Source organism: Rattus norvegicus, chromosome 4 (genome assembly GCF_036323735.1).
Source record: "Rattus norvegicus strain BN/NHsdMcwi chromosome 4, GRCr8, whole genome shotgun sequence".
In the NCBI taxonomy this organism is placed as follows: Eukaryota; Metazoa; Chordata; class Mammalia; order Rodentia; family Muridae; genus Rattus; species Rattus norvegicus.
This window is the reverse complement of record NC_086022.1, coordinates 48270971-48343059: the sequence shown is the minus strand read 5'-3', so window position 1 is coordinate 48343059 and position 72089 is coordinate 48270971. Positions and strand designations below refer to the sequence as shown.

At 38.8% G+C, this 72089-nt stretch overlaps 2 protein-coding genes across 6 annotated transcripts; both read right to left on the bottom strand.

The window, feature by feature from the left end:
• Window positions 1-40437: 40437 nt before the first annotated feature.
• On the bottom strand, window positions 40438-64916 carry Ankrd7 (ankyrin repeat domain 7). Of its 5 annotated transcripts, none has more exons than XM_006236119.5 (6): window positions 58241-64916; window positions 57178-57292; window positions 56848-57021; window positions 55938-56044; window positions 48833-48970; window positions 40438-40679 (listed from the first exon to the last, which is right to left on the bottom strand). In XM_006236119.5, the coding sequence occupies exons 1-6, from the start codon at window positions 58480-58482 to the stop codon at window positions 40619-40621; spliced, it is 837 nt and encodes a 278-aa protein (XP_006236181.1). In that variant the 5' UTR covers window positions 58483-64916; the 3' UTR covers window positions 40438-40618. The 5 variants fall into 5 exon arrangements, 4 of the variants coding, with proteins under 4 accessions (XP_006236181.1, NP_001178941.1, XP_006236183.1 ...); NM_001192012.2 differs by having other exon boundaries at window positions 56848-57024; window positions 58241-58591; XR_005503309.2 differs by having other exon boundaries at window positions 40622-40679; window positions 48833-48909; window positions 56848-57024.
• Window positions 64917-65065: 149 nt separating this feature from the next.
• On the bottom strand, window positions 65066-70932 carry Lsm8 (LSM8 homolog, U6 small nuclear RNA associated). Its single transcript, NM_001106585.1, has 4 exons — window positions 70759-70932; window positions 69802-69842; window positions 67428-67555; window positions 65066-65519 (listed from the first exon to the last, which is right to left on the bottom strand). Exons 1-4 carry the CDS (start codon window positions 70787-70789, stop codon window positions 65429-65431), a joined length of 291 nt encoding a protein of 96 aa, NP_001100055.1. The 5' UTR covers window positions 70790-70932; the 3' UTR covers window positions 65066-65428.
• Window positions 70933-72089: the final 1157 nt, after the last annotated feature.

Sequence of the window (72089 nt, the reverse complement as noted above, 5' to 3'; positions counted from 1 at the left end):
TTACTTTCCATTAGTGCCCATTCTGTCCTGTAATATATTGTGATTCCTTTGCTCAAAGAGGCCCATGGCTGTGTTTTAAATATCTTCTCCTCTAAGTACTTCTTTTATACCTATCTCTTTATCTGTAAGACAATAAGCCTGACTAGTTTGTCAAAAAGATTGGCTTGATAATACCTACAAATATATGAAGTATATACAAATCAGTGATGGACTCTAGAGCCTTGAGTGTTCATAAAACCTTCACTATTACCAAAAATGGGAAAAAAATCTCAGATATGTTGATTTTAATGGAGTAACTAGTCCCACCCCACAAAATACTTCCTTATTCTTAGATTTAAAAATCATGAACACAGACTTCATTTGAATTATTACAAAATATAATCATCTGGCACATGCCCATGATACCAACCTTTGGTGGTGCAGGCAGACTTGGTAAGGAGTTACAGGCTGCCTAAACTACAGGGTGAGTTCAGGGCAACCCTGATTCATGAGACTGTCTCAAAGAGCCAAAATTAAATTTAAATAAAGGAAATTAATCCACAAGAACTTCTGTAATAGGCTTTGATATCCTAGGGGTTTATAAATGATATTTCAAATATCTCATTAATATTCAACAAAAGCATGCTGATTGGTTTCCTGCATGGTATGTAAAAGTCAACTCCATTTGATGTGAGAAGCATTTAGCAATGAAGACTGCAGGAGCAAGTCAAAAGTTTCCTCCAAGGGAGTCTCACTGGCAAAACAAATTACTCTTTTATGTTGCTGATATTGTCTGGTTGTTTTGTTTTATATTCAATTCATCCTTAACTCCTCCCTTCACTCTTCCCAGTCCTTCTCTTCACTCCTCCCAGAGTCCCTATCACTACCACAACCATCCCTCTTCCCCAAACCCACTCCTCTTTTTCCCTTCAGAAAAGTACAGTCTTCCCAGGGATATCCACTAAACATGGCAAATCAAGATACAATAAGAGTAAGTACAAACCATCATATTAACCCAATAGGAAGAAAAAAGTCCCAAGACCAGATGAAAGAGTCAGATACAACCCCCACTTCCATAGTTAGGATTCCCACCAAAACACTATGATAATAACCATAACATATATGCAGATATAACTCATGGAGTCTCCATGATTGCTACTTTATTCTCTGTGAACCCCAGTAAAACCATTACTTGATACCTCCTGGTATCCTCAATCCCTCTGGTTTCTACAATTCTTTCTCCTCTCCTCTTTGGGGTTCCCTAAGCTCCAAGGGGAGGGACCTGATGGAGATCTCCAATTTGGACAGTGTGTCCACTTGATATTTAACTGTGGACATCTACATCTGCTCCCATCAATTGGCAGAAGGCTTTCTGATGGGGAGTGGGTCAGGCAGCAATCTATGACTATATAAGAATATCATTTAATATCATTTACTGATGTTTTTCTATCCTAAGTCTCTAGGACCTAGCCAGCCTCCAGTTCTTGGTCATCCATACATGGGTTTGTAGCTTGTACTTCAAATTAGATTAGTCTTGATTGACCAGTCCCACAAGTTCTGCTACAACATTGTCCCAGCACTTCTTATAGGCAGGGAAGATTTTAGGTGGAAGGTTTAATTCCTGGGTTAGTGTCCCAGTTCCACCACTGGAAGCCTTTCCTAGTTGCAGAAGATGGCTGAACCAGGTATTAGTCCTCCATCACTAGCAGTCCTTGCTAGGGTCTCCCTGGTAGGATCCTGGGAGTTTCTATTGAACTAGATTTCTCTCTCTCTCTCTCTCTCTCTCTCTCTCTCTCTCTCTCTCTCTCTCGAACACACACACACACACTCACACCACCACTACCACCACCACTACTACCACCACTACCATCAATGCCCTCCAACTCTAGTCATCTCTCCACATACTCCCTTAGGTGCTTGACCAGCAGGAGACAGTCAACAAAAAAAACTCAACATCTTTGTTCACACAAGTTCCTTGTCTCACAATATTGTGTCAGGAATTTTTTTAATTTTTATCTTATTATTTTTTATTTTTATTTTTATTTATTTATCTACTTATTTCTTCTCTCTTCCTACCATGCTGTTCCTTTGCATATATATATTATAGCTTCCACCACAGTGTTTGTATGGGATTCTTGAATGTACAAATGAATGGGTCTTTGTTTTTTGTGCCTTCTCTTGAGCCTGTTTGCTTTTGGGTTCTTTGTTTTGCCCAATTCCAATGTATTCATTTTTCTTTATACTATTATATTTTATCCTTAGACCCAGGTTTGTTTTTCTAATAAGAAACACAAAGGGATATATCTGGACGGGAGGTGAAGTGAGGAGAAACTAGGAATAGAAGGCAGGGAGACCATACTCAGAATATATTATATGAGAAAAAAACTATTTTGAATAAGAAAGGGGTCAGAAAATGTAAATCTCTATACTTATGTAATACAAAATTCAACCTTGTATTATACCACAAAGAAGAAAATATATAAAAGGTGAAATTAATGGGCAAATATAGAAATTTAAACGTCACATACACTCCAGGATAATGTTTTCCCACCCAAATTCCCCACTTCTCTGTCACATCTTTATTATTAAACTAAAATCATCACATAATTGACTTAGGATCTCAAGTGTGATCCTTCTGCATCAACACACCCTCACTGTAAAGGGGCTGAAGCACCACATAGAGCTGTTAAAAAGAAATTTTCAGTACATACATTCATTAAAATCGAACATAGTCTAATGGAATACTTGTCTGCATGAATCCCATCATTTTTTATTGCTTATTTTTAACATCTTATAATTAATAAGGATTCTACATCCAATGAATTACTAATCCACTCATAACACATCGTTGAGCACTTAATAAATACAAGTAATGAACTCAGTGGGCAGTGTAAACACCAAGGGAGATCATAGTCAATTATAGAAGCTAATTCTTATTTGAGTATTTTAAGAAAGAAGAGTACCTGTGTTTGGCCTCCAAGAATACTTAGTTTGAGTATAACCTACTACACTTTCTCTAAAGTTGAACATTAATTAACATGAAATTAGATGTGAAACGCAAAAGATGAAAGAAAATAGAATACAGAAGACATTGAGCTCTTTGAGCCTTTTATATTTTGCTTATGTCCTGGTAGACAATGTGGCAAGGGACTGTGAGATGATTGAAAATAATCACCCTTTCGTCACAGTATTAAAAAAGAACTGCTTAGCTTATAAGGCAAAGGGACCAACAAAAAATAATAATTGAAAAACTTTCTTAATAAGTCGGGAGTAGAACGTATTACGTCGAACACTCCTGCTTAAGTTTGGGTGACTCTGCCTGTATGGAATTTCCAGTCTTATAACAGTTTCCAGGCAAATGAAGTCAGCATTTGATCCTGAGCAGAGGCTCTAAGTAAAGCAGGAGCTCTGCGCTACCCGAGTCGTGGCTTATTTTGAGTGATATGAACTACGAGGCCTTTTATAGTTTCAGCACAAGAGAGCCCAGTTTTGTCCTTCTAAGGTCCTCTCTGGAGCAGGCTTGCCTTTCTAATCTCTGAGCCATGGTCTCTACAATGACTATATACAGCTATTATAGGTCTTACCTATGGTGATTTGGACATGGGTGTCCTGCAGTAGCTTTGAATATGACAAACGTATTTGAAGATTACATGCCATAATGCCGGTGTGCATAGCTGTGCAAGTGGGATCTTCTGTATGACTCTGCTGTCTGTACAGGTTTTGTTTGGTTTTGTTCTTTTGTTTGTTTGTTTGTCTACGTTGCAGGCATTTACGTCCTATGAGTTATTACATGAAAACATTTCAGGGAAAAAATTCCAACCACAGTTTTAGAGTCAGCTTCAGTTCATCTTAGGGGTACTGGTCTTATACACACTTGGTTGCTTCTCAAACTGGCTATTGTTCAGTCGCTCTGGAAGCTACCCATCAAAACCAACAGCTCATCTGGCTGCTCTGCGTGCTGTCAGGCAATGTGTGTTTCCTCTAGTAAACTTTGAATTCATCAACTCATTCCCCTTTATAATCTGTTTCTTGCATGAAAAGTGAACTATTACCTACTATAACTTCCCATATAACTCCTGTATACTTAAAAACTTAACAAACAATTTTGTCTTATCTTAAAGGACACACCAAGTGTGTAAGGGAAAAAAAACTGACTTAGGACCATAGAGTCTTGGTGTGTGTGATTCAGTCCTGTGTACACATAGGTCCTCAGCAAACAGGTGATATAAAACTTGAAAATGACGCAAGCCCAGTGATCTCACTCTGTGGGGTTATCAGCACTCAGCCGTACTTTTTGGTGGAGAATCCTCATTAGGAATGATCTATAAGCTTCTCCACAAATTGAGGACCTGTCTGTGTGGCCTTCTTTTGATCCAGGAAGTAAAAATAATTAGCATATCCTAATTTGACCAAAATAAGGTGATCAAAGAAATAAAAATTACATTCCCTGCTTGTCAAAAAATAAGAGTGTAGCAATTGGTAATTAGAACAAAAGACACAATAATTTTTTCCCTTCCTTTGGTACCATGAGCAAAAGATTCTAAGCATGAGACTCTGCAGGGGTTTTGCTTTGTTTTGTTTTGTTTTTTCTTGACATGAAACTGCAGGTCAAGGATCTTCTTGTTGAGATGATAATTCATGGCTTTATAACAGGGCAGACGAAACACAGCTTAACTGAGCAGTACTTATGCCAAGACATAAAGCAGTCACTCTTCGCCATTAAGGTGAGAAAAATTAAACAAAACCCTGTTTGAACAAGAATACCCTTGGCAGGGAATAGGGAGGCAAGGTTTAGAACAGAGGCTGAAGGCACACCCATTCAGAGCCTGCCCCACATGTGGCCCACACATATACAGCCACCAAACTAGATAAGATGGATGAAGCAAAGAAGTGCAGGCTGACAGGAACGGGATGTAGAGCTCTCCTGAGAGACACAGCCAGAATACAGCAAATGCAGAGGTGAATGCCGGCAGCAAACCACTGAACTGAGAATGGGACCCCCGTTGAAGGAATCAGAGAAAGGACTGGAAGAGCTTGAAGGAGCTCGAGACCCCATATGTACAACAATGCCAAGCAACCAGAGCTTTCAGGGACTAAGCCACTACCCAAAGATTATACATGGACTGACCCTGGACTCTGACCTCATAGGTAGCAATGAATAGCCTAATAAGAGCACCAGTGGAAGGGGAAGTCCTTGGTCCTGCCAAGACTGAACCCCCCAGTGAACGTGATTGTTGGGGGGAGGGTGGTAATGGGGGGAGGATGGGGAGGGGAAGCCCATATAGAAGGGGAGGCGGAGGGGTTAGGGGGATGTTGACCTGGAAACCTGGAAGAGGCATAACAATCGAAATGTAAGTAAGAAATACTCAAGTTAATAAAGATTTAAAAAAAAGAAAAAAAAACAAACCCTGTTCTAAGAGTACAGGCGGAAATAACCTCAGACGTTTGTGTAACTAAAAGAAAATTATTTGCTAAGTAATTTTAATGTTCTTTTTATTCCTACCAGTACTGAAACATGTGTTAAAGGAGTGAGTGTGGCTTGTTCTGATTCCATGCGTAAAATGCTTGTTAAATTATAATTATGGTTGTTCACTAATTTGAAGAAAACCTTACTAATTCCTCCTTAGGTTAAAAAAAACCTCTATTGGAAGATTATAAGTTTAATTACTCCGATTACAAAATAATTTCTTGTAAATTAATCTCTAAATGATAGAAATGTATGAAAGAAGCATACTAATATATCTAACCTAAAAATAAACAGAAAATTAAAGGGATACATAAATGAACATTGATTAATTGCAGAGAACAGTATGAATTAAGCTTTGGTCCAATGGCATATCAATATATTTCAAGGTGTTGTGGAATGGAAGCAGGGTTTTTTCAACACGACAGGGAAGATAAAACATAATTTTAACTCTGATTGTTACATTTTCTAATACTCTTTTCCCTATCCAACCAGAGATTTACCAAATCTAAAAAGCTGACAATCAGACAGAACAGAACATTAGCTCACATAAAGACCAACCTTCTGAAATTCAACATACTGAAATTATACAGTCAGAACAGATAGAATTTTAGAAGTTATAAAGAAATTTTATTAAACACAACCATGGAATTTGAATTTCCATATTTGGTGGTGGAAGGTCTACAGTCCTAATTTCAATGATAAAGTATCCTTTTACTGGATTTTTTTATTTACATTTCAAATGTCATTTCCTTTCCCTGTTTCCCAGACATAAGCCCCCTACCCCATCCCCTCCCCTTCTTCTATAACAGTGTTCCCCTCCCCATCCACCCCCCTTTCCACCCACCCACCCCCTGATATTCCCCTACACTGGGGCAGCAAAGCTGGTTTATTTTACCTGTCCTTCAAATCAATTGAGCTTTGTGCCTTTGTAGCTTATAACTCTTAGACACGCTTTCCAAGACTCCATATGTTCATTTCCACCTTCCAAGTCTTTCAATTTACATCTGAAAGAGGAGTTAGTATACCTCTCATTTCCTAGTAGGATAGTCTCCATTCCACCCAAACTGGATCAGTGACTATTCCATAGTAGAAAAGGCTACACCATACCTGGAAAGATGATTCAGTTCATACAAGCCCCAACATGCAAATGTGGGTACCTAAGTTCCAACTTCAACACCCATGCAAAAATTCAGGTACTGAAGCACAGAACTGTAATCCCAGCCTAGGAGAAAGAAAGACAGCAAGATCCCTGAGGATTCCTGGCCAACGAGTCTAGTTGAACTGTGAACATCAAATTCTGTGAGAGACCCCGTCTACCTTGAACCTACACAAGCAGGTACTAATATATTCACACACTCATGTGTACATACGTGAACACATGAATACACATACACAAAAGGCCATATCTGCATTTTTCAGTGATAATAAAAACAACTGACATCATGTAACAAGACAAAGAGACAAATTTTTAATAAGAGAAAAATTAAGAAAAACTATACAAGTAAGATCTAAAAGTGTTGTGAGATGAAAATTTTATTCACTTGGAATTCAGTAGGTTTTAAAATTTCACTTTGAAATCTTTCTTCTCCCTGCCTTCTATCTCATTACATTCATAAATTATATTATATAGATTCTTACTGTAGAAGCCTTTTAGCAGTTCCCCTTGTCTTTGATATCCTTCTATCCTCCACAGTGGAGACAGGATCAAATATTCAAACAGAACTAGGCTTTCTATTTCTCTACATCCCCACTTGAATCTGCATTTAGTCTTCTTTGGTGTCTGCATTATATTCTAGAGCCAAGCAATCAAGTCCAAGATGTCACAGCTGTAGCCTTGGATCATCTGTCCAGCTGAAGTGGTAAATATCAGGGTGTCCACATTCCACCAGGCAATGGACCTGTCTCAGAAACGCTGGGTCCTCTTGTGGATTCAGAATTCTCTGCCTCTTGGTTCTCAACCTACAAAATAGGAATTTTTTTTTACTCTTCAAGACTGCCTCAGACAGTACGTGTTGTTGCATCTAATTTTACCTTTTATAAGCATTCTTATGATAGTATTTTACCAAGCTGAAAGTGCAAGTGGTATTCAATAAGCTACTATTTGTGGCCATTTGATGGTCTTATCACCTTCCTCCTGAACTGCTTTCAATATTCATTTGGAAATATTTGAAGGCAAATGGTTTCCTGTGTACTTTCCTGTACTTACCTTATTAGATATTGCCTGCTTATTTAGCTATTCACTACTTGTAGACTGTTTTTGTCATTAACAGTAGGACAAGCTATCCCCATACTTTCCAAAAGCATGTATCACTCATTTTCTCCTTCAGAAACCTCCAGTCCAAATTTCTAGGGGAAGGTGTCATTCCTAATCATATTTTCCCTTAGGAAAGTATACATTTACCAAATTATGATAATCTTAGAAAATAGTAGGAAATCTTACATGCAAAATTGTGTCAAGACTTTAGGAATAACACAATTAACTTTATCTTAGATAGGATGAGTCAGTATTTTATCTGAATATTAAGTTAAAGTTAAAATAAAACATTGAGAATCATCTAAGCATTACTCAGGATAAATTATTGAACACAGTAAAGGGCATGCTGTTGGCTAATGCACCATTTATGTTAAGCTAAAAGAGAGAGAACAAGTACTAGGAAAGAGAGACACATTGACTTACAGAGATGAGTGGATCCCTGACTGTTTCTATTGCAACTGCTGATTACGTAGTACGTCCGTGATTTATTTCTGTTGCTATGGTTATCTTTCTTATCTCTGCAAGGCAGAGGAACATACCTATGGGCCTATTTGTAGCCATCCACAAGCCTAATTCAGAATTCACCATGAAGGCTAAAGGTAGATGCAGCCCTTATATTCTATGCTCAGTGATAGGACAGATGGCCAAACACTGCTGCTGAAATCCTTCCTGGTATGCCTCCATTTAAAGTAGCTGTGAATGTTATCTTAAATTTCTATTGATGATTCCATGAGCTTTCTTTCTCAAGAACAATGTGTACATTTTAACACATCGAGACATCACTAATAGAATAGACCTAGCAAACTAATAGACAAAAATACAGTAATAAAAAACACATTTACTAGAGAAGACCGCAAAGGAGGGAAAAAAGAGTAGATTGCTACAAAAATAAGTAAGGATATACTTAAACACAAATATGACTTTCATTTCACTGAAAAGAATGGATTGATGAAGTACTCTAAATAAAATATAAGAAATTTCCTGAACAATGATTAAGAAAGAAATTAATAGAGAATGGTTTTTAGTCATAGGTTTAAATAAAACTGAAAGAACTATAACTGAGGGGGCTAAGAGGAAAATTCCAGAATATGAGTGCTCACTCTGAAAAATCAGAGCCGTCTCAAATAAATATGACAGGGAAGCACCTCTGGGTCTTAGAGAAACCAAAACAAGACAGCCCACAATGAAGCAAAAAACAGTGAAGATCAGAACAGAAACTAAGGAAATGGAGCCCAAAAGAACAATAAACACAACAACAAGTTGAATCTTAAAAACAGAAAAGAAAAAGGTTAGCAAGCCCCTGCCCAGTATAACCAAAAGGAATGAAGCAGAGAAAGAACTCAAATGAACAAAACCAGAGATAAGTGGGGAGAAGTTACAACAAATGCCAATGAAATTCAGAGAATCATTATAGATTACCTTGAAAATGTATTAATGAATCTGCATAATTCATGAGAAATTGATGCATTCCTATATGCATATGACCTACACAGTTTAAAGAACAACAATTTAAAGAGACCAATAATAATCAATGTCACAGAAATAGTAATGAAAATCATTCAAGAAATAAAATTATGAGAACAGGTGGATTCATCGCTGAATACCACCAAACCGTTGAAGAATTCAAAGATCAACATAATAATCATAAACCAGGAAGGAAGACATAACCAAACTTACTATATGATGCCACTACATCTTGATAGCAAAACTAGATAAGAATACACAAAAAAGGAAAAGTCAAATCAGAGAAAAACACAGATTAACCTAATCCCAAAAATTCTCAATAAAATAACTTAAAAACTGAAGTCAAGAACACATTGATATCATCAGCATGACTAAGTTACTTTTACTCCAGGGATGTAAGGGAGGTAAATATGTATAAACGTTTAAGTATAAGGCAGTATAAGAACAGACTCAAGGGAGGAAAGAAGTCTCTTAATCATCTTAAAAGGAGCAGAAAAGGCCTTTGACAAAGTGCAACATCCCTTAAATATAAACAAACAAACAAACAAGGACCTGAAGACGCTAAGCTGTGGGCAACAGAGTTTCAAAGATGCTCCAGCAGTTGGACATTGAACTGCCTGAGGATTCAGCTATACCTCTCTTGGGCATATATGCCCCAACATATAAAAAAGACATGTGCTCCACTATGTTCATAGCAGCCTTATTTATAATAGCCAGAAGCTGGAAAGAACCCAGATGCCCTTCAACAGAGGAATGGATACAGAAAATGTGGTACATCTACACAATGGAATATTACTCAGCTATCAAAAACAATGCCTTTATGAAATTCGTAGGCAAATGGTCGGAACTGGAAAATATCATCCTGAGTGAGGTAACCCAATCACAGAAAAACACACATGGTATGCACTCACTGATAAGTGGCTATTAGCCCAAATGCTTGAATTACCCTAGATGCCTAGAACAAATGAAACTCAAGACGGATGATCAAAATGTGAATGCTTCACTCCTTCTTTAAAAGGAGAACAAGAATACCCTTGGCAGGGAAGAGAGAGGCAAAGATTAAAACAGACACAGAAGGAACACCCATTCAGAGCCTGCCCTACATGTGGCCCATGCATATACAGTCATCCAATTAGACAAGATGGATGAAGCAAAGAAGTGCAGGCTGACAGGAGCCGGATGTAGATCGCTCCTGAGAGACACAGCCAGAATACAGCAAACACAGAGGCGTATGCCAGCAGCAAACCACTGAACTGAGAATAGGACCCCCGTTGAAGGAATCAGAGAAAGAACTGGAAGAGCTTGAAGGGGCTCGAGACCCCATATGAACAACAATGTCAAGCAACCAGAGCTTCCAGGGACTAAGCCACTACCTAAAGACTATACATGGACTGACCCTGGACTCTGACCTCATAGGTAGCAATAAATATCCTAGTAAGAGCACCAGTGGAAGGGGAAGCCCTGGGTCCTGCTAAGACTGAATCCCCAGTGAACTAGATTGTTGGGGGGAGGGCGGCAATGGGGGGAGGGTGGGGAGGGGAATACCCATAAAGAAGGGGAGGGGGGAGAGGGATGTTTGCCCGGAAACCGGGAAAGGGAATAACACTCGAAATGTATATAAGAAATACTCAAGTTAATAATAAAAAAAAATGCTCCAGCAGGAGATAGTTCTTGTTCTTCCACCATTTCCTTCCATCAAGTAACGTTCCGAAGGATACCGTGCTTGGAGTACCGTCTCCATAATGCATTAGACTATCTGAACTTAAGAGATGCTAACATGCTTCTTAACTCCTTTGACCTTCTGTTTGGACAAGTAGTAACTAGTAACATCTAATTGAATATCCTATATTTTCTATAGATTTCATCTATGATTAGATTTATCGATGATGATTTGGGAATCTCTCACATAAAGTTTTATGTGAAAATAAAAATATTAAACTCATTAGTACTACAAGTGGTTTAAGGATCTAAGTATCTAAAGATTTTTTGCCAAGCCATTACATAGTTGTCTTTTTTATTGGGTATTTTATTTATTTACATTTAAAATGTTATCCCCTTTCCCGGTTTCCCCTCCACAAACCCCCTATTCCATTCCCCCTCACGCTGCTTCTATGAGGTTATTCCCCGACCCACCCACTTGCCCACTTCCACCTCACTGTCCTGGCATTCCCCTATACTGGGGCACTGAGCCTCCAGAGGGCCAAGGGCCTCCCTTCCCCTCTATGCCAGGTAAGGCCATCCTATACTACATATACAACTGGAGCCATGGGTACCCCCATGTGTACTCTTTGGTTGGTTTAGTCCCTGAGAGCTCAGGGGGTCTGGTTGGTTGATACTGTTTTCCTTCCTATGGGGTTGCAAACCCCTTCAGCTCCTTTACTCATTTCTCTAACTCCTCAATTGGGGACCCCCTGCTCACTCTGATGATTGGCTGTGAGCATTCACATCTGTGTTTGTCAGGCTCTGGCAGTCTCTCAGGTGACAGCTATATCAGGCTCCTGTCAACAAGCACTTCTTGGCATCTGCAATAGTGTTTGAGTTTGGTATCTGTATAAGGGATGAATCCCAAGTTGGGGCAGACTCTGGATGGCCTTTCTTTCAGTCTCTGCTCCACTCTTTGTCCCTGTATTTCCTTTAGACAGGAACAATTCTGGGTTAAAAATTTGGAGATAAGTGGGTGGCCCCATCCGCCAAACAAGGGCCTTGCCTAACCTCTGGATATGGTCTCTTCTCCATTTACTGCATGATACCTTTAAAGAGCACAGCAGACATACAGAGACTTTCAGCAAAACAGAAGGTTATTTATCAATCTTTAAGATTTTTACAATTTATTTATTTTGTGTGTGCACATGTGTGAACACATGTGTGAAGGTAAGAGGACATTGTTCAGGAATCTGTTCTCTCTTTCCACTATGTAGGTTCCAGGGATCAAATTCAAGTCATCATGCTTACTAGCCAAGTACCCTTACCCAAAAAGCCATCTCACTGGCTCAAGGTTATTTTAAACTAAGCAATCTATAGAAAAAAATGCTGATATAATGAGGAAGCCTTTAACTATGGAAAATAAAAACTAATCTTTTAAAATTAAAATCTCAAGTTAGAATACAAAGTAACAGGTTTCATTGTGAAAGTTTCATACATATTCATCATCATAGTTTTTCTCATTTATTTCCACTTTTAAACCCCCAAAATAAAACAGAATAGCAATTTAGTGCCAACGACTTTTAAAAATAAACTATCAGATTCAGGAATTGAGAAACTTAAAAAACTGTTTTTGTTCACTTGATATAGAATTAATATGCCTTCCCAGTGAGAAACTGCTCCACACACTTATAGGTTAATAAAAGAAAAGAAATGACGCATGCCCAGCTCTGGCTGGTGCTCAAAGAGGAGCCAATCACAAATGGAAGATTTTACTAATTTACATGTATCACAGGCCTATGCATTCCATGCATACATTCATCCTTAAATCTCTTTTAGGTTCTGGTCCCACTTTGGACAATTTAAATACACACACACAAAAAAAAAATACAAGTCTGGCCACGTGGGCAGAGGACGGATTTACACAACAGACAGATTGTCAGAATCAAGTGTTAAGTGCACCAGCACTGTTCTTTTTTAATAGCTGCTACCCAGGGTCATCCTGACCACCCGGTAGAATTAAGCTTCTGGTGAAAGAGCACAGGGAGTTAATGGTGAACCAGGACTTAGTGATATTCCCAACATTGTGCTACTCTTGTGCTGCCTCTTTAAGGCATGTTCTTTGATTTGAGAATGAGTCTAATCACTGATTGTAAATCAGGGCTGTCTCCTTTTGTTATGAGAACGGAGCATAATCTTGATGGATAAACATTAGCAGAGGTTTTCTCAGCAACCCTAAACTTCAATTATGCTACAAAATTTTCTTTCTTATGATTTCTAACAAGCCTGGTTAGTAGGCACTTATCTCCCAGTCACATTAGAGGCAGCACTCCTGTCGCTGAGTTCTACAGTGTGTGTCTTAGCTTTCCTTAAGCAAGTTTATTAGTAAATTCTTTGTAGCACCAATTTTATTGCTTCGAGTGCATCCCATTCATTGTAAGAAGTTAAGACTGACACGGTGATTGCTCACAACTCTCGTGAATGAGATTACATGAAAACACTCTCTCCGAGTCTCGTCATCTCTATCACCACCATCAATTATAACTCATTACACGGACTCTAAAGGGAAAGCCCAGCTCAGTACGCCAACACAGCTGGGAACCATTGGGCTGATTTGGCATGCAGAACACAGATCTCATTTCTGCTGCCTTCTATGTGAAGGGCTTTTATAGCAAGATGTAACGTAATAGATGTACTTAACACAGTCATAAAGAAGGCTTAGATTGGAGTTTGCTTATCTTTTGGAATGAAGTCCTTTGGGAAATAAAAAAGTGCTCTTTTATAGTATGCCTTTTAGAAATTTCTTTAGAATGAATAGGTTTTTTTATTAGCAAATTAAGTGTGTTAGATATAAAGTTTATTGTCTTTAAACACAGGAAAATCTGTTTGGGTACAACTTTTAAAATATTGGCTTTGAAGAAATCTGACTTGACAACTTCTAAGCTAATTACTCCAGAATGCTGATATTATAAATTTTTAAACATTTTTTGTTTTATGTTAAAAGTTTTAAATGTCCACCTTTCAGAACTGATTCTTAAACTCTATTAACTCATTTAAAATTATTCCCTGGTGTCATAGAACAATAGCTTAATATGAAAATATTCCCATAAAACACATACATGAGCAAGTTAAGTTTGTAATCATTTCTATTTAATCTACCCCCTTAAGAGATTCTACCTCAACATCAATGTAGCGATTTGAGAACCCTTGTTCTAGAGTAAAGAAAGTTTCAAGGATAATCTCTTCTGTATTGTGTTGAAGCATCACCTGTCAATTAAAAAAAAAAAACATGACCACCCAATAAGCTGAAGCAGGATTAGGATTAGAAGATGGGACATCCGGCCCAGCCGAGAGAAAGGAACTCTGGGGAGATAGGAATAGGAAAGATTCCCTGCCAGGATTCTAAGGAAGTGAGGCATATGAAACTGATTTAAGAAAACTAGCCATGCAGCAGACATAGAATAGTGTAAATGGGTTAATATGTTAGGAGCTAGTGGGGGAACAAGCCTAGCTTATGGCCCAAAGCACTGTTAATAAAATATAGCTTCTGGTCATAATGCAGGAACTGGGACACAGATAAAAAAGTGCATGTTATAAACGTCAAATGTCAAACACCATCTAGTCCATTATTTATAAGCAATAAAACAATAAATTGATGATATAAACAACAAAAAACACCCTAAAGCTCGGTGATAGAAACTGACATAAAACTTTCCTTGTTTATTTGTTGGATCTTTAGGATTCCCTACCCTACACAACAAGAAAATAAGTTGTGCTTTACATAAAAACAATGTTAGAACACTTCATTGAAAGACAGACTGTCCCAGCAAGAAGACTTTAGAGGTTGCCAGGGCTTGGGTCCACATTAGAAGTGTACTTTTCTCACCAAAGGAAATCAGAAGTTGCTTCATGAGACTTTCAGAGTTTAGGCCCAAAAGCACTGAGGATCTAGGTATAGATAAGAACACAGACATAGGCCAAGTTCTACTTATTGTCCTACATGTACAGTAACAGCCACCCTTTGCGTCCTGTGTCCATCTGGAGAAGAAACGCTTTTAAGGCCACCTCACAGGGTCTACACAGGCTACAAGCCGATTTGGTGGTTCACTCATTAAAAACAAAGAGCCTTTCTCTGGTCCATAAATGTCTTATGGATCAAGAAGGAGTCTTGATGGAGGTAAGAAAGCAGGTCTAGGGGATGCTATTAAGATGTAGTAGGATACTAAGATGCTTTAGGCTGGTTCCTTTTCTATGATAAACAAGTTAAACTCGCTTTCCGAAGGCAAAGGATGAAACAAAGAACCTGCAAATCAAACACATAAGAACCAAATCCGAAGAGAGGCAGACAAGCCTGGGAAACCAGAAGAGACTGCTCTCTGCACATACATCTCGGACGTCAGAGGAAAACACCAAAGTCCATCTGGATCCCTGATGCACTGAAGCTCCTGAAAAGGGCGGCGCAGATCTTCCTGGTTGCTGCCGCCACAGAGAGCCCGAGGGCAGCACCCCTTGAGCGAACTTGAGCCTCAGGACCACAGGTAAGACCAACTTTTCTGCTGCAAGTGACCTGCCTGGTGAACTCAAGACACAGGCCCACAGGAACAGCTGAAGACCTGTAGAGAGGAAAAACTACACGCCCGAAAGCAGAACACTCTGTCCCCATAACTGACTGAAAGAGAGGAAAACAGGTCTACAGCACTCCTGACACACAGGCTTATAGGACAGTCTAGCCACTGTCAGAAATAGCAGAACAAAGTAACACTAGAGATAATCTGATGGCGAGAGGCAAGCGCAGGAACCCAAGCAACAGAAACCAAGACTACATGGCATCATCGGAGCCCAATTCTCCCACCAAAACAAACATGGAATATCCAAACACACCAGAAAAGCAAGATCTAGTTTCAAAATCATATTTGATAGTGATGCTGGAGGACTTCAAGAAAGACGTGAAAGAACTCCCTTAGAGAAACACAGGAAAATATTAATAATCAAGTAGAAGCCTACAGAAAGGAATCGCAAAAATCCCTGAAAGAATTCCAGGAAAACATAAATAAACAAGTAGAAGCCCATAGAGAGGAGACACAAAAATCTCTGAAAGAATTCCAGGAAAACACAATCAAACAGTTGAAGGAATTAAAAATGGAAATAGAAGCAATCAAGAAAGAACACATGGAAACAACCCTGGATATAGAAAACCAAAAGAAGAGACAAGGAGCTGTAGATACAAGCTTCACCAACAGAATACAAGAGATGGAAGAGAGAATCTCAGGAGCAGAAGATTCCATAGAAATCATTGACTCAACTGTCAAAGATAATGTAAAGCTGAAAAAGCTACTGGTCCAAAACATAAGGAAATCCAGGACTCAATGAGAAGATCAAACCTAAGGATAATAGGTATAGAAGAGAGTGAAGACTCCCAGCTCAAAGGACCAGTAAATATCTTCAACAAAATCATAGAAGAAAACTTCCCTAACCTAAAAAAAGAGATAGGCATACAAGAAGCCTACAGAACTCCAAATAGATGGGACCAGAAAAGAAACACCTTCGTCACATAATTGTCAAAACACCAAATGCACAAAATAAAGAAAGAATATTAAAAGCAGTAAGGGAAAAAGGTCAAGTAACATATAAAGGCAGACCTATCAGAATCACACCAGACTTCTCGCCAGAAACTATGAAGGCCAGAAGATCCTGGACTGATGTCATACAGACCCTAAGAGAACACAAATGCCAGCCCAGGTTACTGTATCCTGCAAAACTCTCAATTAACATAGATGGAGAAACCAAGATATTCCATGACAACACCAAATTTACACAATATCTTTCTACAAATCCAGCACTACAAAGGATAATAAATGGTAAAGCCCAACATAAGGAGGCAAGTTATACCCTAGAAGAAGCAAGAAACTAATCGTCTTGGCCACAAAACAAAGAGAATGAAAGCACACAAAAATAACCTCACATCCAAATATGAATATAACGGGAAGCAATAATCACTATTCCTTAATATCTCTCAACATCAATGGCCTCAATTCCCCAATAAAAAGAAATAGATTAACAAACTGGATAAGCAACGAGGACCCTGCATTCTGCTGCCTACAGGAAACACACCTCAGAGACAAAGACAGACACTACCTCAGAGTGAAAGGCTGGAAAACAACTTTCCAAGCAAATGGTCAGAAGAAGCAAGCTGGAGTAGCCATTCTAATATCAAATAAAATAAATTTTCAACTAAAAGTCATCAAAAAAGATAAGGAAGGACAATTCATATTCATCAAAGGAAAAATCCACCAAGATGAACTCTCAATCCTAAATATCTATGCCCCAAATACAAGGGCACCTACATACGTAAAAGAAACCTTACTAAAGCTCAAAACACACATTGGACCTCACACAATAATAGTGGGAGATTTCAACACCCCACTCTCATCAATGGACAGATCATGGAAACAGAAATTAAACAGAGATGTAGACAGACTAAGAGAAGTCATGAGCCAAATGGACTTAACGGATATTTATAGAACATTCTATCCTAAAGCAAAAGGATATACCTTCTTCTCAGCTCCTCATGGTACTTTCCCCAAAATTGACCATATAATTGGTCAAAAAACAGGCCTCAACATGTACAGAAAGATAGAAATAATCCCATGCGTGCTATCGGACCACCACGGCCTAAAACTTGTCTTCAATAACATTAAGGGAAGAATGCCCACATATACGTGGAAATTGAACAATGCTCTACTCAATGATAACCTGGTCAAGGAAGAAATAAAGAAAGAAATTAAAAACTTTTTAGAATTTAATGAAAATGAAGGTACAACATACCCAAACTTATGGGACACAATGAAAGCTGTGCTAAGAGGAAAACTCATAGCGCTGAGTGCCTGCAGAAAGAAACAGGAAAGAGCATATGTCAGCAGCTTGACAGCACACCTAAAAGCTCTAGAACAAAAAGAAGCAAATACACCCAGGAGGAGTAGAAGACAGGAAATAATCAAACTCAGAGCTGAAATCAACCAAGTAGAAACAAAAAGGACCATAGAAAGAATAAACAGAACCAAAAGTTGGTTCTTTGAGAAAATCAACAAGATAGATAAACCCTTAGCCAGACTAACGAGAGGACACAGAGAGTGTGTCCAAATTAACAAAATCAGAAATGAAAAGGGAGACATAACTACAGATTCAGAGGAAATTCAAAAAATCATCAGATCTTACTATAAAAGCCTATATTCAACAAAACTTGAAAATCTGCAGGAAATGGACAATTTCCTAGACAGATACCAGGTACCGAAGTTAAATCAGGAACAGATAAACCAATTAAACAACCCCATAACTCCTAAGGAAATAGAAGCAGTCATTAAAGGTCTCCCAACCAAAAAGAGCCCAGGTCCAGACCGGTTTAGTGCAGAATTCTATCAGACCTTCATAGAAGACCTCGTACCAATATTATCCAAAGTATTCCACAAAATTGAAACAGATGGAGCACTACCGAATTCCTTCTATGAAGCCACAATTACTCTTATACCTAAACCACTCAAAGACCCAACAAAGAAAGAGAACTTCAGACCAATTTCCCTTATGAATATCGACGCAAAAATACTCAATAAAATTCTGGCAAACCGAATTCAAGAGCACATCAAAACAATCATCCACCATGACCAAGTAGGCTTCATCCCAGGCATGCAGGGATGGTTTAACATACGGAAAACCATTAACGTGATCCATTATATAAACAAACTGAAATAACAAAACCACATGATCATTTCATTAGATGCTGAGAAAACATCTGACAAAATTCAACACCCCTTCATGATAAAAGTCCTGGAAAGAATAGGAATTCAAGGCCCATACCTAAACATAGTAAAAGCTGTATACAGCAAACCAGTTGCTAACATTAAACTAAATGGAGAGAAACTTGAAGCAATCCCACTAAAATCAGGGACTAGACAAGGCTGCCCACTCTCTCCCTACTTATTCAATATAGTTCTTGAAGTTCTAGCCAGAGCAATCAGACAACAAAACGAGGTCAAGGGGATACAGATCGGATAAGAAGAGGTCAAAATATCACTATTTGCAGATGATATGATAGTATATTTAAGCGATCCCAAAAGTTCCACCAGAGAATTACTAAAGCTGATAAACAACTTAAGCAAAGTGGCTGGGTATAAAATTAACTCAAATAAATCAGTTGCCTTCCTCTATACAAAAGAGAAACAAGCCGAGAAAGAAATTAGGGAAACGACACCCTTCATAATAGACCCAAATAATATAAAGTACCTCGGTGTGACTTTAACCAAGCAAGTAAAAGGTTTGTACAATAAGAACTTCAAGACACTGAGGAAAGAAATTGAAGAAGACCTCAGAAGATGGAAAGATCTCCCATGCTCATGGATTGGCAGGATTAATATAGTAAAAATGGCCATTTTACCAAAAGCAATCTACAGATTCAATGCAATCCCCATCAAAATACCAATCCAATTCTTCAAAGAGTTAGACAGAACAATTTGCAAATTCATCTGGAATAACAGAAAACCCAGGATAGCTAAAGCTATCCTCAACAATAAAAGGACTTCAGGGGGAATCACTGTCCCTGAACTCAAGCAATATTACAGAGCAATAGTGATAAAAACTGCATGGTATTGGTACAGAGACAGACAGATAGACCAATGGAATAGATTTGAAGACCCAGAAATGAACCCACACACCTATGGTCACTTGATTTTTGACAAAGGAGCCAAAACCATCCAATGGGAAAAAGAGAGCATTTTCAGCAAATGGTGCTGGTTCAACTGGAGGGCAACATGTAGAAGAATGCAGATCGATCCATGCTTATCACCCTGTACAAAGCTTAAGTCCAAGTGGATCAAGGACCTCCACATCAAACCAGACACACTCAAACTAATAGAAGAAAAACTAGGGAAGCATCTGGAACACATGGGCACTGGAAAAAATTTCCTGAACAAAACACCAATGGCTTACGCTCTAAGATCAAGAATCGACAAATGGGATCTCATAAAACTGCAAAGCTTCTGTAAGGCAAAGGACACGGTGGTTAGGACAAAACGGCAACCAACAGATTGGGAAAAGATCTTTACTAATCCTACAACAGATAGAGGCCTTATATCCAAAATATACAAAGAATTCAAGAAGTTAGACCGCAGGGAAACAAATAACCCTATTAAAAAATGGGGTTCAGAGCTAAACAAAGAATTCACAGCTGAGGAATGCCGAATGGCTGAGAAACACCTAAAGAAATGTTCAACATCTTTAGTCATAAGGGAAATGCAAATCAAAACAACCCTGAGATTTCACCTCACACCAGTGAGAATGGCTAAGATCAAAAACTCAGGTGACAGCAGATGCTGGCGAGGATGTGGAGAAAGAGGAACACTCCTCCATTTTTGGTGGGATTGCAGACTGGTAAAACCATTCTGGAAATCAGTCTGGAGGTTCCTCAGAAAATTGGACATTGAACTGCCTGAAGATCCAGCTATACCTCTCTTGGGCATATACCCAAAAGATGCCTCAACCTATAAAAGAGACACGTGCTCCACTATGTTCATCGCAGCCTTATTTATAATAGCCAGAAACTGGAAAGAACCCAGATGCCCTTCAACAGAGGAATGGATACAGAAAATGTGGTACATCTACACAATGGAATATCACTCAGCTATCAAAAACAACGAGTTTATGAAATTCGTAGGCAAATGGTTGGAACTGGAAAATATCATCCTGAGTGAGCTAACCCAATCACAGAAAGACATACATGGTATGCACTCATTGATAAGTGGCTATTCGCCCAAATGCTTGAATTACCCTAGATCCCTAGAACAAATGAAACTCAAGATGGATGATCAAAATGTGAATGCTTCACTCCTTCTTTAAATGAGGAAAAAGAATACCCTTGGCAGGGAAGAGAGAGGCAAAGATTAAAACAGAGACTGAAGGAACACCCATTCAGAGCCTGCCCCACATGTGGCCCATACATATACAGCCACCCAATTAGACAAGATGGATGAAGCAAAGAAGTGCAGACTGACGGGAGCCGGATGTAGATCGCTCCTGAGAGACACAACCAGAATACAGCAAATACAGAGGCGAATGCCAGCAGCAAACCACTGAACTGAGAATAGGACCCCCGTTGAAGGAATCAGAGAAAGAACTGGAAGAGCTTGAAGGGGCTCGAGACCTCATATGTACAACAATGCCAAGCAACCAGAGCTTCCAGGGACTAAGCCACTACCTGAAGACTATACATGGACTGACCCTGGATTCTGACCTCATAGGTAGCAATGAATATCCTAGTAAGAGCACCAGTGGAAGGGGAAGCCCTGGGTTCTGCTAAGACTGAACCCCCAGTGAACTAGACTGTGGGGGGACGGCGGCAATGGGGGAAGGGTTGGGAGGGGAACACCCATAAGGAAGGGGAGGGGGTAGGGTGATGTTTGCCCGGATACCGGGAAAGGGAATAACAATCGAAATGTATATAAGAAATACTCAAGTTAATAAAAAAAAAAAAGAAATACCCAAGTTAATAAAGATGGAAAAAAAAGAGTTAGACTTTAGTTAGACTTTACCAATAAAGATTAAAGTAAACTTCCAAAAAAAAAAAAAAAAGAACCAAATCCGAGCACCAGAGAGCAATGAAGAAGAAGAGTGAATGCTAAGTGAGAGGGGAGGAGCCTGAGCAAATTAAAAGATGAGTTAGAGGCTGCTTTGTGATCAGCCCAAATTCTGCACTCAAAAGGCAAGTCCAGTCTACGCAGCAGAGTGGACAAAAACATTTCAACATTTTAATTACAATTTTGGATCCTCACTGAACACACTGACAGAAAATTAAACCAATTCCTCTTGGGAACCCTCATGAAGGTTGCCCATGTATATAGCTAATCCCTTGGTTACTGGCCATTACTCTGAATCTGTCCCATCTTTCGATCTTTCCTTCCATCCATTGTTCATTCCACACTTGGGACATGAAAATATACAGAGAGATAACAGTCCCAGTTTAAGGCACCTACTACCTCTCTGAAATACCAATTTAAAAAAACGAAACAAAACAAAAGAACCATTGCCACAGCCCAAGGACACCCACCCTCTTTCCAATCTCTGAGAGCTTTCCCTGCATCATAGCCTTCAATAGCTTTATCCTTCTTATATATCCCCTTCAAATGGTTTAGGTTTTTGTCAAAGAAAACAATATTTGAGTTCAGGTCCTTTTGCTTTCCACATTCCCATAATATCTGGGAAAAGACGTGACCGAGCCTAATAGCTTACTTATGCTGAGAGCAAAGAACATGTTAGAAAAGACTCGTACATAATATGTTCAGAGATGTTCCTTTACATTTTGTTTGTTTTTAGACATATTGAATATGCTTTGCATCTGGCTGTATTTCAGTATGTGGGCTCCACCAGGTGGTAAGTACAGATATTGTCACAATATTCAATTTTCAGTGTGCCAATCACTCACCTGCTGAACTTTGGGATGCCCAGGTTCTGTGACTTAGTCTCAAATTATCTGTGCAATTTTGCTATCTCTTAGTAGGAATGGCTGGCCTCTAGAGGGACAGTCAAATTAGCGATTTACTGATTACTGTCATCTTTGATGTCATAGAAAGAACTCTTCCCAAGTGACTTCATTACTTCACTGTTGTCAAAATCAGCACTACTTTTCAAATCACTAAAGTGATTGTTCCTAAGTAGGGAATGCACATGACTTCTTTGGAAAAAATGAGGAAAGCAAGTCTTCTGTACAATATCCAAGAGAGTTGGGAAAGGGATGTCTTTGTTTCTAGTAATTAGAAATGCAGGCGACCCCGCCCCCTCCACTGGTCACCCATGTTAACAAAGTTGGGATCTCAAAACCCCTGAAGAAGTGCTTCCTTTCTCTGATTGGGCCACCTACTTCCTCTGACTATGCAGTTCCCAACATTATTTCAACACTGGCAAGGTTTTCAAGGTAACAGGGCAGGTAGCAAGTAGGAAAATATCTCGGAATCTACTGGACAGCTTTGTCTATACATCTCTGCTATATTATGTTCGATTACCACATTGACAGACCATTTCTCCTTAACCCTGCAACCTGCCACTTCAAATAGCAAGACTGATACCCATGAAATTGATAGAGTCTCTCTAACCACAAAGGTCAAAGACCTTTTCTGCCAAGGCTTCATGGCCACCAAGGATATTAAGAGAGGCGAATGGAAGTTTTTTTTATTTTTTAAATGTTTCCTGGTATTGGATATTTTTTATTTACATTTCAAATGCTATCCCTTTCCCATGTTCATCTCCTGAAAGCCACTATCCCATTTCCCATCTCCCCTCCCCCTGCTTCTATAAGAGTGTTCCCCTACCCACACACTCCAACCTCCCTGCCCTGACATTCCCTACACGGGGGCATCGAGCCTTCCCAGGACCAAAGGCCTCTCTTCCCATTAATGTCCAACAAGGCCATCTTCTGCTACATATGTGGCTGGAGCCATGGGTCACTCCATGTGTACTCTTTGGTTGGTGGTTTAGTCCCTGGGAGCTCTGGGGAGGTCTGGTTGGTTGAAACTGTTCTTCCTATGGGTTGCAAACCCCTTCAGCTCCTTCACTCCTTTCTCTAACTCCTCCATTGGGGGGTCCCCATTCTCAGTTCAGTGGTTGACTGCAAGCACCCACATCTGTATTTGTCAGGCTCTGGCAGAGCCTCTCAAGAGACAGCTACATCAGGCTGTCACCATGCAATTCTTGGTATCCACAATAGTGTCTGGGTTTGGTGGCTGTTTATGGGATGGATCCCCAGGTGGGACAGTCTCTGGATGGCCTTTCCTTCAGTCTCCGCTCCACATTTTGTCTCTGTATTTCCTCCCATGAGTATTTTTGTTCCCCCTTCTAAGAAGGACTGAAGCATCCACACTTTGTTCTTCCTTCTTCTTGAGCTTCATGTGGTCTGTGAATTGTATCTTGGGCATTCTGAGCTTTTGGGCTAATATCCACTTATCAGTGAATGCATACCACATGTGTTCTTTTGTGATTGGGTTAGCTCACTGAGGATGATATTTTCTAGTTCAATCTATTTGCCTAAGAATTCCATGAAATCATTGTTTTTTAACAGCTGAATTAAAGCTGTTACTCAATTGTGTAAACATACCACATTTTCTGTACCCATTCCTTATTGCAGGATATCTGGGTTCTTTCCAGCTTCTGGCTATTATAAATAAGGCTGCTATGAACATAGTGGAGCATGTGTCTTTGTTATATGTTGGAGCATCTTTAGGGTATATGCCCAGGAGAGGTATAGCTGGGTCCTCAGGTAGTACTATGTCCAATTTTCTGATGAACCTCCAGACTGATTTCCAGAGTGGTTGTACCAGTCTGCAATCCCACCAACAATGGAGGAGTGTTCCTCTTTCTCCACATCCTCACCAGCGTCTATTGTCACCTGAGTTTTTGATCTTAGCCATTCTGACTAGTGTGAGGTAGAATGTCAGAGTTGTTTTGATTTGCATTTCCCTTATGACGAAGGATGTTGAACAATTCTTTAGGTGCTTCTAGGCCATTTGATATTCCTCAGTTGAGAAGTCTTGGTCTTCAAATTGAAGGAGCCAAGAATACTTGGTATCCACTATAAATCTGTAACCAACAAACTGCTGAGCCATGGCACACTGCGCTCTGGTTTAAAGAGCTTCAAATATTGCAAAATGTAAATACCTTACAACTAAGACTGTGTTTGGAAACCAGACTAGAAAAGAATCATATAAAGTTATTACAGAAGTCTATTGTAATGCAAATTTATTTTTTCTGAATGCGCTGTTTCCTTTTGTTCATTCACCCTAAGAAATTCATTTTCAACCCATGTGTGTGTGTGCTCTGATTTAAGTCTTGCAGTTATGAGAACTGTAGGTCTCACTTTCCCAAACAGTTCTCATATGGATTGTGCCAACCCAAGGCATTGCCATCTATCACCAAGGCCAGAGAAATAGGTGTGGATTCCTCTTTGTCTTCAAGTGTTCCCTGTATGTTTTTTCCAATACATTTCTACAGTTCTCATTCTGCACCCTTCATTTAAGGAATCCCTCTCTCATTGCACTGGGAAATCATTTGGATATGGCTAGCCCTTTGTTCCCCAGACTCTTCATCTGATCCCTTATTTTCTATAACTCTCTACATTCAGATAGATCTTCATTGAAGATTCTTCTATCATTTTTTTTCTTTCCAGGACTCAGATGGTTGTAAGGGGCATGCTACATATTATATGTACACATGTGCACTTAATCTCAGCATTCATACAATAACTTAGTTTCTTCAAGCTGGAGTGGTAGGTAAAATTTACCCTAAAAACCCCTATCAGAGAAGAGCCTACAGAAAAAGAAATAGCTCACTGCTACCTTCCATCATCACAGTAGCTATAATTTAGCACTTAAAGGACCAGTTTCCACATTACTAAGATTAATAGGACACATGACTTACAAGATCTCTTAAAACTTTCCACAATATAAAATTCTCAGCAATGCCAATGCCATTAAACTAACCTTAGCTGTAGATCATTTAGCGTTAACAATCATTCCTTCATCTGATGTGTCTGTCATATCGCTGTGTTATTTGTGATGTATTACAGGACTGAGATTCGTTAGACAGTTTACAGCGTGGACAGGTTATGCTGGGCTGGCAGTTTTACCAAGCAAAAAGAAATATTACATGAAGACAGCATTTGTACTTTAAACAAAAAGCCATGCATATTTTCCTCTTACTTAAATTTGCTCACGAAACCATTTTCCACACATAAATGAGCAGTAAAAGTGTTTGGAATATGCTACTCTATTCTTATCCAGGGCAAACAAAATGAGAACCGTGTTTTCATAAATAAAATGCAACAGACCATGCCCTGGCCCTCCTTTTCCCGTGAGTGCAATGTGTGGTAGTATAAGTCAGCTAACACAGGGCAGAGAAATTGAATATTGATGGAATTTACTGTCACTTTAGAGAAGGAGAGTTTTAGCATAGAATACAAAAGCCATGTTCTCTTAGTAGGTTTAATTTGATCAGTTCATTTAATTATAAATGTAATAATCACAAGTATAGACCCACTGAGAAGAAAAATAAGAGCCTATATGCTGAATATTTCTCAGTCATGTTCTCCTGGAGTTTATAATCAGTCACCAAGGAGTCATACAAGGCCCTTCATACAGAATTGAAATTTAAAATAATTTCATTTAGCATGTTTACCTAAGAATATGTGTATATTATTTAGGCAATTTTAAAGGTTTTATTGACTTATGGAAGTGGTAAATTTATAATGAAAAGAAAAATTAAGGTAATTCTAAGGCTACATAATAAATGATTATGTTATCTCCACTGCTCTGAGGACTACTGTCCTCATTTGCTCATGTCAAGTGTAAGGCATAAGGCTTTAGGAAAAACATTGTTTTCATCACTTGGAACTGGTATCTACAGAAATTTTTTTCATCTGTGTGTGAGTATGTGTTGTATGTGTGTGTAGTCCATACACATGTCATGTGTATATACTGTGGAGCCTGCACAAGCAGAGAAGGAACTCGGGTGTCCTGCTCCACATTATTCCCTTGAGACAGCGAATCTCCTTGAACATGGATCTAGGCTAGTATTTATTTGTATAACAACCTACTGAATTCATTGAGTATTGTTCTCATGTTTCTATATCCAAGGATGATCACTGGAGTTTATCCAAGGCTGATCACTGGAGTTTAGATAGCCCATGCAGGAGCCCACTTGTCCCTAGAAGGAATCAATTCTCCTTCTCTCAGCAGCTACCAACAACCTGTAGTTCCTTACCTAAGGGTAGGATATCATAGTATCTCCCCTGTCCACTTGGCACATCAATTGGGGGCAATATGCTTATCTTATACAGGCAAACATATTATTGACATTTCATGGTGCATTTTTTTTCCGATTGTGTCCAGTGGACACCATCTAGCAGCCAGCACCCTCGTCTTCTGGCTCTTAACAACATTTCTGACCCCCTTTCCAAGGGATTACATTGTAGATGTTATCAGTTGGAGTTGGGCACCCCAAGGTCTCTTAAATTCTTCATTATGACTACTTGTGGTTTTCTATGATAGTTTTCATCTGTAGCAAAAATTAACTTATTCCATGAAGGGTGTGGACTGCATTTATCTGTGCATAGAAGACTAAGTTTGCATAATAAGATGAGATATTGCATTAGTTTAGAATAATAGTAGCAGTGGCTTCTTCTCTGGTATCTATAACCTTTCCAGCTCCTGGTTGTTTGGCTGGGTTTTTAGTACCAGGCATGAATTCTTTCCATTGAGTGGGCCTCAAATTGAATAGCAGTTGGTCACCCCAAGGTTAAAGTAACACTATTGCATGATTGAGGTGTCTTGCCAAGTCAGTCATTGTTGTTGTTTACAGGATTTATGGCTGAGTAGGATTACCAATTATTCTCCACCATTGGCAGCTTGCATAGCGCCTTCTGATCCTATAACAGCAATTTCTCAGGAACTTGGCTTCCAGAGCAGCTCCAGCTGGATCCTTCCAAGTTCTGTGCCTGAAGTACGTGGTCTCTTCATTCCTGGTGTCTTCCCTTCAAGTTCTGTAAGACAACCAAGGGCAAGAGCAGTAGTTTATACAACTGGGGAGACTGACATGAGGGGAGCTTCCCCTGCCAGGTACATAGATTTTATTAAGATAGTGCATTACTTTTGGGGGAGCCCCTTTACCCCATGTAGCATAACTTTGTATGTATGTATATATGTATGTATATATGTATGTATATATGTATGTATATACATCTACAAATATATCTATATGCACACCCACATACTATATTTTAAGTAAGCTTGTAAAACAGTGTTTCCTTGTGGCTTGTTGAAATATCTACAGTGTTATTATCTCTTCTGTTGGATTTACTCCCCTGCTCCACTTACTAGTTATAGTCTATCCCCAGTTTTCCCATTACTCCCTTAAAGGTACCTTGTTTCTCTTACTATTGCCCTCTCTAGAATTCCTTCCCCTTTCCACTCTCCTGGTTTCTGTAGTCTCTTAGCATTATGTGCTAAAATCTAAAGACTTGGAGCTAGGAGTCTTACAATTGCACAAGTCTGAAAGAAGATGCAGTATGACTCTTTCTGGGTGTGGGTTATTTCACCCAATAGAATACTTTCTAGTTCCATTCATTTACCCGCAAATTTCATAGTTTCTTTTTTCTTGACACCTGAAAAGTATTTCATAGTACCACATTCTCATTGTCCTTTCTTCTGTTGAAGGACATTTAGATTGTTTCCATTTCCTAGCTGTTGTGAATAGAGCCACAATGATCATGACTAAGCAAACGTAGAGTAGGATGTCCAATCCTTTGGGCATATGCTCAGAGTGATCTATCTGGATCATAGAGTAGCTCTTTAGTGTTCCGAGATTTCTCCACTCTGATTTCCAGAGTGGCTGTACCAGTTTGCAATCTTTTCCCACATTTTTACTAGCATGTTTTCCTTAGATGTTTTCTTGATCTTAGCCATTCTGACAAAGGTCAGATAAAACTTCAGAGTAGTTTTAATTAGTTTTTCTCTAATTGCTAAAAGTATTGAATACTTTAAAAGGTATTTCTTAGTTGTTTTGCTTATTGAGAATTTTCTCTTCAGATCGATATCAAAATTTTAAATTGGGTTGCTTCCTCGGTTCTTTGTACTTTTGAAATTTTTTTTGTATATTTGTCATTGGAATCTTTATGGAATAAGCACTCTAAGATCAATGAGGGTGGAGGAAATGAGGTGGAAACCAAACATAAGGTAAGTTTCTGAAAGACCTTGGTATTGGGTCCAGTTTGCATTCTCATTTTAAGCTCTAAAAACACAAATTGGGACAAGGCAGCAAGCGAGATTGGTCAGGTTGCTAAGGGCAATGGCATGTGGTTTCAGCTGTTTGTCTGGATTATTATGTTCTAGATAGAAAGTGAAGTCAGGCTTGACAACAGCCAGTGAAACTGGTGCTTGAAGTGAGTCATGAAATGAATCAATAAATCAGCATCGAATAATTGATCTTTCCTACCTTATTATACTTCCCATTATTAATCTATCAAAGGTATGACTGGCAAAGAGTCTCTCAAACTATATGGGCTTCCTTTTTACTGTGCTACGCATTTCTCCTACTACCCAAGAACACTTTAGGCTCATGAGAGTCCTCCCTGAGCAAATGGAGTCCTATATAGAAAATCCTTTCCCTTATACAGTAATAATAATAATATACTCAATTCACATAATTTTTCTTAGTAAATATTTTGTCACAACTTCGTACATGTACACTATATATTCTGGTTCTTCTCCCCCATATTGCTTCCTCATCTACAATTCCACACACAATAAATCTTTCTCTTACTTGTAGGTTTGGTTTTGATTAATGTCCCACATAGCCTAATCAGAGTCATCTCTGTGATCCTGAGTTTTCCGCTATCAGAACCAGGCAGGAATACCACTGAATACTATGTTCAACACTCTCCAAGAATGGCTTGGATTGCCACAGTTAGGTGGTGAGTGAAAGAGCACAGTAAGTTCTTTGCCCTCCACACCTGACCATTAGGAGATCCCAACTTTTAAACTTATGTCTTGTGAAGTGGCATTAATATACTTGTATTGCCATATTTTTCAGAAACATACCAAGATCTTTGTGTTAACTTTAGAAAATTTTATATTTCTTTAGTTACTCAATACCTGCAAGGTAAACTATAACAAATACTATTTAAATTTTAGATTTGTTGGAAACATTCATTGCCTTAATACAGGAAGTATGAATCATCAATTTTATTTGTGACGCTCAGATGCCACCTACTGTTTACAGAAATAAATGCATCATTTTTCAGCGATGACTTACTAACAACCTGCATGTCTCTAGACAAAGACGCACAGCGTCTGCACAAACAGAGCTTAGCTTTTCAACAACAGAGAGTACTTAGCAATTTCAAGGCCATAAAAATTCTAAGTGAGACTATTGAAGATCGTATTAGTTTATGAAAAGATAAACTATCCATCAATACTCACACTTGCTCTAGTAGAATTTTGTAATTGTGGGTCTGGGGAGAGGATAAAGCACTTGCCGCACACGTGTGAGGAGTGGAGGTCAAATCTGAAGTCCCCACATAAAGCCCGGCATACTAGTCCAGGTCTGTTAACCCCAGTATACCTGTGAGAATGTAGGAGACCAACAGGAGATCCCTGAAACACCCATACTACGAGAAGAGAAAAGGCTCAGACCAATATTTAGTGATATTCTCTGACTTCCTCATGCACCCAATGAGACATACACACCCTCACTCATACACAAACACATGCACACAAATACAGACATACACACACACAGCAAATAAAGTATTGCAGGTGTTAATTTTATTTGTGTTATGTCAACATACCCTGCAAAAAAATAATACAGAGATGTTTTTCTTCTTTACCCTAATTCTCATATTAAAGGAATCCAGACATAATCAAGAAATAGAAATTCTTCCTCATGAGAAATTCTTTAAACTTCTTCTTTATAGACATTCTCAGTCTCTTCTGCCTGCCATATTCTTAATCCCTGTCAACCAGTAACCAGTTCTCTACTGCTGTGCTTGTCGTTCCATGAATGAAATGGGTTATATGGTATGTGGGCTTTGGAGACTTGTTAGTTTTGACTTAGCCCAAGTCTACAGAAATATAGATGGTGTGTATGAGTCATTCATTCTGATTCAGAACTGATCAATATATTCTGCATTGTGCATATACTTTATTTACCAATTGCAGTCCATCTGGGTTGTTTCCAGTTTGGGAGACATTACATATAAAGCTACTTGTACACTAATGCCCAGGATCCTCTGTGAGCATTACGTATTTCATTTTTATTTCAAAGTCAGTGTTTATTAAGAAAGATTTCTGTGAAGATTTCAGCATGGGCATCAGGAGAGAGGTCAGAGTATAGTAAAGCTGGCATCTTCAAAGAGATCTAAGAATTTGTCAGAGCACCTGTGGTGTTTGAATAGTAGTGGTCCCCATAGGCCCATATATTTGAATTCTTGGTCATTAAGGAGTGGTATTACTTGACAGGCATGAGGCGTTTTGGCCTTGTTGGAGGAAGTGTGTCACTGGAAGTAGGATTTGAGGTTTCAGATGGTCAAGGAAAGCCTTGTGTCTCACTCTTCCTTCTACTTGAAGTAGACGGAAGAACTCTCAGCAACTTCTCTGGCACCATATCTGTCTCTGTGCACCACGCTTCCCACCATAATGATAATGGGCAAACCTCCTTTCTGTAAGTCAGTCCCAACTAAACGTTTTCCTTTACAAGAGTTGCTGTAGCCTTGGTGTCTCTTCACAGCAATAGAAACTAAGACACCATCTTACAGGTAAGATCGAAAAGCAGTCAATGATGGGTCAGTGGTGGGTGGGACCATATCTTGACCAGGCTTAGATGTACATTTCCTTGGCCCTCTATTTAAATTTTGCTCTGTCTTCAGGACATTGATGATGGAGTTGAAGAGGTTGTTCAGAGCTCTGTGTTCCTCTTGCCAATAAGATCACATTAAATAGATCTTTTAATGCTTTCTACAATCAGAAAAGAATTTCCCCAATTCCCCATCCCCCACTGCTATATATTTCTATTCAATTCCCTGATCCTCTATACTTCTTTCCTGTTCCCCCCTTTGGAGTGTAGGAAACTCTGCAGAGAAGGAGAGAGAAGAGCAAGGGAGGAGAAATCGTGGGACCCAGAGGAGTTCCAGATACCAGAAAAGCCCTGCCAGCTGAATTGAATAAGCAGGACTCGTGGAGATGCACAGAGAGGCCTGAATGGGTCTCTCTGATAGGTCATCTGCATATGTGTTATCATTGCTGGCTTGGCAAGATTTTATAACTCCTGGCACTGACAGTGGGGGTGTCTCTGACTCCTTTACCTGCTCTTAGGATTCTTTTCCTCCTATTGGGTTCCCTTGCTCAGCTTTTATGCAAGATCTGTGCCTGGTCTTACTGGTATCTCATTGTTCTGTGCTGTGTTCGACTGATGTCTTGCTGGGAGGCCTGCTCTTTATTGGGGTGACAGGGAAGGTGGAGGTAACTGGAAGGAGTGGAGGGATGTAAAGCTGCAGTTGAGATGTATTGTATGGAGAAGAATACATTTTGAAAATAAAAATAAAAATGACTGTTTCATATCCATCTTTGTGCATAATTTTAGCTTGCTTTTTTCTTTCAAAAGTTGCATCATTCTCTAAAGTGAAGTCCTTTCTTCCCAGGACATTGTCTGCCTTAGAACATATAGAGACATAATTAAAAGACTATTGATGATCTAAATGGATGTGTATTTAATGACATTTTTTACAAGTGGTTTGGGTATCTATGGCTTTGGTGGTACACAAATATGATTTTTACCACAACAAATATAGACAACCACAAATATACTTGTACTACATCTCCTCAGAAAATATACCTCTTGTTACAATATTCTAATTAGCAATTCTAGACAGCATCAAAAAGAAAGAATTATTGTAGGGCTGAAAAAATAGCTTAGTGGGGTAAGAATGCTTTGCAAGCATGAGAGCCGGAGTTTTAATCCAAGCACCCACGAAGAAATGCAGGCAGTGTCACACAAGTACCTAAAAAGCCAGACACTGTTGGCAATGAAGACAGGGGAATGAGTGGAGATTGGTATAGTCACCAGTCTGGCTCTACATTCAATGAGCTCTCATTCCTACTTCAAAGGAATAAGCTGAAAGACTGCAGAGTGTCAACAGGACACCAGATGTCCACCATTGGCTTCTGCATGACGAACATATGCACGTGCACACATGTGAGTATATAAACCACACACACATCTGTAAATTCACTTTCAATGAATTATTTTTCTTTTTCTCTTATATAAGGAATTCCTTAAACTATCAATATAATTAGTTAATTGAAAGTGATGAAAAATGACGCCTGTCATGGTATTAAATTTCATTCACTATGAGTATCTCTAAAGTGAAGGAGTAACCAAGAAAAGTATTTTTGGTTATTACACATACATATCTTTGATTCAATGAATACCAAGTAGGGGGCAGTATTTAAGTTATTAAGATATATTATACTCGTCTTTCATATTTTAGTTTATGAACTTATGTAGATCCTTCACATCCACCACACATTGATTTGATGTTTCATTCCATATTCTGCATCTAGAGACCAAAGTCAAAACCAATGACACAGCCAAGTCTAATATCAAATCTGTTGTTACCTAGTTTTTGAATCTTTGACAAAGAGATAGAAAGGATAAAATTCTTCCAGTTAATTAAAAACCCAAATACATTTTAGAAATTCTATGAAGTGACAATGAGGAACGCTGACATGAATATAATTAAAATGAGAATTTATAAATATGTAAGGGCTCCAATTACCTAAGACATCTAAGACTTCCTTAGTAATATTTTTTAAGAGTTAAGTATATTTGATCCATGGAATGCCAGGTGTGCATTCCTTGCCTGTAGTCCCAGAACTTCAAAGGGAAGAGAGTAGAAATTGAAACCAGCTTGGACTATATATATTGAATTCCAGACCAACCTTAACTACATAGGAAGATACTGTCTAAAAATAAAGTGAGAGAGAGAACATATAATCTTTACGATTCAAGGCCAAAGCAGGAATTGTATACAAGGACACAGCAATATATTTTACTTCTATAAGAATCTCAGTTGGAACATTTAAAAAATATTTTATTTTAAGCATATGGTGTTTTTCCTGCACATATATTTTTACTTGTCTGCCTGGTACCTGGAAGAGAAGAGAATCCCTTAAACTATAGTTGCAAACAGAGCTGTCATGTGGGTTCTGGAAATCAGTGCTCTTAACTTCTGAACTATCCCCCTAGCCTTAAACTGCAATGTTAAAATGCACTATAAAAATTTTTAAATACTTTATTTAAAAATCTAAGTAATTCAAAAAGTTTTCTCTTAACTTCCTGTTTCGATGCTTGAGATAAGCCCAGACTTCATCAAAGCCAGACAAAAACTACACCTTTTGGAAGACATCTAGCCCTCTCTCATAGTGTAAGCAGGGTGAGGCTAGTTACATTCTGCACCATATTGTCTTGGAAAGTTAAACCATAGTGGTAAGACACGGATCTCAAACAGCCAGGAGATCACAAGAGATAACAAGTGCAAGGCTAACCTTTGATGGCATGGATATGTTAAATACATTTTGAAACCATGATATGTGTAATTTTTTTTTTTTAGGATTGTAGGTCCACTGTAAGTAAAGGAGAAAATTAAACCAACTAGTTTTCAACTTCAGGTCTTAAGTCAGCACAAAACTAGGTATTTTATGATTTACCTATGGCAAGGTTATGTGTCTCTAAATGTCAGTCTATGGTGTATGATCCAGAGACGGTTTTGATCCTACAAATCTGGTTCAATGCACATTGGCAGAGGATACCCATGATCACGTTCAGTCTCTTATCTCTATGACTTCTGCTCTAAAAGTGAAGCAACTTTCAGCTTGTCCACTAGATGGCAAACAGTTACTCAGGGAAGTAACGTTTTAGACAAACTACCTTTTCAGTTTGGCTGTAAATAAAATATTTTTTTTTAAATAAAACACCCTAACGCACCTAAATTTTTCCCCAGGAACACAACTTCCACATTACTGTCACCTTGCAATGTTCATGAACCAGAAACTTGCGAAGAGAAAGCTAGGGGATGGAAGCATAGCAGTGGGGTGGGAGAGAGGGTGAGAGGTAGAGGAAATTTGTTCTTGGATTATTTCAACAGAAATAAAGAACAAAAGCAAAGGTTTAATAGACAATCTGAGTAAAACAGTGTCAGCTAGGCTGCGGAGTGCCAAGGACCAGGGCATATTATGTTCACTCCGCACAAATGAGCGCAGTGAATAAACAAAGAGGGAAATTAGCATGCAAAAAAGACAATTAGTGTAAACACCATTTACAAAACAAACAAGAAAGAGAGGCAGATGTTTCTCAAATTAATCCTATTACTGAGGAAGCACACAAGAGCAAGAGTCAAAAAACACAGTTCCTCCAAACCAGGTTTCTAGAACACAGAATTAGAAAGACAAGACATGACTTGGTTGAACAACCTAACTAAGAACCAAAACGTATGCCACTATAGAGGTATGAAAGGTGGAAATCTCAGGGTTTCCAGTACACATTCCAGAACATCGACTCAGAACAGCACTGAGAAGGGGCTATGCTGCATAGTAATAAACACAGAAGCAAAGAAAAATTAAGAAGTAATTACAGAAAATATGCAAATACAAGAAAATTTCTCTAGAGAACAGTGTCACTGAAAGAGATAATCCAGGAACTACAAGTAGAGCTTTATTCTAGATCAATCCTCTGTAATTGATGGAAGAATAGAACCTGTGGGTTAAAGCTGCATTTACTCTACCCTTCGAAGTAAATGTAAATGGCACTTCTCACGGAGCAGAAGTCCCTGAAGACAACACTTTGTTAAAAATACTACAGAACGCTATTTGACCTATTTACTTCATTGTCGCACAAGATACTAAACTATGACAAATGAATGTGTGGGTGTGAATTTCTGTGATGTAGATTTTCTCAATTTGTGGATTCAGGAAGACTGTAATAAAAACAGAGTACAGCACCAAAGAATACAAGAAAGATCCAATCTCAGGACACAATCAAACTCAAGTTCAAAGGCTTCCTACCAGACAACACAGCCATCATTCATCAAAAGAATCCACTAGAAAGGAGACACTGAAGACTCACAAGAATAAACGATATTGAGGGCAGGATAAAACAGAATGCAATATATTAGTAAAGCAAATGGATGTAATCTGAAGATTCTATGACAGCATTAATTAATATTAGCTCTATAACTTACATGACTGTGTTGGGGATACGTAGGAGAATATTGTACAGCAAAATCATATATGAATATCTCAGGAGTAAGGTTAGCTTTTACACTTAATTCAGGAAAATACAATTATTTGTACTGGCAACTTTTCTCTAAGTTTGTGATTACCTCAATGTTAAAATGTTTTAACTGGCAAATAATTCTCCCTTGTAGACTGACTCCTTGTGGTAGTTTGAATGAGTTTGATTCCATTTCTTTGGATGCCTGGTCTCTGGTTGATGGAACTGTTTGTAAGGTGTGGCCTTGTGGGAGGACGTAAGTCACTGGAGACTGGCTTAGAGATTTCAAAAGATTGAGACCTTCCCTTGGTTCTCATTTGTATATCTATCTAGCTATAAAGCTATCTAGCTCTCATCTATTTAGCTATCTAGTTATCACTATCTATCTATCTATCTATCTATCTATCTTCCTCCTACTTCTTCATAATAAAGTGATCTCAACTGTTTATGCCACTATACTTTTATTTAACCATCGTGGGCTCTAGCCCTCTAAATCCATGATGCCCAATTTAATGTTTGCTGTAATAAATTGTCTTGGTCATGTTATTTTGTCATAGTAATATAAACCTTAGCTAATACACTTCCATTGTAGGTCAAATAATGGTTCCTCAAATACAACCACAAGCTTAATGTTGCTTTTCCTGGTATAAGGGACTTAATGGTATGATTAAATAGTTATTGGACTCTGTGTAATCCATGTGGATTTAATGTTAGTAAAGCCTCTTATAAGTGAAAAGGGGATGTAGGAGAGCCAGACAAGATCAGTTCACAGAGGCTCAGGTCACAGTGATGCTATTTTTAGGATCAGAAGCCAAGAACTATGGAAAGCACTAAACATTGTTCAGACCTTTCCTAGGAAGACATGAACGAATGTCAACTGGCTCCAGGTAAGGTTCACCAATGGTGAACAAATGTGTTTACTGAACTTGCTTGCCGGAATGTGGGCAAGTGGTCACTTACGGAAGCATCGGTGACTCAAAGGCAGTTGCACTACCATAAAGCTCATGTCAGTATGAGTGATGACTCATGGAAACTGCATCCTTGTGGCAGCAGACCCACCTGCAAGTTGTTCTACCAGAGGAGCTGAAAGCTTACATGTGTTGTTCAAGACCACTTTGTTTATGATCCTTTGCTATAGGGAGCAGGCAAAGTCCTCAGTAATATGATTCCTTAAGAAAGCATTTTCAGGGCTGGAGAGATGGCTCAGAGGTTAAGAACACTATCTGCTCTCCCAGTGGTCCTGATTTCGATTCCCAGGAACCACATGATGCCTCATAGCCATCTATAATGAGATCTGGTGCCCTCTTCTGGCATGCATGAAGGCAGAATGGTCTATACATAATTAAAAAACTTTTTAAAAAGTAAAAGATTATCAGTACTGCTCTTTTAAAAAAAGTGATAAATTGCATAAGAAGCATTTACTTCCCTGAAAGAACAGCAGAATAAAAGCTATTATATAACACACATTTTGTGTGTTTATTGTATAACAGATATGTTATGCAACAGGTTATGGAAGTTTTTTCCCCTGGTGGCTGTTAAAGGTATCTTCTGTGAGGAAAATTATTTTACTAGGAAATACCGAGGCAAATCACAGCAAGTGAGATGCATGTGGTAGAGCTGACAAGCTCTTGCAAGTTTTGTTGGTAAGGGAATAGCAGCTCTGTTTCATGGTAAAGGACACTGATGACTGAACTGCTGTGGGACAAATATATGAAAGGACGTACATGTCTGCCATCCAAGTGTGGAACAAACAGTATCTCTCCTGGGAGCTGTGCGAATGATGGGTCACATGCTCTGACTCTCTCCTCCAGGTTCCTGGTTTAGTCAGCTTGCTGTGGTGGCAGGAAGCAATCCCAAAGTTTCAATGAGGAAGAAACTTCCACTTCAGCTCCTCTGAAGACTCCACAGGCTGAAGGCCTCCCAGGAGGTCTGCTGCATGCAGGGCAACTGGTAAAGGACCCTCCCAAACATCCACAGCCACTGGGAATTCCAAGGAGCCCAGTGGTCTCGGGACCTATCACCCCCCACAAACCCCGAATTCCAGTCTCCGACTGGCCGGCTCCTTCTGCTGGGGCAGATCACCAGCTTGTCTGCTCCTCTGAAGACCCAACAGTCTGAAGTCCTCCCAGAAGAGCCACTGCAGCCAGGGCAACAGGTCATCCGCATACATGCCCTTGTGAAGACCCCACAGTCTGAAGGCCTCATAGGAGGTCTGCTACAGAAAGGGCCACAGGCCTATCTGAGACCTGCAGTAACCCAAGGACACAAGAGGCAGGCACCATGCACAGACACCCAGACCAGCTAACACCAGAGATAACATATGTGAGAGGTAAGCGCAAGACCATAAGCAACAGAAGCCATTATGCTTTGGCCTCATTAGAACCCAGTTCTCCCACCTTAGCAAACCCTGGATACACCAATACACCTGAAAACCAGGAAGTGGACCTACAATTCTATCCCATGAAGATTATATAGTCCTTTAAGGAGGATATAAATAACTCACTGAAAAAAAAATAGAAAAACACATGTAAAAGCCCTTAAAGAAGAAACAAATAAATCCAGGAAAATACAATCAAATGGGTAAAGGGATTGAAAAAAGTGGTCCAAAACTTAAAAGTGAAAGTAGAAACAATAAAGAAAACACAAAGGAAGGCAACTCTGGAAAATGGAAAGCCTAGGAAAGAGGTCAGGAATGACAGATGTAAGCATCAGCAAGAGAATATAAGAGATAGAAGCCAAAAGTGCATGATAGAAGCCTGATATAGCTGTATCCTGAAAGGTTCTTTCAGAGCCTGACACAGAGGCAGATGCTCACAGACAATCACTGGACTGAGAGCAGGGTCCCCAATGGAGGAGTTAGAGAATTGACTAAACGAGCTGAAGGTGTTTGTAACCCCATAGAAAGAACAATATCAACCAACCAGACCCCGCAGAGTTCCTAGGGACTAAACCACCAACCAAAGAGTACACATGGAGGGACCCATGGCTCCAGCCACATATGTAGCAGAGGATGACCTTGTCGGGCATCAGTGAGAGGAGAAGCCCTTGGTCCTGTGAAGGATCATTTTCCCAGGGTAGGGGAATGCCAGTGCAGGGAGGTAGGTGTGTGTGGGGGGGTACCCTCATTAAACAGGGTGCAGAGGATGGGATAGGGGGTTTCAGTAGATGAAACCAGGAAAGGGTTGAAACATTTGAAATGTAAGTGCAGGGAAGTGTTAAAACAATGGAGAAGCTGAGCTTAAATAGTTAAAGTCAGCCCAGGTGTCTTAGCATCCTACCTGCATCTTTGTATTCCCCAGGAGCAAAAGTTCAATGATGCTTTTTCTCAAAAGGATAGAAAAATACATGATTCTTTTTCTATCACACACAGTTGTTATTATGTCCTGTGTCGAAATTCCACATCTTCAGGCTCAAATCTCTTCTTCCCCACTAATGATAACCTAACATTAGTGACTTCTCCATGCCGTCCCATCTATCGTGAATTAATCTTTATAATTGAGAAAGTGTGGGCTGCAAGATTCAGAGAAACTCCGTCTCCTTTAATGCTCATGCCAGAATTTTCCTTCAGTGTCCTTTAGCTGCTGTGTCATCCTAGCCTTTGTTGATGGGTTCATCACTCTTCCTTCATTCAGTGGCAGAGGCACAGCATATATACACACAATTGGTAAAGACTCTAGAACACTGACTCAGTGAACACAAAGAATACTGGAACCTTCTGCTTTTCCCTTTTCTCACAACCTGTAGTAGAGAATATAGACTGGGGGTCTCAGTCTCAGGAGTACTGCTGCTTTGGATCAGCTTAGAGTTTCTCAAAGGTTTGTGCTATATGCTGGCTATTTAGCATAATTATTCTCTGGTCTTGACATCCTAGAACATCTCCCAACATTCATTAATATCTTCTGGGCAGGGGCTGGGTTTGATGAGGGCCAGGAGGTGCTTTCATTTAGGGACCACAGACTGAAACTTCACTGGAAATTAAATATCGGTTACCTTAATGCCAAGATCTGGTAGGTGGTTTTTCTCCCTTCTGGTGTTTCAGTGTCACTCAGAGTGAAGTATTGAGTTAGTGGTCTAAGGGCAAGTAATATTAAACTCTTCCTTTAATGTAGTTTTACTCTCACGTTCTATAGGCCCAGAAAGAATGGAGCCGATTAGGATGACTGAACTCACTGAACTAGAGGTTGGGGGAGGGGAATAAATCCTTCCTCCTCTCAGTTGTTTCTGTGGGGTATTTTGTCACATCAATCAAAAGCAGAATAGTATAGTCACCTGTTAGCAGCATGATTTCTTTATGCAAGCTGTTTTTCTATTTTCTGTACTGTAGATGTACAAAACATGATTAATGAAGAAAGACAGAAAATAATTCCTGGACTTAATACTTTATCTAACTAATAAGTATACATATACATAAGTATACATATGCATATATATGTATATAAGTTTATATATATATACTTATTAGTTAGATAAATATATACACAGAGAGAGAGAGAGAGATGTGTGTGTCTGTATATGTGTGTGATTTACAGACCTAAATATCTATATTTACTTTTGAAATGAATACCAAAATCATTTTTGTACATACAGGTAAATTCACTTCCTCTATTTCTTAATTTTTAATCTTACTTCATGACTTTATTACATTACTTGCCAACAGTGTTTATTCAAAAATATCTGTCTAATAAACTAACATTTTATGGTATTTTTATATCTTCCAAACATTTTGTATAAATGCAAAAAGTTTGCTGTTCAACAATTCAAAAGACCATAGACCATAGAATTTCATCATAGAATTTTTAATTTTTATTAAATGGGTTATCAGAAAATGTTAATGAAGATCTTCAACATGATTTATGATTTTAAAAGAGAGGAAAATTTTAATTCCATAGTTAGGTACTGCTTTGAAAGGAAAAGGCTGCTTCCCTTCTTGAAAGAAAATATAAAGTGACAAGAAAAACTGCTCAGTGAGCTGTTTGCTCAGTTTTCTTCTTTTTCTCATTATTGGCAATTAACTGATGATACCTAGACATAAGAGAATATACATAAATTGTGAAATTCATAAAAATTCTAGTAATTATTAAATTTATTCCCTCTCCAGAGTTTCCCCTTACATTTCCCTCTCAAGTCTCCATGTTAATAGGCACCACTTCATTTCATGTGCTCCACCTCTCTGCCATCCCTGTTGCAAATATATCTTTAAAAATCACTCATAGGCTCAGAGCCTCCCAGCCTTCCCTTAAAATCTCCCACCTCTCATCACCATAGCCCAGCATACAGCTCCTGTTCTACTAGAAGCCATACCAATTCCCAGAACTCCAGAAACCCAGAGGACAGGCAGGGGTGGTAGAAGCTCCCTAGAGGCCCAGAGGAATTACTGGTTACCAGAACTGTAGGCCACTACAGTCAAAAGACCAGGGAAGAAACAAAAACCAAGGGGCAAAAACAACATCCATCTAACAAAGACAACGTCAGAAATCAGTACCGAAACCTATAATTAATTACCCCAAACTCAGTCACCTAGAGATCAACATAAGAACACAATCAAAAACTTCCAAGACAATACAGCACCACCAGAGTTCAGCTATCTTACTACAGCAAGCTCTGAATATTCCAACACAGCAGATACACAAGAAAAAATGGTCTTAAACCAAGACCATTTCAAGAAGGTAATAGTCAGCCTTAAAGAGGAAATGAATAATCCCTTAAAGAAAGCCAAGAAATTATCAGCAGGCAGGCAAAAAATATTAAGTAAAACCATTTTAACCTGAAAATGGAAATGAAAATCATTAAAGAAAACACAAAGTGGGAGGATCCTGGAAATGGAAAATCTATTAAACAAATAGCAACTACATATGCAAGCATTACCAGAAGAATATTAGAGTTGGAAGAGAGTCTCTCAGGTATAGAGGATACGATACAATAGTCAAGAAAAATGTTAAACCTAAAACAGTTTCTGACATAAAACATCAAGGAAATCTGGAATACTATGGAAAGAACAGACCTAAAAATAATAGGAATGGAAAAGGAGGAGAAGTATGAGGGGGATGGGGAGGAAGGGGAGGAGGAGGAAAGCTCAGAAAATATTTTCAATAAAATTGTATTAGAAAATGTTCCTAACCTAAAGAAAGACTGTCTACAAAAGTACAAGAAGTTCACAGAACACCAAATAAATTGAATTAGAAAAGAAAGTCAAAACATTAAATATACAGAACAAAGAAAGAATATGAAAAGCTGCAAAAGAAACAGGCCAAGTGACATATAAAATTATTATTATTAGAATTATACCCACATTTTCAACAGAGACTCTGAAAGTTAGAAGAGACTTACCAGATGTCCTATAGACTCTAAGGGACCACAGATGCCAGCCCAGACTACTATAACCAGGAAGACTTTTCAGTCACAATAAATGTAAGAAACTAGCTATTATGAAATACACACACACACACACACACACACACACACACACACACACACACTACCAACAGCAACAACAAGAAAATAACAGGAATTAGCAATCATTGTTCATTGACATCTCTAAATATTAATGGACTCAATTTCCCAAAAAAAAAAAAAGACACAGACTAATAGAATGGATGTGAAAACACGACCCATGTATCTACTGCATACAAGAAACAAACCTCAAAGAGAAATATTACCTCAGAGTAAAGGGCTGGGGAAAGATTTTCCAAGCAAACGGACATAAGTAGCAGTCTGCTGCAACCATTTTAATATCTAACAAAATAGACACCAAACCAAAAGAGATAGGGAATGACACTTCACACTCATCAAAGGAAAGATTGACCAAGATGACCTTTAAATTCTTAGCATCAATGCCTTAAATAAATGGGCATCCACATTTGTAAAAGAAAATGAAACATATTTAAAGCTTAAATACACATTCTTAGTGAGAAACTTTAGTATCCCATTCTCATAAATGGACAGGTCATCCAGACAAAAACTAAACAGTGAAATACTGGAGATAATAGACATTAGGAAACAAATAGAGCTAACAGATATCTACGGAACATTTCACTCAAACACAAAAGAATATGCCTCCTTTCACCTCATAGAACTTTCTCCAAAATTTACTACAAACTCAATTACAGAGCAAGTCTCAATATATAAGGTAATACTGATAAAATCCCTGAAATCATCTCAGAACACCATGGATTAAAGCTGGATGTCAACTACAGAACTAACAGAAAGCTTACAATCTCATAGAAATTGAACAACTCTCTACTGAATGAAAAAAGGTGGTAGAGAAAAACATAAAGAAGAAAAGCCTTTCTACAATTCAATGAAAATTAGTGTACAACAAACCCAAACTTATGGGACATGATGAAAGGACTGCTAAGAGGAAAACTCATAGCACTAACTACCTACATAAAAAATAGTGAGACCTCATACTAGTAACTTAACACCATACCTAAAAGCTCTAGAACCAAAAGAAGCAACATCATTCAAGAGGAGTGCATGGCAAGAAACAATCAAATTGAGACTAAAAGCAATAAAATAGGAACAAAGAGAATACTACAAAGAGTCAATGAAACAAAAAATTTGGCTCTCCAGGAAAATCAGCAAGCTAGACAAACTCTTATCCAAACTAACTAAAAGACAGAGACAATGTCTAAAACAACAAAATCAGAAAACGGGAAATAGCAACAGACACTGAGGAAATCCATAAAAATCATTAAGTCTTACTTCAAAAGCCTGTACTCCACAAAATTAGAAAAATCTGGAAGGAATAAAGAATTTCCTTGATATATACTATTTACCAAAGTTAAATCAAGATTAGATAAACTGTAAATAGTCCTATAACCCCTATGAAAATAGAATCAGTCAAAAATCTCACAACCCAAAAATCCTAGGAACAAGATGTTCAGAATTCTGCCAAACTTTAAAAGAAAACCTAACGCCAATTCTCCTCAAATTATTCCACAAAATAGAAACAAAAAGAACACTGCCAAATTCATTTTCTAAGGCCACAGTCACCCACCCAGACACCCAAACCACACAAAGATTCAACAAAGCAAGAGAATTACAAATTTCCCTCATGAACACTAATACAAAAAATACTGAATAAAATATTTGCAAAGAACACATCAAGATCATCCACCATGATTAAGCAGACTTCCTTCCAGAAATGCAGTATGGTTCAACATATAAAACTCACCCAATCTAATCCGCCATATAAACAAAAGAAACAACCAAATTATTATTTAAGTAGATGATGAAAAAGTCTTTGACAAAAATCTAACACACTTTCATAATGAAATCCTTGGAGAGATAAGACACATTTAAGCATATCAAAGGCAATTTACAAGCCTTTAGCCAATATCAAATTAAACAGAAAGAAATGCAAAGCAATTGCATTAAAATCAGGAACAAGAAGAGGTTGACCACTCTCTCCATATCTATTCAATATGGTACTTAAAATTCTAGATATAGCAACAAGACAGCTGAAGTTGATCAAGGAGATACAAATTAAAAAGAAAGAAGTCAAAGTATCATTTACAGATGATATGATAGTATACATAAGTAACCACAAAAATTCTACCAGGGAAATCCTACAACTGATAAACACTTTTATTGACTAGATACAACATTAACTCAAAAAAGAAAATCAGTAGTCCTCCTATATACAAATGATAAACCAGATGAGAAAAAATGAGGAAAGCATCACCTTTCACAATAGCCATAAATAATATAAAATATCTTGGGGAAACTTTACCCAAAAAGACTTGTATGATAAAAAATATCAAGCCTTTGAAGAAAGAAATTGAAGAATATATCAAAAGATGGAAAGATCTCTAATGCACCTGGATTGGTAGTATTAACATAATAAAATTTGCTATCCTTCCAAAGCAATCTACAGAGTCCATGTAATTCCCATCAAACTTCCAACAGATTTTTTTACAGACCTTGAAAAGACAAATCTCATCTTCATATGGAAAATCAAAACACACAGGAAAGCTAAAACAAATCTGTACAATAAAAGAACATCTGGATTAAACTAGATGGATGAAGCAAAGAAGTGCAGGCCGACAGGAGCCGGATGTAGATCGCTCCTGAGAGACGCCAGAATACAGCAAATACAAAGGCGAATGCCAGCAGCAAACCACTGAACTGAGAATGGGACCCCCGTTGAAGGAATCAGAGAAAGAACTCGAAGAGCTTGAAGGAGCTCGAGACCCCCTTATGAACAACAATGCCAAGCAACCAGAACTTCCAGGGACTAAGCCACTACCTAAGGACTATACATGGACTGACCCTGGACTCTGACCTCATAGGTAGCAATGAATATTCTAGTAAGAGCACCAGTGGAAGGGGAAGCCCTTGGTCTTGCTAAGACTGACCCCCCAGTGAACGTGATTGTTGGGGCAATGGGGGGAAGATGGGGAGGGGAACACCCATAAAGAAGGGGAGAGGGAGGGATTAGGGGGATGTTTGCCTGGAAACCTGGAAAGGGAATAACACTCGAAATGTAAATAAGAAATACTCAAGTTAATAATAATAAAAAAAAACATCTGGAAGTATCACCATCCTTGGTGTCAAACTATACTACAGATCTTTAGTTATTGTTATAAAAACAGATAGGGGGTTGGGGATTTAGCTCAGTGGTAGAGCGCTTGCCTAGCAAGCACAAGGCCCTGGGTTCGGTCCCCAGCTCCAAAAAAAACAAAAAACAAAAAACAAAAAACAAAAAACAGATAGGTTGAGCAATGGAATAAAATCAAAGACCCAGACATAAATATATATACTTATGGATACCTGACTTTTGATTAACAAACCAGGAATACACAATGGAAAAGAAACAAAGAAAGCAAGCATCTTCAACAAATGGTTCTGGTCTAACTGAATATGAATGTAGACGAATGCAAATAGATTCATCTATCACCCTGCATAAAGCACGTGTCCAAGTAGATCAAAGACTTCAACATAAAACCAGATACACTAACCCTGGTGGAAGAAAAGGTAGGGAACAGCCTTGAATTCATTGACACAGGAGAAAACTTCCCAAACAAAACACTGATAGCACAGACACTAAGAACATCAATCAATAAATTGGACCCATGAACCTAAGAATCTTCTGTAAGGTAAAGGATACTGTTAAAAGGACAAAATGGTAGCCTAAAGAAGTATAAGAGATTTTCATCAATCCCACATCCCAACAGAGAACTTATATCTAAAGCATATAAAGGATTCAAGAAACTAGACACCAACAAACCAAATAACACAATTTATAAAATGGGGTGCATTTTTCTACAGAGAATTCTCAACAGAGGAATCGCAAATGGTTGAAAAACTCTTAAAAGAAATATTCAGCATCCTTAGCCATTGGGGAAATGCACAGCAAAACAACTCTGAGATTTCATCTTACATCTGTCAAAATCGTTAAGATATAAACACAAGTGACAGCTCATGCTGGCATGAGTGTGAAACAAGGGGAACACTCCTCCATTGATTGTGAGGGGCAATTTTGTACAGCCACTATGGAAATCGATATGGTGGCTTATCATAAAACTGGGAATTCATCTACCTCAAGACCTAGCTATGTCACTCTTTGGCATGTTCCCAAAGGACACTCCATCCTACCACAAGAACACTTGCTCAATTAATGTTCATTACAGGCAGCATTATTCTTAATAGCTAGAAACTGGAAACGACCTAGAAGTCCCTCAACATAAGAATGGATAAAGAAAACGTGGTGTATTTACATGATGTAGTATTGCTAAGCTGTTTAAAAAAAACAATGACATCATGAAATTTGCTGACAAATGGATGGAAATAGAAAATATTACCCTGAGTAAGGGAACCCAGACTCAGAAAGACAAACATGGTATGTACACATTTATTGGACATTCAGGGTGATAGATATGAATCTATTTGCATTTGTCTACATTCTTATCCAGTTAGACCAGAACCATTTGTTAATCAAAAGTCAGGTATCCATAAGTATATATATTTATTTCTGGGTCTTTGATTTTATTCCATTGCTCAACCTCTCAAATTTGTTGAAGATGCTTGCTTTTTTTTTTTCCATTGTGTATTCCTGGCTAAGTAATAAGGTTAACTCCTAAGGATGGGAGAATGACTCATGATCTCCCTGGGAAAAGAAAATAGAATAGATTTTGGGGGTTGATGGGGATGGGAACAGGAGGAATCAGGTAGGGGTGGGAGAGATAGAGGAAGATAGGACTAGGAGAGATGACTGTTTTGGCAGGGAGTATTTGGGGGCAAGGTAGAAACCAAGTGAAGTGAAAAGTCTCTGGAATCTATGAAACTAATTCTACAAAAGTCCCCTAGCAGTGAGGGATATAGAGCCTGAACTGGTCATCTTCTATAACCAGGCAAGTTTCCTAGCCATGGGACTGAGATACCAACCTAACCACAAAACCTACAATCTTTCCTGCCTGGAAAATGGGAAGGAGCATCCTTTGGATATATGCTAAAGAGTGTATAGCTGTGTCTGGAGGTAGATTGATTCCCAGTTTTCTGAGAAACTGTCATATTGACTTTGAGGGACTGAATGCCTGTAACTGCATGGATGGCCAGGAACCAGGGGAATGCTTCAGAAGATGAAGAGGAAGGACTCTAGGAGCCAGAAGGATCAAGGATACTATGAGAACATGGCCCATAGAATCAACTAAGCAGGGCTCATAAGGGCTCACAGAAATTGAAGTCACACATATGGAACCTCTTTGGGTCTGAGATAGGTTCTGCACTTGTACCTTATGATGGTGTGGCTTGGTGCTCTTCTGAGACTGCTAATGGTGGGAGCTGAAGCTGTCTCTAACTCTTTTACCTGCTTTTGGGACCCTTTTCTCCTACTGAGTGACCACATACAGCTCCAATATGATGGTTTATACCCAGTATAACTGTATCTTTTTAGGCTTTTGGAAAGGAAACAAAGGATTGATCTGAAGGGAGAGGAGAGATCCAAAAGGAGAGGTGTGAAGGAGAAACTGTGGTCCAAAAGTCATCTGTGAGAATAATAAAATCACTCAGAACATACGGGGGAAAGGGTGGCTGTATGTCGTTGTTACTGGATTCATTTGATTGGACTGCCATAACAAAGCATCAGCCATGTGACTACAACAGGAGGTTTTGCTTTGGTTTGTTTGTGTTTGTTTCTTTATTTCTTTGTTTCAGTTGAAGGCTAGAAGGTCAAGATTAAGGTGTTGGTTCCTACTGAGAGGCAAGAGAAGTTCTGTCCCCTGACTCCCCTTGCCTGTGGATACCTGTCCTCTTGTTGAGTCTTCACATCACTTGACCCCTGTGTACCATCCTCCTTTTGTATTTTACCTTGTGTCTTAGGCTCTTTTTTGTTTAAAGCCATGAGATTGAATTAGGGCCTGGTCTACTGGATTTATTTTACCATAATCACCCATTTAATGGCCTGATTTCCAAATAATTATACAGTCACATGAGGAAAAATGACATTGAAGCTTTAATACACAACATATCCTATAGCCTAGCACTGGGAAGAATGTGCAGGGAGGACCACTAACCCAAAACCAGCTTGGAGTACAAAGAGAGTTTGAGATTACCATGAGGTGCATAGAAAACAGAGAGACAGACAAAGCATGTGTAATTTAAAATTTCCTCTAAAACAAATAATTAAAAGTGCATTAGTTTAGAGCTATAGTTAACGAATTATCTATACATTAAATTTTAGTGTGTTGTATCTTATTTTCTCATTGACTATGAGAAATCAGAATTATACATGTTTATACATGGACTTCTTTGTCTTAGAAATATAATGAGAATATACTTCAGAATTCTGAAACATTAAAGTGAAGTATATAGTAAAATGGTAGTGATAACTACTCATAACATACATCCTGTATGTTATTAATAATAAAAATAATGAAAGGGATGAGTAGATCCATCATCTGTTCTTCAAATCTTCTAGTTAAATGTAGGTGGGCACCAGAACATTGTTCTGGTATATTCGACATTACCATGCCACTGCCGTGCTAACTGTCATTCATCTAACAGATAACTCATGTTCATTCTATATATGGAAGAGGTGAAGACTCCCTGGGAATTCCAGTGTTTGTGCTTGTATATTATCCCCTTTTTATTAGCCTATAAAAGTTGCACTTTGGGAAACTCTGTGTATCTCAAAATCATACTCATATAGTTATTAAAATTCTGAAAGTGTCACTTACATAGTAAAGCCATTAAATGAAGCATATTCCTCAGCTGTAAATCCATAAATATCTTCACAAGCTAGGTCTGCATCTTGCTGAAGAAGAAGTTTTACAGAATTTGTTGGTTCAACAATCAGAGCAATCATGATGGCTGTTCTGGAGCAAGCCATTAACAAATTTATTCATCTCAACTTACCACTCAAACATAGGTCCTCTACCCCTAAGGGAGTCATGGAGAAAAATGGAAAACATTGGACTGGTCTGCTCAAAACTGCACAGCAATGAGAGACCATAGGAAGGTACCTAAACACGTGCACTCAACTAGGAAGCAGCTGACTCAGTGGTTTTCAAACTCTGCCTTCTGGAAGCTTCCTGCTCTCAAGATGCCTCAAATCTCCACAGGGAGGACTATTGGGTACCCTAGTTTCTCTCTCCCACTAACTCCAGCACTGGCTTCAACGTAAGATTCAAAAGTTATTATAAATTAAGATAATAACTTAAAGGTACACATATGTGATTAAGCAATTTGATTTTACAGATTAAAAAAAGAACATTTGGACCCGCAGATCCCGGCCCGCAGCAGCTCTCTGCTCCCAGACCCGGTGAGAGAGAGACCCAACCTCCTGGTCAGGTGGGCACTCCTGAGGCTGCAGAGCGGAAGAGACCACCAACACTGCTCACCCCTGCCCACATCCCTGGCCCAAGAGGAAACTGTATAAGGCCTCTGGGCTCCCGTGGGGGAGGGCCCAGGAGCGGCAGGACACCTGCCTGAGACACCGCCAGAACCTGAAAGAAACAGCCCGGATAAACAGTTCTCTGCACCCAAATCCCGTGGGAGGGAGAGCTAAGCCTTCAGAGAGGCAGACAAGCCTGGGAAACCAGAAGAGACTGCTCCCTGCACACACATCTCGGACGCCAGAGGAAAAAGCCAAAGACCATCTGGAACCCTGGTGCACTGAAGCTCCCGGAAGGGGCAGCACAGGTCTTCCTGGTTGCTGCCGCTGCAGAGAGCCCCTGGGCAGCACCCCAAGAGCGAACTTGAGCCTCAGGACCACAGGTAAGACGAAATTTTCTGCTGCAAGAAAGTTGCCTGGTGAAATCAAGACACAGGCCCACAGGAACAGCTGAAGACCTGTAGAGAGGAAAAACTACATGCCCAAAAGCAGAACACTCTGTCCCCATAACTGACTGAAAGAGAGGAAAACAGGTCTACAGCACTCCTGACACACAGGCTTATAGGACAGTCTAGCCACTGTCAGAAATAGCAGAACAAAGTAACACTAGAGATAATCTGATGGCGAGAGGCAAGCGCAGGAACCCAAGCAACAGAAACCAAGACTACATGCCATCATCGGAGCCCAATTCTCCAACCAAAGCAAACACGGAATATCCAAACACACCAGAAAAGCAAGATCTAGTTTCAAAATCATATTTGATCATGATGCTGGAGGACTTCAAGAAAGACATGAACACACTTAGGGAAGCACAGGAAAACATTAATAAACAAGTAAAAGCCTACAGAGAGGAATCGCAAAAATCCCTGAAAGAATTCCAGGAAAACACAATCAAACAGTTGAAGGAATTAAAAATGGAAATAGAAGCAATCAAGAAAGAACACATGGAAACAACCCTGGATATAGAAAACCAAAAGAAGAGACAAGGAGCTGTAGATACAAGCTTCACCAACAGAATACAAGAGATGGAAGAGAGAATCTCAGGAGCAGAAGATTCCATAGAAATCATTGACTCAACTGTCAAAGATAATGTAAAGCGGAAAAAGCTACTGGTCCAAAACATACAGGAAATCCAGGACTCAATGAGAAGATCAAACCTAAGGATAATAGGTATAGAAGAGAGTGAAGACTACCAGCTCAAAGGACCAGTAAATATCTTCAACAAAATCATAGAAGAAAACTTCCCTAACCTAAAAAAAGAGATACCCATAGACATACAAGAAGCCTACAGAACTGCAAATAGATTGGACCAGAAAAGAAACACCTCCCGTCACATAATTGTAAAAACACCAAACGCACAAAATAAAGAAAGAATATTAAAAGCAGTAAGGGAAAAAGGTCAAGTAACATATAAAGGGAGACCTATCAGAATCACACCAGACTTCTCGCCAGAAACTATGAAGGCCAGAAGATCCTGGACTGATGTCATACAGACCCTAAGAGAACACAAATGCCAGCCCAGGTTACTGTATCCAGCAAAACTCTCAATTAACATTGATGGAGAAACCAAGATATTCCATGACAAAACCAAATTTACACAATATCTTTCTACAAATCCAGCACTACAAAGGATAATAAAGGGTAAAGCCCAACATAAGGAGGCAAGCTATACCCTAGAAGAAGCAAGAAACTAATCGTCTTGGCAACAAAACAAAGAGAATGAAAGCACACAAACATAACCTCACATCCAAATATGAATATAAAGGGAAACAATAATCACTATTCCTTAATATCTCTCAACATCAATGGCCTCAACTCCCAAATAAAAAGACATAGATTAACAAACTGGATACACAACGAGGACCCTGCATTCTGCTGCCTACAGGAAACACACCTCAGAGACAAAGACAGACACTACCTCAGAGTGAAAGGCTGGAAAACAACTTTCCGAGCAAATGGTCAGAAGAAGCAAGCTGGAGTAGCCATTCTAATATCAAATAAAATCAATTTCCAACTAAAAGTCATCAAAAAAGATAAGGAAGGACACTTCATATTCATCAAAGGAAAAATCCACCAAGATGAACTCTCAATCCTAAATATCTAGGCCCCAAATACAAGGGCACCTACATACGTAAAAGAAACCTTACTAAACCTCAAAACACACATTGCACCTCACACAATAATAGTGGGAGATTTCAACACCCCACTCTCATCAATGGACAGATCATGGAAACAGAAATTAAACAGTGATGTCGACAGACTAAGAAAAGTCATGAGCCAAATGGACTTAACGGATATTTATAGAACATTCTATCCTAAAGCAAAAGGATATACCTTCTTCTCAGCTCCTCATGGTACTTTCTCCAAAATTGACCATATAATTGGTCAAAAAATGGGCCTCAACAGGTACAGAAAGATAGAAATAATCCCATGCGTGCTATCGGACCACCACGGCCTAAAACTGGTCTTCAATAACAATAAGGGAAGAATGCCCACATATACGTGGAAATTGAACAATGCTCTACTCAATGATAACCTGGTCAAGGAAGAAATAAAGAAATTAAAAACTTTTTAGAATTTAATGAAAATGAAGATACAACATACTCAAACTTATGGGACACAATGAAAGCTGTGCTAAGAGGAAAACTCATAGCGCTGAGTGCCTGCAGAAAGAAACAGGAAAGAGCATATGTCAGCAGCTTGACAGCACACCTAAAAGCTGTAGAACAAAAAGAAGCAAAGACACCCAGGAGGAGTAGAAGGCAGGAAATAATCAAACTCAGAGCTGAAATCAACCAAGTAGAAACAAAAAGGACCATAGAAAGAATCAACAGAACCAAAAGTTGGTTCTTTGAGAAAATCAACAAGATAGATAAACCCTTAGCCAGACTAACGAGAGGACACAGAGAGTGCGTCCAAATTAACAAAATCAGAAATGAAAAGGGAGACATAACTACAGATTCAGAGGAAATTCAAAAAATCATCAGATCTTACTATAAAAACCTATATTCAACAAAATTTGAAAATCTTCAGGAAATGGACAATTTCCTAGACAGATACCAGGTATCGAAGTTAAATCAGGAACAGATAAACCAGTTAAACAACCCCATAACTCCTAAGGAAATAGAAGCAGTCATTAAAGGTCTCCCAACCAAAAAGAGCCCAGGTCCAGACGGGTTTAGTGCAGAATTCTATCAAACCTTCATAGAAGACCTCATACCAATATTATCCAAACTATTCCACAAAATTGAAACAGATGGAGCCCTACCGAATTCCTTCTACGAAGCCACAATTACTCTTATACCTAAACCACACAAAGACACAACAAAGAAAGAGAACTTCAGACCAATTTTCCTTATGAATATCGACGCAAAAATACTCAATAAAATTCTGGCAAACCGAATTCAAGAGCACATCAAAACAATCATCCACCATGATCAAGTAGGCTTCATCCCAGGCGTGCAGGGATGGTTTAATATACGGAAAACCATCAACGTGATCCATTATATAAACAAACTGAAAGAACAGAACCACATGATCATTTCATTAGATGCTGAGAAAGCATTTGACAAAATTCAACACCCCTTCATGATAAAAGTCCTGGAAAGAATAGGAATTCAAGGCCCATACCTAAACATAGTAAAAGCCATATACAGCAAACCAGTTGCTAACATTAAACTAAATGGAGAGAAACTTGAAGCAATCCCACTAAAATCAGGGACTAGACAAGGCTGCCCACTCTCTCCCTACTTATTCAATATAGTTCTTGAAGTTCTAGCCAGAGCAATCAGACAACAAAAGGAGATCAAAGGGATACAGATCGGAAAAGAAGAGGTCAAAATATCACTATTTGCAGATGACATGATAGTATATTTAAGTGATCCCAAAAGTTCCACCAGAGAACTACTAAAGCTGATAAACAACTTCAGCAAAGTGGCTGGGTATAAAATTAACTCAAATAAATCAGTTGCCTTCCTCTATACAAAAGAGAAACAAGCCGAGAAAGAAATTAGGGAAACGACACCCTTCATAATAGACCCAAATAATATAAAGTACCTCGGTGTGACTTTAACCAAGCAAGTAAAAGATCTGTACAATAAGAACTTCAAGACACTGAGGAAAGAAATTGAAGAAGACCTCAGAAGATGGAAAGATCTCCCATGCTCATGGATTGGCAGGATTAATATAGTAAAAATGGCCATTTTACCAAAAGCAACCTACAGATTCAATGCAATCCCCATCAAAATACCAATCCAATTCTTCAAAGAGTTAGACAGAACAATTTGCAAATTCATCTGGAATAACAAAAAACCCAGGATAGCTAAAGCTATCCTCAACAATAAAAGGACTTCAGAGGGAATCACTATCCCTGAACTCAAGCAGTATTACAGAGCAATAGTGATAAAAACTGCATGGTATTGGTACAGAGACAGACAGATAGACCAATGGAATAGAATTGAAGACCCAGAAATGAACCCACACACCTATGGTCACTTGATTTTTGACAAAGGAGCCAAAACCATCCAATGGAAAAAAGATAGCATTTTCAGCAAATGGTGCTGGTTCAACTGGAGGGCAACATGTAGAAGAATGCAGATCGATCCATGCTTATCACCCTGTACAAAGCTTAAGTCCAAGTGGATCAAGGACCTCCACATCAAACCAGACACACTCAAACTAATAGAAGAAAAACTAGGGAAGCATCTGGAACACATGGGCACTGGAAAAAATTTCCTGAACAAAACACCAATGGCTTATGCTCTAAGATCAAGAATCGACAAATGGGATCTCATAAAACTGCAAAGCTTCTGTAAGGCAAAGGACACTGTGGTTAGGACAAAACGGCAACCAACAGATTGGGAAAAGATCTTTACCAATCCTACAACAGATAGAGGCCTTATATCCAAAATATACAAAGAACTCAAGAAGTTAGACCGCAGGGAAACAAATAACCCTATTAAAAAATGGGGTTCAGAGCTAAACAAAGAATTCACAGCTGAGGAATGCCGAATGGCTGAGAAACACCTAAAGAAATGTTCAACATCTTTAGTCATAAGGGAAATGCAAATCAAAACAACCCTGAGATTTCACCTCACACCAGTGAGAATGGCTAAGATCAAAAACTCAGGTGACAGCAGATGCTGGCGAGGATGTGGAGAAAGAGGAACACTCCTCCATTGTTGGTGGGATTGCAGACTGGTACAACCATTCTGGAAATCAGTCTGGAGGTTCCTCAGAAAATTGGACATTGAACTGCCTGAGGATCCAGCTATACCTCTCTTGGGCATATACCCAAAAGATGCCTCAACATATAAAAGAGACACGTGCTCCACTATGTTCATCGCAGCCTTATTTATAATAGCCAGAAGCTGGAAAGAACCCAGATGCCCTTCAACAGAGGAATGGATACAGAAAATGTGGTACATCTACACAATGGAATATTACTCAGCTATCAAAAACGAGTTTATGAAATTCGTAGGCAAATGGTTGGAACTGGAAAATATCATCCTGAGTGAGCTAACACAATCACAGAAAGAGATACATGTTATGCACTCATTGATAAGTGGCTATTAGCCGAAATGCTTGAATTACCCTAGATCCCTAGAACAAACAAAACTCAAGACGGATGATCAAAATGTGAATGCTTCACTCCTTCTTTAAATGAGGAAAAAGAATACCCTTGGCAGGGAAGGGAGAGGCAAAGATTAAAACAGAGACTGAAGGAACACCCATTCAGAGCCTGCCCCACATGTGGCCCATACATATACAGCCACCCAATTAGACAAGATGGATGAAGCAAAGAAGTGCAGACCGACAGGAGCCGGATGTAGATCGCTCCTGAGAGACACAGCCAGAATACAGCAAATACAGAGGCGAATGCCAGCAGCAAACCACTGAACTGAGAATAGGTCCCCTATTGAAGGAATCAGAGAAAGAACTGGAAGAGCTTGAACGGGCTCGAGACCCCATATGTACAACAATGCCAAGCAACCAGAGCTTCCAGGGACTAAGCCACTACCTAAAGACTATATGGACTGACCCTGGACTCTGACCCCATAGGTAGGAATGAATATCCTAGTAAGAGCACCAGTGGAAGGGGAAGCCCTGGGTCCTGCTAAGACTGAACCCCCAGTGAACTAGTCTATGGGGGGAGTGCGGCAATGTGGGGAGGGTTGGGAGGGGAACACCCATAAGGAAGGGGAGGGGGGAGGGGGATGTTTGCCCGGAAACCGGGAAAGGGAATAACACTCGAAATGTATATAAGAAATACTCAAGTTAATAAAAAAAAAAAAAAATAACATTTGAAAAGTATATGTAATTTTCCCTAACTCACACCATGTGGTTAAAATATCACAGATCTATAAATGAATATATTCATATTTACATATTCTTATTAATAAATCCTAATTATGTGACATCCTATTTGGCTTCACTAATTATACCTATACCTGTGGTTTTTATCTGATGCATTTACATCGGCTCCTTTCTTCAGAAGGAATTTTACCATATTTTCATTATTTTCAGCAACAGCAAGTAAAAGCGGGGTGTAGCCATCCTGTAAATATTATTTCAAAATAATTATTTAAATAACTGTTAGGTGTGTGCTTTTAATTTTAAGTATACTTTTAAAAGTATGTTCATAAGAAACTCTTGAATGCATATTTTAATTTTTAAAGGGTTTCAATCCCTAAAATTATGTGACTTTAAATAGTCTTAAACAAATTAAGGTCCAGGTGCTACATTTTTAAATACAAATTGTATTCGAGGCTTAACGCAAACCATAGGTATAAAGTGATCAAGTCAAGAATATCATTTATATAAGTTTTGCATATCATTATCTCAAATGTATATGCAATTATGTCTATACAGGTTTATTTAATAACTTCCAAGACTATCATATACACAGAATATCATTGAAATGAAGTAGCAAGATGCTGTTTTAATAATTATTTTTCAGTTATATTCACTAAAATTCAAAGGGAGAATTAGGCTATTTTTAGCATAATAACTAATTTTTAATTCAACTCTTTTGCGATTATGTTGTTAAAACAACTTTAAAAGATGAGGTTTACTATTTTATGTTAATACTAATTTATAAAGAACTCAAACATTCTTATCTGGTATGACCATTTGAAAATTATCACTGATAAATATGTTTCTTTGCACATCAGGGTTAAGGTCTACAATGAAATGCAAACACTTTACAAGAAGGAAATTAGCAGATTTTGATAACCTATTCTGCTCTCAATTCAGTTTGGCAAACTCATATATTAAAGTATATGTTTCTGCTCTATGAATTATCTGCAGTGAATATTCAGTAGCTTTCTAAAATGCCTATGTCCTCTCACAGATGCTCACCTTATTTTTGGCTTCAAGATTGGCTTTGTAGTCAAGCAATTTATTGGCTAATGAGATATTTTGGCCATAAACAGCATAATGGAGAGCAGTATTACCATAAATATCTCCCAGATTTGGATCTGCACCATGGTGTAGAAGAAGAGTAGCACAACTCTCCTGTTGACACTCTGCTGCCTGCTAGTGGAAGAAGAGTAAATGAGTGGATGACTTCCTGTTTCAGATACATGAATTAATGTTTATTGTTATAATTTAAAGCATAAAAACCAATAAAATTTAACAAGGATAAATGCCTAAACACACTCCACTAAAAAGAAGGAAAATGGAACACACCTTAATCAATGGGGTTCTGTTTTCACTATCCTGGACATTAATTTTGCATTGATTCTCAATTAAGAGAGAGACAATGTTTGTATATCCGTTAGCACAGGCGAAATGCAAAGGTGTTCTATATCGATACAATAAAACATGAAGTTAGAGGTACATCTCAGGTATTTATTACAACCATGAACAAGCAGGTTTAAATATCAATATATTTGTTTCGTTTTTGTTGATATTTAATGAAAATTATGCTAATTATACTTTATCTTAATAAATTTAAAAGACTAAATGAATGACTTGAAAATCAAATAAGAAAATTTGGCTCTACTAAATTGAAAGGGATTTTCTTCCTGATTCAAAAAAAAACTTAAGAAACATCTCCAACAGAAAGGGCAGTGTCAAAGACATCTCTCCCTATTGTGTATTTCTCTGTCCATCAAGTAATTTTGGCGTTTCCAATGTTGCAAATATATGTAACCACTAGGCAGGGTGTGAAAGTTGTGATGAAGTAAATAAGCTTGCTACATTATTCACAACTCCAGAACTAGGGGATCCAATGCTCTCTTCTGGCCTCAACAAGGACATGATGCACATAAACTCAGGCACACATACAAATAAAAAATATATTTTAAAACTTGAATATGTAACACAAAAGAAGAAAAGCAATCATTGTCTGGCCAGGGAAGTTTGTTGCATTATGTAAAATTATCAAGTTTCTTTAAACAAAACTATGTTATTTATTTCGGTTTCTCCAGGTCTTAAAGACAGTAATTTCCTTCTTGATGATTGCCTTTCCTCACCCTGGCCATGCACAACGCACACCAAGAAGCAAAAGAGCAAAAATAAGAGAGAAAATAATGTGAGCAAGCAGGAATTAAAGGAGAGGAAGAAGGGCTCGATACTCAAGCAAACATTCATGAGTTAAGGGGCTTGTGAAAGACGGTGATTCTGCTCAGGAAAATGCAGAATGACATCCAGTATTGCGCATCTCTGACATGCTTTCTCTGTGATTGGAACAGTCAGCTGCCCCAGCTTGTCCTTCCCAATACTCCTGTAGATCCTAGGTTCTGGTCACCTGCTTCTTTTGTCCCGCCCATTCACGTCGTATTTCTTGCGTTCGAGGTAATCCTTCAGCTTCTGCACATTGCCAACTGAAGCAGCTTTATGGAGTTTCTTTAAGGGCTTATCTCGAAGATGATATCCCCCACCTGTGGACAGGCTGGGCATGGTACTGGCTAGGCTAATGGACAGGTCTGAGGAGTGGCTGTGAGAATCATCTGTCTTCCTCTTTTCCCTGAAGGGGAAGAGCTTCTTCATAGTAAGATCTCTAATTAAGACGTTCCTGGGAATCCTAACCAACAGCCCAGGTCCTCTGCCGCAAGCACCTCATTCACGACTGCTTCTGTATCTGACCAAATCCAGAGTTCTGTGTACACAGGAATCTTTGCCTAGCTATAGCCAAGGACCAAAGCTATATCTGTTGCCTAGAAACTGTGCAGGGCTTCTACTGCGCAGCTGCAGTCTTGATTGTGATCCAGTTAGCGGAACTGGATTTTCATATGTGATTGATTTTGGTTTTACAGCCACATATACCATCTTGCCATTAAATCCTGAGCCTGGAGAGAAACCTATTAACTTAGAGTCCATTTTCCTTCATGGATGGATTTAATAGCTTGTAATTTAACCAACTGAGATTAGGACGCAGAAGGTAGATCTCTGCCAGTGCTGTTTTCTCCACTTGCATGGTCATGTGCTATAGCTTGCCTTTAACAATAACAACCATCTCTGGACGTTCTCAATTTCAAGCACACTTTGTAAATATGCCGCCCATGTTCCACCTTACCTTGTCTAGTCACAAATTTAAGTCCTTTGACAATTGAGCTCACTCTATCTAAGGCTCATTAATTCTATTTGCTTTTCCCTTGTCCACCTTTCCCTGTATCCACAGTGATCTTCTTAATGAGACTGAACTCCATTCATTAAAACCCCTTCCATGTAAATGTGGTCAGTAAATAAGCCTCCTCTGCTATGTCCTTAAACCTAAGCTCTAGTAAACCCTAAACTGCTTTGTCTGCTCTGAGACTCTGAATATGACTAAATGAAAAACACGCTGCCATGCTGTCGGTTTTCATTTTCAATTCAAGAACATGACCTTTAAGAAGACTGTTATTCTGTCCATCAACACTTAGCTATTTCCCTGGCCCAACTGTTGTCCCTTTTCCCACCACTGTTTCATTGTTTCTCCCCAAAGCTCCTTGGCTGACGAGATTGGAGAAATTCTACAGGAATCAAATAAGCCTACCTAGTTACCTGCATCTTAACAAAGCAAAAACAAACAAAAACCCATTTTAACATCTTTTTCATGTAGATTATATGTCCACATTCCTACCAAAAGCCAGATCACTCACATGTGCCCTAGACACTGTAGCCTACCTGAAAATAATGCTTAAAATCTCTCCTGATTCCCTTATGTGTCTTAGAAGTTTCCTTCTCTGATCACTAATTCTGATTAATATTAGTACGTGCTAAAATATGTCCCATCCAAAAAAAAAAAAACCACTTTTAGCAACTTTGTGGATTCTCCTTCTCTACTACCTTATTCCCTTTAAAACTCCCCAACACTAGGTAGAAGAGTAAGAAGGTTAGAAGGGGGAAAATGTGGATATTATTAGACTACTTCCTGATGTTTCGGGGTATCTAGTTCCTTGAGGTAAATCCATTCCTTCAACTTAAACAGCATCCAGCTGCATCCAAACAGCCACAGCAGGGGCATCAGCGCCTGCCACCTCTCTTGAGGCTCTGGACTTCATATTCCCTCTTTAAGAGTTCCCAGAACTCCAAATGTAAACTATCTTCAACTTTCAAGGTCACACCCCTGCCAGAGCATGAGATAAATCATAGATGCTGTGGACGATCTGAGGCAGCTTCATATTAAAATAAAAACATAACATTTCTGTGTTTTAAAAGAACCCATTTAGCATTTAACATTTTATTAATAGTTTTATTTGTTGACAATTTTATACGAGTATGCAGTGCTCCTATTACTATAATGCCTACCTTATCTTATCCCTTCCTACTCTGTAACCAATCTATCCTCCCCTCTTCCTAAGGTCCCTTTCCTATGCTTTCCTCTTTTGGTTTGGTCTTGTGATGCAGTTTAACCCACAGGTTGGCCTCAAATCTGTAATCTTTCTGAGTTAACCACCCAAGTGACAGAGTTATGGGCCTGCTAAGCCACCATAAATGGCTTAGAAATTCTTAACTCTTGTCAACAAATGAAGCTTTCAGTACTGGACTGGGTTTCATCCAATTGAGTTTTTGGCCAGAGTCCTGTGGAAATTCCTACACTATCCAGACTATTGCCAAGACAGTAGGTTGCTCTTAATAGACTGACAGTAAGGCCCCATTGCTAAAACATACTATTACAACTCACTGAACTTGGAGAGGCTGATCTGGGGCCTACATAGAATCTTCACCCCCATGTTATAGTATCTAAAACAATGTACCCTGCTGGCTACCAAAGAGTAATACAAACACCAACACAACCACCAAACCTTTGATCTACAATCTGTACTGCCTGCGAAGTATGCCAGGGCAACAATGACACAAACCTGTGGGATAACCAACCAATGTCTGATCTGACAGAAGGCTCACTCCATGAGACAAAACTCATACCCAGTACTGCTTGGCTAACCAAGAACCAGACAAGATATGACAGCCCAGAGCCTAGAGCCCTAGAGTAAAAGAAAACACTACTGTTAAAAAACAACAAAAACAAAAATAAAAACAAAAAGTAACAATGACATGATTCCTAGTAATATTCTGCTATAGTCCTAGATCATGCCTTTCTCTGCCATCATCAGAGCAGCTTCCTCTTGTAACAGATGGGAGCAAATACAAAAACCTTCAGCCAGATATTACTCAGAGAGAGGGGTGGGAGGGGAGAGGAGGAAGAGACAGAGAGTGGAGGGACGGAGGAGGAGAGAAAGGGGGCACACAGCTTTAAACAAGATGTTCCCATCAAACCACTCCCCTTAGAGCTCAGTGAACCTCATGGAAGGGGGAGCAGGAGTAGGGGAGACAGCAGGGATGGGGGATACCAGAACAAAGCCCTCTAAAACAACTGAGCAAAGTTCGTATGAATTTAGGGAGACTGGAACAGCAAGCACGGGGCCTACATGTCTGTACCAGGTCCACTTGCACTATTTTCATGGGACTCCTGATTGTGTGAACCAGTGGATCTCTGATTCTTATGCCTTCTCTTGGGGCTCTTGTATTTTTCTGTTGGCTTGCCTTGTCCAACTTGGATGTGGTGGGTTTTGTTTTGTCTCATGATAGTTTGCTGTCTTTGTTGGTATCTCTTGGAAGCCAGTTCGTTCTTAATGAAAGACAGAAAGGGAAGTCAATCTGAATGGAAGAGGTAGTTGGCAAGAACTGGGAGGAGTAGTGGGGAAGCTGTATTCACATTACATTGTATGAGAAAAAAAATCCATTTAATAAAAGGGGGAAAGGGAGTACCACTTGGAAAAGAGGGCTTCTTTTGCACATGAGGCATATTACTAGTTTCATTTCTGAAAGAAATAAAACAAAAACCAGAGATAAAAGACCAGGATGTTTACTACTACCCTATTAAGAGCAGAGAAGTTATATCATATAAAGAACACTGGAGTAGGATAACAGAGTGGAATTCTGTATAGCAATTCTTTATCTGTGCTACAAAACGAGAAAGAATAACTGAAGAACAATTTAAGTATATGAAAAACACACAAAATACAGAAAGACCTAAAATGCTGGATTCTTTTAAATGTTTAATGTGCCAACTTTCCATCTTTGGAAGATGTCTTGAAGACAAGTCCTATCCTTGAATTCTCAACTCCTCCATCCCCCAGCTGCTGCGACTTGGTAGCAGATGGGCAGTTAGCTAACGTAGGAAACACAGCTGGTGAGGTCTAGTTTGCCCCCACCCTTACCATTATGCAACCTACAGACAGCGATTTTACTGAAAAACAGAAATGGAAAAAAAAATGATCAAACTAAATTATATCTATTTAAAACGATGATTTTAGTAGCTTTAAAGGAATGCCCCCTCAGACATTATATCCTAATACTAAAACAATTTAGTGAACTTATTAAATCTTTGCATCAACATGATTTGGAAGAGGTACCACAAAAGTGGTAGATAACAATGTGTTTATTTTGTCACTGGCTTAGAAGCAGCTCTCAACATTTATTATCAGCTTGACCAGTGTCCCTGACAACACTCCCATGTCTATTTATGTATTCTGAGGCTTAGAAAAGGAATAGTCACTAGGAGGCAGTGCCACAAGTAACAGCTAAGCCCTTACAGGGCTCCCAGTACAGAGAGAAGTAACAATTGAAACAGCACTTGCCAAATGTAAGAACAGCTCTGTTGAGCAGAATGAGGTATGAACAATTAAATGAATGCTCAGCTGGTCAGAACACTGTAAAACTGGATGGAACTAGTTTCTTGCCAACACTGCCTTTGAGTCTCACATGGAAACACAATGCAATTCTATCTCATTTGCCTAAGACTTAATTAAGACAGAACAGTGTTCTAAAACGAGGTAAAGATGCCGCAAATAAATAAAATGGAGTCTTAAAGACTCAGGGGTAACCAAGTGCCTGGTTCATTTCAGGAATTATTCCCATTTGTTCCACTATCGATGTAATAAACCAAGACCAATAAGCAGAGCTCAAAAACATTTTTTTATAGTGCCTCAGGTAGCTTTAATGAGGCCAGTTTGGGGGCCTGTCATTGTCTACAAAATCCTAGATAAATCAGAGCTTCAATGTCCTCATATATAAGATCACTACTGGAAGCATCCAGCATTACACCTGCAAAACAATGTGCACTCAAATAAACAATGCTACTAAATCCAGAAGGCAAAGTCCCACAATACATCACACTGCAAATGAAAGATTGCTTTACAAGGTTGACTACAAGGCACAGATTCATATGGCATTACAAAGAGTTACATCCTTATCCACTCACGTTCTTTCAGAGCATAAGGAGAACTGTTCACAGTTATCCCATACTGAGATTAAATCTTTTTATTCCTTATATATTTTCACATTGTTAGCTTTAAATTTTGAGAATGACATTCTAAAGGATTTTTCTTTATAAGTACTGATAAAAATTTATCTTTAGTGTTTATGCCTCCAAAATTTGTTCTATTTTTACACCCAAATTGCTACCATGAAGCCATTTAACAAAGTGATTTAACCTAAAAGTGATGTTATCTTGAATAATTTAATGGTACTTGTTCAACTACAAAGAAAAAAAACCTTTCCCAATTTATGTAGTCCTCTTTTGCCCCTTCAAGTAATTTTATGAAAATAGCTTGCCCAGAAACAAATAACTCATTTTCAGTAAGTTGGTTTTTAATTATGCCTTGTGTCAGAATCACAAAGATGTGAAAGTTATAACTGATTTGAAGCTTTATAAATAATATAGATTGCAGAATACATTAAGGAACATACAAACCTTGACACCACATAGAAACTAGTGGCTCCCTTAATAGTTTTCATGCAAGAGCAAGTCCAGTTTGGAGTGGATGTGAGCACACAAAGAGCCACAGACATCCAGGAAGTCAGAAAACAGCATCTGGTCCTTACCTTTCAGTTCTTCCATAAAAGCATTCTGGATGTTTTATCCAGTCTCAATAAAAGACACAGTATGATAAATAGTTTTGGGAAAAGATGTATGGACTTAATTTGTACTGGTAGAATAAAAGCTCTGAGGAAGTAAACGACCTGGCTTAATTTTTCAATCAGTTTAGGATGTATTATTCAAAACATCCCTGGCTTTCTCATTCTGCATTGCAATCCTTTTACTACCAACTACAGTTGGAAAGAGCTGGGATGCCAAGCCTCTAACTTCATTACTTCCCACCCCCCTCCTCACAGGCTTGCTTTTACTTTAATTAACCACAATGACTCCATTAGAGTTCTGAATATTAAAGGGCTCAACAAACTCGGCTCTAAGCCCTCAAGACAGCCTTCTCCATGAGCCGTTTTCAGAACTCACAAACTGTACACCATCGCTTCCTCCTGAACTTACTTTGGGTTAACTCATACAACTATGGCATTGAAGACAAGTAGAGCCTCCCTGCTTTGTAAATGCATGCACGTATGAATTATCTGTGGCTGCTTATGTTTTAACAGGAGAGGTAAGCACCTGTTACAGAGAATGCAGAGTCTTTAAAACCTAAATGTTTTACTAGTTGCAGCTTTTCAGAAAATTTTGTACTTTCACTTAAAAAACGAAAAATACTAAAAACAGATTTCGATTTACAAGGATGTCTACACTTCACTATTCTATCACCAAGATACCCACCCATTTTGTCCCACATATTAAACCGATGAGTTCTATGAATGCTTAAAATAATTAAATATGACCTACAACACCCTTTCTACGAATTTTTTGGAAATATTTATCAAAATAGCTTCACGGACTAAGCAACGAGATAGTTAGCAAAGAGCACTGTTCCTGATTTAACTAACTCCCCACATTAAACACAAGCTCTTTGAAGAGTGAAAAGCTCTTCACTATTTTTTAAAATTCAGTAATACAGTGGCATTTAAGATACACAGAATCTGTTTTCAGACACCAAATCTTGCGACTTTACTGGGCACCTAAAGATTTGTCCACATACTGGACTCTTGGTCATTCCTACTTTCCTATTAACTTTTGTTGCAATTTAAGTTTACAAGTTTTTCATTACTCAACCAAATTCTTTATACGCATCTCTTAGACCTAAGGAATAATTGCTTCCAACTACTGGAGAACTGTAGTACATTGGGAAGAAGTCTGACAGTTACCTGTAGATGGCAATTTACTATCTGGTAATTTTCTTTAAGAAAAAAACAAGAACAGAAAGCCACAAAAAGAAACGTGTCTTTTATTACTGTTAGTTGCATGTCTAAGTTACAATAACAGTCTAAGTTCTCTTTACAGCCAATTTCCTATAAATATTACATTACCAAAAAGAGTGGTACTTTGTAACTTTCCAAAATGTCCCTTACATTTTTGTTTCATTTGATAGAAAAATAAACCAAGCAACCACATTAATTTAGGCAATGTTTCCCGATAAAAAGGTAGAAATATTTAAATTACATATTACAGTGTACCAACATGAAGTCAAATATCCACAATTACACACTCATAAAAAAATCTAGACATCACTCTGAGCATAAGAAGTCTCTGTACAGGATTTACAGACGTCTCCTGCACACTAAGCTCTCAGTGTGCTACGGAGTTCAGAGGTTCTGCTCGGATGTTCCCCAAGTCGAGTGCAGAATCTGTCTCTTCATCTATTTCCCCAATGACTGCTCTGTTAGTAGTGCGGGGGGAAAAAAAGAGTTATATACATTTTAAAATAAGCGTACATACATTTCTAACATCCCATTAACTATGGCATCTTATTTCATTTTTCTGAAACATGTGGAACCAAGAAGGTACAGTAAAAATATAAGGTAGGAAGCAAAAGCCGTTTCATCACTAAGTGAATTACCCAAAAGTCCTGGGACTCAAGAACAACATGAAGGTATTACAGGAACATACAGTACAGACAGACATATTGTCAACTGTTTGAACGACAGATCTGATCTGCAGCACTTACATAACAAAAGTCCCCATGTGGTAAGTGGGGGAGCTAATTTCAAGCTACCAACAAGACTCTAATCCATTTACTTGCAAAAAAAATCTTAAAATTCTAAATCTGTTTTCATTTGGCTCTTAAAAGCAGGCTCTAGTCCCAGTAAGTTAAGGGAAATGTTCAATTCTGGTTTCTTTTTACAAAGGCACAGGAGGCACTGTAATAATCCATCAGTCCACACACTCCCAGTGTTTCAGCAGTACTGCTGTGGTCAGAGGACCTGGCTCTCTGCTCCAGATTACCCTATATAACTCACCTTATAATTTAACCCAAAAGTCATCTCCAGAGATCATTTTAGAGATTATAAACACAAATTTAACTAAGGCTCAATTGATCATTTTTACCTAAATCCAGTTTTCAGATAAAGTTAAGTGACTAGAGCATGTGTTCATTTTGAAGTAAGCTCACAGTATTCACTAATAAACTAAAGAATATCCACAAAGTAAATTATGTATCCCTTCCCTACATCTTACATATGCCTTCAAACCACCTAGTTACTACTATCTTTTACTATCCTCTAGTCATATTTTGACTCCTCATAGTATTCTAAAGATGTAAACATAATTTAGATTTTAGACACAAAAGGTGGATCACATGTATAATCCTAGCATTTGGGAAGTTGAAAGAGAATGAAGTGAATCCTGGCCAGGTAACAAGTTGCAGGTCATTCTGGTTATACTCAAAAACAAAAACAAAAACAAAAACAAAACAAAACAAAACCCAAAACCAAGCAAACCAACTAAATAACCCCAAAATGAAAATGTAAACTACTTCTTTGGTCACCAGCCACTTTTCAAACATACCACAGCTACACAAAGCAAGTAGCTGTCATAGTGGAAAATGCTGAGACGTGAGCCTGCCCATCATCAGGAACAGTGTCTTGAACAGCACTGTTCAAAATGGTTACAGCTTTCGCAAAGTGTTACCTCTAAAATATCTCAAGCTAGACTGTCAGTGCCCTAGATTCAACATGACAACAGGTGCTTCATGGGCCACATACGTATATCCAGTCCACTAAAAACACTACCAGCTAAGTGAGCATGAGTTATTTAAAATAACTCAAATGGGAGATCTTTTTTTAAAAGAGGCTTTCCAAAACATTAAGAAGCCTCTTTAAGCATGAATTTGATGCAAAGAAGGGCCCGTTCTGGACATATCTGGACACACACACAGTAGTGGTTTAGGCTATTCACAGGCTGTGGTAGTGGGGAGAATCTAAACTTCAACGCCGGTCTGAGCAACTTAGGAAGGCCTGGTCTCAAAATGAAAAAAGAGAGACCACAGCTCAGTAGTTGACTGCCTGTTCTCCACGTACAAGATTCTAGGTTCAAACCCCAATTCTCAAGTAAGTAAATACACATGAAATCTCAGTAGATAAATGTCTGATTTGTGAGATCACTTTAGTTGACTCCTGAGGCATTTCAACAAACAACGTTTAGAATTATGTAAAAACTGTATCTACAAAAGAAGTTAAGTGCACAATTCTACTAAACATAAGGCATCATATATGTTGGAGAAAATCTTTCTTCCATGAAGCAAGCATACCAGTAGTGAAAATGTTCTCAAAATGACTTATCCACTTACACATTATCTCCTCTCACAATGTATAACCCCAATACCACTTGTTCTACTCCCTGAGAAGAGCTGAACACCCGCTCGTGGCTTTCATCCAGAATCAAGTTAATGGTCTGGTCAAAACCTTTCAGGGTTCCCTGAAATAAAGAGAGAAAGGAAAAAAAAAAGCAGAAATAAACAAAAAAAAATTAGTTCTGAATATATAAATCAAACCACTTCAGTTGGCCGCTAAGTACTTAAGCCTTACTTTGAGTCCGGTAGAAGATAAAATATCTTCTGTAGTCCAGAAGTATTCCATGACCCAGAGCTTACCTCGTACTTGTTTTATGATGAGAAAAATCTGTATCACTAATCTGACTGCTGTATAGTTGTTGAAAGTTGCAAGGGACAGGCAGGCACCATTATTCTTAAGTAACCTCACACAGTCTAGGAACTAGCACTTAAGAATAAACTAAAACAGGACAGATTTAAGGGGAAATTTTCCTTTAAGTTAATAAAGGGAACCACAAAGCATCTACACAAAAGATCACTGTATACTACTTCTTAGGGAAAGGTCCAGTGCTAAAGAAACACACTGCATGCATCACCTCTCCTTTCCTTCATCTTTGGAGACAGTTCTTTGGTTTGCCCATTTCAAATATAGCACCCAATGCTCCATAAAAATGATGGTTCAGGATCTATTTCCTGGATAGTACATAGCTCAGAGGCTGATTACAAAGTAAGTCCTCTACTTTGTTGTAAACAATGTTATGACAAACTAGTTAACACTTATAGTTAATATTTCATCTCCTTACTGCCAACACTGTGTCCTGTGTATATGTCTAACTGAATTCTATCAATACTATAGTAGATATATTAGAACTGAAATAATCAGAAACTTAAGTTGAAGAAAACAAGCAGGAAAAACTGTATGGATTTAGAAAAAGAAAGTATCATAGATGCTCTTCAAGTTTCTGAAGAAATAGCTTATTTTCAATTTAGCTGGTTAATCTCTTGGGTCTACCATTAAATTCTCATGTTACAAAAGCTATAATTATATAGAATCAGAATAAAATAAATAGAAACCTGGAGTCTAGAAACTGGAAAGAAAAACACGTTAGACTATTTACTATAGCAGTTAGTAAATGGTGGTTATCATAAACCCCCCCCCAAATCCTCTCACCTTCATTTTACACAAAACTATTTTATCAGACAACTTTGTGATAAAGATAGGAACTAATCAATGTCAATGCTTTTGTTCAGCTTTTCTTCTATAAACATTTTGTAACAGAAACAAGAAATTAAAACTAAAGGCTTTAAAAATCAACTATTTTCAAATTAGCTTTTAACATTAATAGACTTCCTAAGTGCCCATAGTTTACAAATATATAGACTATGATCTGACCACCACCACCCCCTCATAACAAACTACAAACAAAAAATCCTACATATTTGTTTCCTTTATTAAGAACAAGCAAAGGAAGTAACCTTGGTTTTGGAATTAAACACAATTTATGACACTATACAGTTCTGTCACTTGTCATACTGACTCTCTGGGAAAGTGACTTATTTTGTCTAAGCTAGATTCCTAATAACAAAAGTGGCAATTCTTCACAAGGCTGTAATGCAAACTAATTGATATACAAAATCCTTAACACATGATATGCATTTAGTCTATGTCATTTTGACTGGTATTGCTCATGGAAGAGAAGAGTCAAAAGGATGAAGAAGAAAATTAAGGAGCTGGAGAGATGGCTCGGTGGTTAAAAGTCCAAGTTCTTCCTAGCACCCACACACTGTGGCTCACTCTAGGTCTTGTGGTCTCCTTGTGTAGTGTATCCTCACACATATGGCAGACGCTCATAAACACACACACACACATGAGCAAAAACAAAATTAAATCTTTAAGAAAAAAAAACCAGAATGGAATAACATGGGATTAATTTACAGTCATGCAAGAAATATTTCAATCAGAAATGGTAGGTCGGCCAATGGTACCGAAGATTGTGCCACCAGTGAAGTCATAAATTTAAGTTTCCAAAACCACTTACTATATTCGGAAAAATGATGAAATCACTGAAAGCACATTTCCTCATCGATAAAGAACCAATTAGGGCACACACATGTAAACTGTTTAAGGTCTCTAAGTTAAAACAAACGAAACGGAATAGAAGGATGCAAGAAGAAAACAAATCAGTTTATCACACAGCTCTACCTTTCAGCTCAGGTCTTCAGGGTTGGCCAGAGAAGTTGGACAGGCAGCCAAGAGATGAAGTTAAATAGCTGAATCATAAGAACACCGGAATATTGGTACGCTGTGGTGTCTGAACATTGGGCCAGAAATGTTACCTCAAATGTACAAGCAATAAGCCTCAGGAAAGAGGAAAACGAAAATGTCACTCACCACGATCATTCTGCCATCAGAAGTTATTACTGCAACAGTTCCTGAGAACTGAGTCAAGGAAAGTATTTCCTAAATACAAACTGAAAACTTTTAGCCTAGAAAGGGAATGGTTCCAACTACTTAAAAAAGAGAAAGAATTAAGATTCAACAGAGTCACTGCTCGGAGGAATAAAACGTAAGTTTTTAAACTTGTTTCAACTGTACCTTGAAAACAGTTAATTAAACGATAGAGGGTATAGAATGTGACTGTTTGCCTCTGGTTTAAACAGCAATGTTTCCAACCTATGACACTGAGCAGGTTAGACTCACTTCTTAACCTTTAGAATAAAATTTAGATGGGAGCTAATCAATGTTGGATCTCTTTATGCATGGTAAGGCCCTTCTCATCCAATTAATGCCATCAAGTACCAATAATCCTTGCATCATTAAAACCTCTCTGTATTTAACTAGGGTTTCCTCTTTGAGCATATGCTAGGTGCAATGTTTTTGCCCTGACTTCAGAACAGCAATTCTATCTTAAAATCTCTGGGCTTTTTAAAAGCCATTCGTCACTCTCCAAACACCATCACAATACGATTTATTTTTATTCTACCGCATAGACATTTCAAGCGGAGGCATGGGACCCGAAATGCACATCTGAGGAGCATCTTCCTGTTCATGCTATCCCCGAACAAACAAGACTGTTAGGATCTACGAACTGGGAGTCCTTAGGACAACAGTTCACCTTAGTCCCAATGTTGGAACATATACAATCAACAGGCTACGTGCAGGAAAACTCTAACTACACCGAGATCTGTGCTGTGGGTGGAAAAAGCCACGGGTCCATCCGGGAGCTCCCTCCACGAATCCCGACCCCCGGTCCTCCACCCACTGCTCACTGCCCACCACTCCGGGCCCCCGTGTTCCCTCCCGCCCCCGCCGCGGCCTGAGCCGTCGCAGCGGCCCGCCCGAGGATACGGTTGATGTAGTTCTCCAAGGCAGACGTCATGCTGCTGGGCCCGGAGGTTCCGGGAATCTGAGAGGAATCAGCAACAAGGAGACAAAACACCGCCCGCTAGAAACACGTACAGATTCGCGCCCGCTGGCGAACGCAAATATCGCGAGACTCTGAGGCCTCAGCGGTGACGAATCAGTAAGAGAAAGGAGTCGGACAAACAGGAAACGGGGCGGTGCTGACTAGTGGGCATGCGCAGCGTGTTTCCGCTGGGCTTCCGGGTGGCGATCGGAAGGGGAGACAAAGGCGGGGACAGGCGGAAGTGTAGAGTTGTCACCGAAGGCGGACTGGAAGGAGACACTGGAGGGTTCTACCGGACGGGAAGGCACTGTGGTAGTTACTAAAGGTAGTGCGGAAAGACTCTTTCTGCCGGAAGACACACGAGATGAAGATGTTTCCATTGGCTAGAGTAGGAGAGAGATTCTTTGTTCTCATAGGCAATGTAGATGCAGGGTGCAAGGAGCTCTAGATTTCTCCAGCATGAGCCAAAAAAGTTTAAAAAGCCAAATAGCCCAGTACAAAGGGAGCATTTTGTAGCTCCACGATGTACATTTTCGGAGAAAACAACTGTATGAAAATATTTGTGTATTCTGAATTTGGCTCTTCGTGTCCTTAAACGAGCTTTTTTAAAAAACGAAAGCCAAATAGCTGAAGGTGCAGGAGCCTGCCTTAAGAAATGGATTTCATCGAAGTCTCGGGACTTAGCTTTCCTCAGGGTGAAGTTCAATAAATAAAGGCTACAGCCCCACTGTGAAGGGACTAATTGGAGAAAAGTGTAAACTAAGCACCGGGTTTGATTCTGATTCTGTCCCTCATTGCTGTCACTATTTTATGTCACTTCAACTCTGGACTTGAGTTTACTTAGTTCCTACTACAGAACTATTATTTTTCACATGTCTTGGTAAAAATAGGACTGACATTCTCCCTCATGCCTCGTGTGTGTGTGTGTGTGTGTGTGTGTGTGTGTGTGTGTGTGTGTGTGTGTGCAACTCACACTATGCAAGTCTTCCAAAGTCCTGTACCAATAAGTTATACCTCCAACCTCCCCCTACCCTGTCTGCTCCAATAATGTTTTATTTATTTATTTAATGGTGCTTTCACTTCAAAACTGGTTGTTAGGAATCTGCACAACTAATTATGGAAAAAAGCAATATTTCTTTTTGTTGTGGGTTTTAAAATCTTTCTTAGCTGAAGAATTATGGCTTTGGAGTGATTGAACTAGCTGTGCTTTGCTTTTAGTTAGAGACAGTGACAGTAATTACATCATCAAACTGTTGGGGAGCTAAAAGAATTC

Excerpts from the sequence above, each read along its gene's own strand:
- Ankrd7 (NM_001192012.2), bottom strand. The coding sequence starts at position 58,482 with ATGAAGAAGCTCTTCCCCTTCAGGGAAAAGAGGAAGACAGATGATTCT. Across the intron at positions 57,293-58,240 it reads GGGCGGGACAAAAGAAGCAG|AACACCTTTGCATTTCGCCT; the intron begins GTGACCAGAACC and ends GTATCGATATAG. Across the intron at positions 56,045-56,847 it reads ATCTTGAAGCCAAAAATAAG|GATGGCTACACCCCGCTTTT; the intron begins GTGAGCATCTGT and ends TAATATTTACAG.
- Lsm8 (NM_001106585.1), bottom strand. The coding sequence starts at position 70,789 with ATGACGTCTGCCTTGGAGAACTACATCAACC. Across the intron at positions 69,843-70,758 it reads CTTGGAGAACTACATCAACC|GAACTGTTGCAGTAATAACT; the intron begins GTATCCTCGGGC and ends CTCAGTTCTCAG. Across the intron at positions 65,520-67,427 it reads ATTGTGAGAGGAGATAATGT|AGCAGTCATTGGGGAAATAG; the intron begins GTAAGTGGATAA and ends CACTACTAACAG.